The sequence below is a fragment of the Vidua macroura genome, chromosome Z, assembly GCF_024509145.1.
Source record: "Vidua macroura isolate BioBank_ID:100142 chromosome Z, ASM2450914v1, whole genome shotgun sequence".
Classification (NCBI taxonomy): domain Eukaryota; kingdom Metazoa; phylum Chordata; class Aves; order Passeriformes; family Viduidae; genus Vidua; species Vidua macroura.
The window spans coordinates 50,112,287-50,184,375 of record NC_071611.1 but is presented as its reverse complement, the minus strand read 5'-3'; the positions used below and the strand labels follow the sequence as shown (position 1 = coordinate 50,184,375).

The 72,089-nt window shown below is 40.8% G+C and overlaps 1 protein-coding gene across 1 annotated transcript; it reads right to left on the bottom strand.

The window, feature by feature from the left end:
- Positions 1–25,151: 25,151 nt before the first annotated feature.
- On the bottom strand, positions 25,152–69,679 carry MOB3B (MOB kinase activator 3B). The gene is made up of 3 exons (XM_054003128.1): positions 69,262–69,679; positions 38,549–38,751; positions 25,152–25,317 (listed from the first exon to the last, which is right to left on the bottom strand). The coding sequence occupies exons 1-3, from the start codon at positions 69,677–69,679 to the stop codon at positions 25,288–25,290; spliced, it is 651 nt and encodes a 216-aa protein (XP_053859103.1). The 3' UTR covers positions 25,152–25,287.
- Positions 69,680–72,089: the final 2,410 nt, after the last annotated feature.

Below are 72,089 nucleotides of genomic sequence, written 5' to 3'. Positions count from 1 at the left end.
GATAGGCTCTAAAGAAGAAACTCATTATGAGGAGAGTGCTGAAATACTGGCACAGGCTGCCCAGAGAGCTGGGAGGTGCCTCACAGCTGGCAACATTCAAGGTCAGGTTGGCTGGGGCTCTGAGCAACCTGATCTACTTGAAGATGTCCTCACCAGTGGCAGGGGATTTGCACTAAATGGCCTTCACCTGTCCCTTCTAACCTCAACCAGTCTTGGACCCTACTTGGTTTTAATTTGAAAAGCACCCAGAGTGGAGATTGCTTTGGAGGGGCCCATCTGATGGCCTGGATTTTGGCCGAGGAGCAAACCCTGACAGGGAACAGCTGTTTGGCCTGCTGCCGCTTTGCCTTGTACCTGCAGAAGTTCCTTGGCAGAGCCTTGCCTGTCCACATCCAGCTGCAGACAGCAGCCCAGAAATTCACACAAGCCAGAGGGTAGCCCGAGCTTGTGCAGATCTGGTGCCCCTTGCTTGCCTATCAGATGTTCAGCCTGAAGTGAAAGGAAACACGAGACTATGTGATTCTTCCATATCCTTAAGTGCTCACCTAGATCCCATCTTTTAAGCTCCAGTCTGCAGGAGCAGTTTCTTGCCTAGCAGATGGTTAGAGATGAGCCTTCTCTCCGAAAATAAAATGGCTCCAGCACAACCCCAGCTACTCCAAGCTGCAACAGGTCTTGCCTGGACAGCTGATGTGAGCCCCAGGGACATTTTTAGAAGTGGGCCTTCTTGGAACTTGTCCAAGCTGAGGGAACCAGTTTTGTCTAATGGACACAGACCAGAAGGACACCGGTATCTGAGCGTATTTGCGCCTTACCCTGTCATTGCTTTCCTGAACATAAGGAGCCTCTCCTTTGGCCATTTCTATTCCCATGATGCCAAGGGACCAGGTGTCCACCTTAGGCCCATATGGCTCTCTTCTCATGACCTTGGGTGCCATCCAGTAAGTTGTCCTGACCATTGACCTCCGTTTCTTCTGCTCAGGGCTGAGCAGAGCACAGAGGCCAAAATCAGCTGAGGAGAAAAAACAAGCACTGCTTCAATTAGGAAACCAAGGAAAAGAGTTCCTCACTCTAAGCCTGAGAATGTAGTGCTGAATCTAGCTGGAAAAGCAGCGGTGCTCTCTTTCCTCGGGGCTGCAGCCAAGGAAATTCGGAATTGTCCACTTGACAAACCCACCGCCATTCCCAAGCTGGTGGCTTTTCCTCATTTACACCAAAGGTTTACACTGTAACCTCCCCCCCTCCGGCATGGACACACAAGAAACCAAAGTTACTCTTGATACCTCCTTGCTCTCTAGACTCTCAGCACCTTGCAGCTGTGCCCTGAGCTTGCAGGAGCTCTCCATGCAATCTCACCAGCACCACTGCTGGACAGCCAGCAGCCACGCCAAAGCAGCCCCACACCGCCTCCCTGGAGCACTGCACCTGACCAAGAATACCCACCCAACTAGACGGAACCATCCTGGCCCAGAAGGATGTTGCCACTTTTGATGTCTCTGTGGATCACCTGATTGGCATGAAGGAAAGCCAGGCCTTTCAGGCACTGGGAGAGAAAAAAGAAAGAGGAGGCCAAAAGTTAGGCTGATCTGATTTCATCATGTGCAAAAGGCAAGTGCTCCTGAAGATTCTCAGACCTCAAAGGAACAGTGATTGCTGGCAAGAGGAAGAGTTTGCTGCTGCAGCCCTAGGAGAGCAGGATCTTTCCAAGGGAAGGCATGTTAGCTTTTGAAGGGGAAACATCTGTCATTGCACAAAACTGTCCCCTGCAAAGCCAGTCAGAATGACTGCTGGTGCAGCAGATGTGCTCTCCCCATTCAGAGGACAAACAACTATTTGCCAAAAGAAGAAAAGTCCCTGCCTTGGGTACCAAGGAGACCACTGTCAGGCGGGAGGGTGGAGGAAAAGAGTTATATGGCTGCCTTGACAGCAGACTTGGAAGTAGCTCATTTGTCACTTTCCAGCAGCCAGCAGCATGGCAGGTGCCATGCTCTCCTTTGAAGCTGAGACCTGTGAGACATGAGTCTCTCTTTGGTTTTGCTGTTAGTTTAAAACTTGGACACCAGCATCTTTGCACTTACAGGCAGAGAAGGCAATGGGCAAAGGCTTGGAGAGGCAAAGTGCAGAACAGAAAATGAAAATGGAAACAAGACAGAGAGTTTACCAAAGGTAGATAAGAGGAAAGAACAGACTATAATAAGGGCAGGGACACTGGCAGGTAGTTCAGTCCAGATGCACTTTCTTCTCTGAAGCAGAAAAGCAGCACAGCAAGAAAGCTCTGAACATGGAATCACTCACTTAGCAGTGCTTTCAAAGGACGAGGCTGTCCAAGCCATCCCAAGCATAAGCAGGATCCCTTACCTCCCGACACACTGTTGCTATGTGTCCTACAGCCATCCTTTTCTTGCGGACCACCTTTGCTAAATTAGAGCCTCCGTCCATGTACTCCAACACCAGCCAGACAGCCTCACTGACAAGGTAGCTGGAAGACTAAAACAACAGCAGTGTGGAGCTGAATGTGCACAGCTAAATTGCCATATGGAAGAAAAGACTACAGCTGAGTTTTGCTTCCAGGTCACTGGCAAATGAAAATGGAATAAAAAGAAGACACACTCCACCTAGGCTATCCAGAGCTTGCAATCTGTGCCACCTAATTGAGGAAGGCACATCTGCGAAAAAGGAGATGGCTTAAGTGGCAAGCAGGGAAAAAAGGCAGTTTTGTGACGGCAAAGATAAATCTGGAAGCGGACACATCCCAGCAGCTGCTTCATTATCCTCATACAGAAATTCTATCGTTAACTCCAGCAAGGAGACACAGTTTTCACAGCTTTTAACCAGGGCAGGCAGAGGTGCAGCACTGCTGACACCCTTTGGAAAACCTTGCGTAAAGGACAGCCACGAACAGGAAAAACAGTTTCAAACCTGGCAAATGATGATTCTCCTAGCCTAGTCTTTTGGCATGCAAGACAATGGAAAATAGTGGGAACAGCACAAGGGAAGTAATTTCTGTGATGCTTTCTTAGCACTTCTCCTCTGACACTCAGGGAAAAAAAAATCATGCCCCAAAACAGCAAAAGAACATGCAGTGAGTGAACATACAGGCTGCTGGCTTAGTAAGAGAGCCAGGTTTCTGAGAACAATATTCAAGCTATACATTCCATAAACCATTCTCAGGGACAAAATTCAATCTCCTCCCATGCCTCGGAGTGGATTAATGCTAATAGAAAGATCGATGTTCATTCACTGAGTAAAGAAAGAGTGTTTAAAGCTTTGCCTTGCAAGGATGGAAACGAACATTCCTAGAAAAATACCAGAACTACTTACCTTTCTAGGTAGGTAACAATATTGGGGTTCTTCTTTTCCCTCATGACCAGGATTTCTTTCAACATTTTCTTGCAGCCCTGGTGCTGGAGATCAATTTTCTTTATGGCCACCTACAATGACATTGAAAGCTGGTAGGAATAGACATTACAGGAGCCACTTTCTCTGTGCACTTACGAGCCTGGATGCCTTGTCACCTCGGTAAAAAGGGACTCTAAACCATCAACCACAAAGCGCTAACAGCACTCTCTGCACCCACACTTTTCAGTTAGACTTTGTTTATCACTACTAGTATCATTTACACATGTTCTGCAAGCCAAAAGTAATTCTGCTTATGTGAAAAGAAATTGAAACTGCTGAAAATACATTAGCATTTCTAAGGGCTTTGACCAGTGTTTCAGAAACTGCTGTCATTCTGGATTGGGTGCCAATGTAAACACACACATATGTTACAGAGAAATTGCTGTCCCAAAAAGAACTCCAAGGCGACCCAAAGTAAAGTTACAATCCTAGCAGATCCTAACTTCTTCACTTTCCATTTTGCATCTCAGAGCACAGTTTAGAAGTGTAATTATTTAGTGGGTTTAAAAATGAATAATCGTTTCTGTGGTCCGCTATAGATGTGCCCCAGGTCATAAGCAGGGCTTAGGGCTTTCAACCTCTTTGTAAACCTCCCTCCAAGTGCAGTTCTTGAGCAAAGCAATGCAGCTGTATAAGGAGCTACCAGGAAGATGGAGTTGTATTTACTGAGAGCCAGAATTCACGACTCTGAACGTTTAGCCCCAAAGAGCAGCGGGACTCTCCAAGACACCACCATGCCTGTTCAGTACAAATAGCATCTCTGTAATGGAATGTTACCAACAAAGGACCAACACAAGGTGGTATTATTTAAGGCTCTTCATCAGCTTCTTCTCATTGGTCTGTGCACACGTGTGTGTCTGTGTGTGTTTGTGTGTGTGTGACCCAGGTTCCCTAGGACTGAAATGTAAAACTGCGCTCCAGACAAGATCTCTCCTTCTTTAGGTCTTTCAAACTGTACCACATGATGAGAAACAATGGGAAATCCTATCTGTATCTGAACCTGGGCTTAAGAGGAATTGGCCAGAATGACAGCTGTTGCCACCAGCTGATCTATGAGCACTTATCCAGTAAGTCCAGGATAGGATGTCCTTCTTGGAAAGACACCACTGCCTTCCTGGCATTCATTGAGGATGCATGACAAAGTCTGTCCAAAATGCATTTTGCAGCCTACCTCTAGGCAGCCTTTGCAGCAAAGACAGGTAGCACAAAGCTCTAGCTTTGTGCAGATCACTTCACAAGGGAAAGCGCTCAAGAGATGCAAAATCTGCGTGAGTTGTTCGCACTTACCACTCGTCCTGTGGCAGTGTCAAAGGCCTTATAAATGGTTCCAAAACCCCTAGGAACAGACCAGCGGCAAGAAGAAAGAAGCTGTTCAGTGCTGAGAAGCAAAAGGCAGCCCATGCAGGAGCTCTCTGCTGCCTGGAGTGTTTCTAAAACACCAATGTTTGTCTACTCTTCAGGCAATACCACAGCCGCCCTCTGCCATGCAGCTTGTCCAAGAGAAAAGCTGGGTGCAACAGGAAGAAAAAGGGCTGTTACAAATCTCCAGTGTACACACTAGATTATGGATGTGAGGGTTTTCTTTGCCTCTTCCTTTTTGTGTTTGTGCGTGTGGTGTGCCTTTCCAGGCAATGAAATACACGGTCCTGTTGGGCCTTCTCACAGCTCTCTTTTGATTCTGTCTGCCAAATTCAGGCAGCACCACACAGCCTTTCTTATTGTCCTGACCACTGGATATTGTGTTCAGCAAAATATTGGAAAGAAATGCTACTGAGGGCTGTTATCTGACAGCTGTCAGGTGGGAAGCTGCTCTCACAGTTTTTTCTTTCGTCATTACTGTGGCTGTATTACTTTGAATCATGCAAAAAACATGTCTCCTAGGAAAATAAGCAAACTGGTGCCACACACTTGAGGCACAGGCAAGTGCCTCCTTGAGGCAGGCAAGATGTCATCAACATCCAGTTATCTTTGATGATGCCTTTTGATCAGTACTGAGACATGCTTGCAGCTTGCCTGACTTCCCACTTGATATTACACCAGCCAAATACGTGACCCGTGGTTCTGTAGAAGTAAGCGTGGCTGCACTCACCTTCTGCCAATAAGCTTCCATCCAGTGTATTTCTTTTCTGGATCTGCCAGGCTTTCCACACTCCCTGAAAGAAAGCAAATGCAAGAAGCAAAGTTTAAAACAGAGATACTGACTTCCAGGAGATCTGAATCTCAGCTCCGCTCTCTGGGGTGCTGAGCAATTTATGGTCGGTTGGCTAACAATAATGTCAACAAGAACAACAACAAGAGCAGCCCCAGCAGGACAGGCAGATCTGTAACACACATGGCCTGCACAGAGTCTGGTTCTCCACACTCCTTTGAGGAGGAAACTAAGACCATGGAGAAGCTATCAGAGCAGACAGAGACCAGAAAAGAACTGGCACCAAGGCAAGTGGTTGTCATCTATAAAGGTGAAGGAAGGAGGGCTGAAAAATCATGACCCTTCATTTTGGGAAGAAACACTCTCTTGTGAGATTCAACAAAAGGTGTCATACTTCCAAAGTTTCAGTGCATCCTGGGATCTGGGATGAATTTTTATAAACAGCTGCTTTTTGCAGAGCAGAAAGATTATTGCAAAATGAAATCCACTTAGAGAGGATGGGACCTTGTCTACCTCTCAGCAGTTTGCCTAAAGAATGCCTTGACATTTTTAGAGAAGAGCAGCTATAACCAAGAACAATGGCTATAAGAATTAGGAGCCTCTTCGTTTTTGACCAGGCAAAGTTCTGGCAATGACTTTGCCCATTCCCCATTTAATGAAGAACTACAACTCCTTGTCTCCAGCCTGGAGTGCAGCAGTCACTAGCACTGGACTCAGACCTTTAAACACCACCCACACGCCCCATCTTCCAAAATGGGTACAGCCGAGATGGCTAACAAGGACAGCACCGCTCCTCTGACGCTGCCATAACACAGACAGCTGCCCAAATGAGATGCTGATGCTTTCACGAGTCCAGGCAAAGCGGCAGCAACGGGGCAGCAGCTGAAAGTTCACAGCTAAGGAAGGCTCCGGCCTCTGCAGTCACACCAGCCATCAGCAGCAGGGCAGGTATGACAAAAAGCTTGGCAAAGCCCATGAATGGCCACTGACAAAGACTGTGAAGAAGCCAGAGCCAGACAGAGACCCGTTACAAGCTGTTAACCCAACTCAAGACAGAACATGATCGTCATTGAGTTCAGACCCAAGGAGGAGTAGAACAATCCACATTTTGTCCCAACAACTGGTGGCAGACTGAGTAAATTGGGCTTATTCTCTGACAGCACTGCACTGGCAGCTATTACCAGTTGCAAGAAGCAGCTCAGTTGCACTGCAGAGTCACCAATGCCTTGCTGTGCTTTCCTAGAGTGCAGGGACTGAGGCCAATGCTTAGTATTTAGCAGCTGGGCATTATGTGTGACAAAGTGCCTGGTACCAGAGGAACATGCAGCAGAGGGGCTGCAGGCTTCCTCCTGAGAACTGCCTGTAGGGCAGTTTTATCTGGACATTGCACATAGATGTGTCTCTTTGATGCATCTTCCTAAGCATAGAACTAAAATATCAAAGAGGGATTGTAAAAAAGTATCCTGTTTTTCTTCTTTTGGTGCCCTTTGAAAACACCTCTTCCTCTCTGGTTCCTAGGGATTGCTCTAAAAATATGAATTTTAAACTTTTGGGGTGTACTAAAAAGACCTCTTCCTCTCTTGCTTTGATATAACCTGATGCTCTTTTTAAGGAGGTCAGGCTAACCAAAATGTAGAATTCTTATCCAAAGAAACTGTGGAAGGAATAGTAGAGGTGACACCATGAAAACAACACCAATATGAAACCAGCCCCACAGCCAAGCAATTTCTCTGAAGTATTTTGTCTCCAATGGAGTCTAAAGGGAATCTAGGAAGCCAACTATTCTGATCAGTTTGTCCAGACTAGCGCACACACACACTCCCTGGGTCGTTTGTGAGGTCCCAGACTTCTACTACTTGGGAAACAATCCCCGCTTTTGCCTTTACTGCAGAGGGGGGCTCAGGCAAAGCCCACCCACTCCCAGCTGCCCTCAAAGGCAAAAGGAGTGCCCCAAGGTGCTCTGTGGCTGCCTCCAAGCACAACAATGGCATCTGTAGGGAGTCCAAATTGTCTCAATGACCCCAAAGTCAGGAGGAATATGTGGTACAGATCATGCTAAGGCACACATGCAGTCCACATTCTTGGAAACATTCAAGGTCAGGTTGGCTGGGTCTCTGAGCAATGTGATCTACTTAAAAAGTCCCTGATCACTGCAGGGATGGTTGGAGTTTGTGACCTTTAAATTATCTTCCAACCTAAACCGTTGTAATAGTCTACTTAATTTTTGTTTAAAAAGCTCTGAGATCAGAGATTAATATGAGTGGGGGCCATCTGATATTTTGGGGTTTAGTGGATGAGAAACCTGTTACATTGGGCAGTTGTTTTAGTTGCAGCCACTTTGCATTTTGCCTCCAGAAGATCCTTGGCAGACCCTCACCTGCCCTTGTCCATGTGCAAACAGAGTTTAGAAAGTCATGGAACACAAGGAACAGTCTGCTATTTCTTCCCTAGCTTTGAGACTCAGTGACTCGAGAAAAAGCAAACTTGTAATTCTACTTTTTTTTTTTTTTTTTCATATCCATATATGCTCACCTAGACCATATTTTAAGCTCAGGTCTGCAGCGTCAGTTTCTTCCTTTGCAGATGCCTAGAGGGGATTTTTCTACACCACAAACTGACCACAATGCAGCCACAGCTGTTCAACATCCAAAGGATCTTCCCTGATTTTATTGGCTGACCTAGTTAGTATGAGCTATGCCATCAAAAGCAGATTTTTCTTCTTTGAGGACTGGCACCAGCTCTACAGCTATTTTAAACACTGAGTTTGGTTTACTATCCTATTTCCAATAATTGATATTTAAAATGCATCTCTGCAGTGCTCACTGGCCCCTGAAGTACAGTGTCCGTATTCTGGCACAGAGTTCATCAAAAATATCTTCCTCATATCTTTATATTCCTCATAAAAATAGTAACCAGATGAAAAAAGAGAAATCCATCAGCTTGTTCCTTGGATAAAGAAACAGAGATATTTGGAACTTCGTGTTCATCACAGACAGGCTCAATTATATGCACAAATATAATGAGATGAAAAAGCGTAATTGGGCAGATTGGAGTCACCTGGAGTCACCTGCAACTATGTGTTTCAGTAGCCTCCAAATTCTAGATCAGCCTCACTTACATGGACTTTCAGTCCTCACCTATTTTTTTTTTTGCTTGACTGTAAGCTACAACTCTTTCAAACATCTTAGTGATTACAAATTTTTTTGTTTAAAGATGTAATTATTTCTAACCTTAATTTATTTCTAAGATAACGCACGGTGTAGACTCTTAGTAATTTTTGTTACTATTAATATTAAATTAAATACCTGGGAAATATATCCTATCTGTAGTCTGTAACAGTCTGCCAAACTAAGTGACCACCCCTGTGCCAGTACACTTTAAAGAAATTTTAAGGCTGGAGAGTGTTTCTAGGTTAGCTGAAGTGAAAAAGGAGCAAATTCAGATCTGAAGGTACAAGGTCTCACATAAGTAAATGATATGGCTCCCTCTGCTGACTACAGAAAGACAACTCAGATTTTTAAAATGTAAACTCAAAAAAATGAAAGCAGAGTTGCAGAACAAAAATATGAATAAAATCCAGCAGCTGAGAAACAACATAATTATGTTAGGATAATAGAGAGCGGTAGTTTTTAAATATTTACTTAATCAGCACATTCATTAGCTGAACTACTGTTGACTCACTTTATACACGTAAGTGAGATTTTTAAAGTTGACAGAATAATGCAAAGATGAGAAGGAAGAGCATTTCTGGTTGTGGTACACTTGAATCCAGTCTGCAGCCCTTGGCAATTCAGTAAAATGGCTTCTGACCCAGTGAAATGGACTATGATCCTACAGCCATCTCCGTTCCCAGAAGTAATCACTTTTGGTTGTAACAGTCACTACTTTTCCAAACTTACACTAGGGCGCAAACTCTTGAACTCTTTCTGGTGAAAAATGTAACATCTTTTTTATCACTGGGGGTGAGTGCGTGTCTCTCTGGAGGAAAAGAAAGGTTAGACCTCTGACTGAGGTAGACTGAATTCAAGTGATAAATCCCACATTTCAAAGGTGAGGAACTACACAGAAGCAACTAGTATGCAGTCATCCCCTACACAATCATTCCAGGCAGTGCACAGACCTGTGCAAGGAATTCAAGCTAAGATTAAGCATAGTGTATGTGACACTAAAGATTTGGGTTTGTATCCAAAGCAGTGTAGGAATGATTGATTGGCTAATGAATGAATATGGGTATAAAGCAATAGAGCTACCAGGGTGTTTTTACTGCAAGACATGACCAAATGTGAGCTGTGGAAAAGATCCCCCACAACATGACACTGAAGCTATCCAGATTGGTTGTGGATATATTTTGATTCCATACAATGAAAATTAAGATATATGTGTGCATTTGTATTATATAGATCATCTATAAAAGGTTTAATTTCAGGCTACTAGTTCTTAGCTGTCTTGCAATTGATCTACAAGAATCTAATTGTCTTATTATTTACTTTTCTCCTTTTACCACAGATTCTCTTCCATTTTCATTTTTCAACAAATAATTATAGTGCCTGACATCTTAATGAATAAGCATTGCTAGAGGAACAAAGTTAATGAGATATATCCTGCTAATTTCCTGTCATGGTCTTTGAAAATGATTTATGTTCCACACATAAACACACATTCTACTTAGGATTATCTCCTCCCCTCTTTGCCTTCATTAAGTGCTCCAGAAGGAAAGCAGTTGAGTGTACCAGAGCCAATACCTCCTGCCCATGGATGATTTTCTATGACATCATTTTCTATTATTCATTTTCTTGTTTTTTTCCAAAACAAGTACCAGAGGAGGCTGTTACTAACAAAAAATCCCCACAAAAATACACACAATATCCCAAACAACACCCCCAAAAAGCAAAGAAAGAATTAAACTCCAGAACAGCATAAAATATGAGGCACTTCATCCTAGTCTAGAAACTAATTTCTGTCCATCAATTACAGAAATAGTTTTTTAGTTCAAGCCAGCAAATGGAGTAAGTTGCATTCCACTTGGAAAGAAAACACATATTTTTCCATCTTATAAATAAAAATATATGTAGTGTATTCCTTAAAGAATGGGAGTTCCAATGCCATTTCTAACATGATGATTCCTTGCCACAGCTTTACTCTGAACAGAATTTTAGCAATTCACTTTTTTGCACTTGGGTTTGCCATCCAAGAAAAAGGCTTAGTGACTTTAGCCTACAGAAAGAGCAAGACAAAAGGATCTGGACATTTCCTGATGTTTTTTTTTTCCCTCCTCCTAGTCTTAGGACAGCAAACCTGAGGCAGAGCAGCAGAGATGCTTAAAAAACAAAAACCCTACCAAACCAAGCAACCCAACCAACGACCCACCCACCCAACCAAGCAAAAAAAAAGGAAAAAAAAAAAAAAAAAAAAAGAAAGAAAAAAGAAAAGAAACCAACCTGAAGCACTTAAAGTCTGTACAGTTAAACAAATATAGAAGAGACAGTCTTGTTTTCCTTTATTTAAATATAAAAGTACATGGGCAACAGCTGATATTTTTACTTTCATATAGGAACTAGGAGAGTAAAAAAAAAAAAAAAAAAAAACAAAAAACAACAAACAAACAAAACAAACTGTTTCAGTGTTTGGACTTGAAAATATTTAACCAGTAATGATTTCCAGATCTTTCAATAGGAAAAATTAAATACCATATCTCTGTTTATTGTCTTTTATTCTTTTACTGGTTCAAAGAAAGATCTTTCTCATTCACTCACTTGTGCTGTGGGTTTCTCCACTCTGTACATTTCTTTTTCCTTCTAAAAGAGGAGAATGTCCCATTCTGCTATAAAAGGGGGAGGCAAGGAGGATTCTTTTTGGCAGATTTCTCAGATGAAAATAAAACGCAAATACAGCAATATTATATCTGAGAACCGTTTATTGATACAAAAGGGTAAGTGTTCCTACTAAAAGGGGGATAGAAAAAGGAGCAGAGAGGGAAAAAGAGAGAGATAGAGAAAGAAACAGAAGAGAGGGACAGCGTTACCACAAGAACCCTGACACTCTGTCAGGGTCGGCTTGGCAGACAGAGCATGCATGCTGCCAACCGTGGTGTGTCTGCGTAGCTCCAGTGGCAGGCTGGGCACGATTTCCAAACAGCAGCGGTCTGCATGTCCCTTCCATCGGCGGAGAACAGGCTGCCGTGGCTGTGGGTGCTCTCCTAGAGCAGCTGCGGGCTCTCAGGGTCGGGGCGCCATAGCTGCAGGCGCGTCTAAGAACAAGTGGCGGGGCTGCAGCGGTCGCAGCTGGAGACCCGTTGGTGGCGACAGGCTGGTCGCTATGGGCCAGTGCTACGGCAGGCTGGTGCAGCGGGCCGCGCAGGAAACAGCGGCGAGCTCGGCTAGGGGCAGGCGGCAGCCCGGGAAGTACAGCGGGGGCAGCTGGCTACGGCGGCACCCACTCTGCCGGGGAGGCAGCGGAGCACGAGGTCGTCCCTTTGGTGAGCTGGATTGTGGAAAAGGTGAAACAGGGCAAAGCAGGTACGGGTAGGGAAGCAGGACCACAGCGGGGGAAAGCGAGTCAGGGGGACAAGGGCCAAGAGTGAGCCCCTGATCCCTCCAAGAAACATAAAGCAAAAATGGCTGGCGTTGTGTCGCAGCTATCTACTTTAATGTGCTAAGGCTTCTCCTACAGCCCGACGTCACGGGCGTTTTTGGCAAGCTTTCTTTGCGGGCACTCGGGCATCTGCCCCAGCAGCTTGTGGCGGGTTCACTTGCAGCCCGATCATGGAAGTTTTCTCTGTCCTGATCGGCTGCCAGGTGAAGCCTCTCCGGGGACAGGGCTTGTCAGCACATGTACAGCCCTTATAGGAATTCTTCACCTCATGTATACCATACATTGAAGCATAAATAAAAATCAGACTGGTCCCTCTCAGGGAAGTTTCTTTCGTCCTTCTGAATATGGCTCATGACTGGGCTAGCTGAATCAAATAATGAGCCTTTGGCTGTGCCACAGATGCAGGAAATAATCAACCTGTTAGAGTAAGTGTGGTATAAATTGAGGCGAATAATTGTTCAGACTTTCAAGAGTCAATCAGAAATTTATTGATTACAGCAAGCGATGGCAAGCAAACAGCGCTGGGTGCAGCCGGGGAGTCCCTGCTCCGCAAACGGCTCACCCTGTTTCCCCCTTCCCACAGTCTTTTTATACTCTCTTTCTTCCGTGTCCGCGGTATCTCTGGGTGTACTCTGCGCTTGCACCCTCTGTTGCTAGGGGGTCGTCTTCTACTCTCTGGTGGTCGTTTGACGAAGGCTCCTCTCTTCTTCCTTGGTGAAAGTCCACGGCCCTGTAATGGTCTTTTCCATATAAGGTTATATGTTATATGCACCTAAGTTCTAATTACACAACCAGCTTAAGTAATCAACATACTAGCTAGTTTCTGTCTGGCGGTTTTCTGTTATCTACACAAGGCTTCTCCTTTGGATCTCTGTTATCTTACACAAGGCTTCTCCTTTGATTTTCTGTTATCTACACAAGGCTTCTCCTTTCTGTCTTGATGAACAAAGAGTCGTTTCTAACTTATCACAATCCCCCCTTTTCTTTTTCTTTATTTTGTTCATCAAACTTTTTTTAGTTATTTTAACAGTGTTATAAAATGGGGGGTTAACATCAAAACAAAGCTAACAATGTTCTGTAATCTGGGGGTTAGGTACGCTCCCTCTACTAGCTTCTAAAGGGTGTTAAATCGAGAATCCTCGCTAGTGGGTATTATTGACTGGTTATCACTAGTTGAATTTTCTGTTCCTGAGTTACTTTGATTACTGATTATTTCAACATAACCTGGCTCTCTATCTTTGGCTATTACCGGGTTAGGGCCTACTGGCCGGGTATCTGGTGGGATAGGCTCCTTCTTACTGGGTTTTATGTACCGAAAACCCCATGTTCGTCCTACTGTCCATCTTGGATCTGATGGTTTAGTTACATTCAGATACACAAATTGACAATTCCCCTGATTGACTATGCCGCCCGACCAGTCCTTCTGTGGAGCTTTACAGCCGTGGGGTCCTTAAGAAACAGTAAGCCATTGATCTCCTTCTACTGACTAATCCGATGCTATTGTTTCACAACCCCAGTACCCACAGAAGTATTTCCCGGGGTAATTGCAATATCCCTTTCCTAGATTTGATGCTGGACACATATAGAAATGTGGATAATGTGCATAATGACAATGTAAAACTAGGAGATCTGGACAATATCTGAGTTTGAATTTCTTTCCTATTGACTCGGGTTAATATCTATTTAAAGGGTTGATGTGAAAATTGAGAATATCTTCCTGGTAATAACATAATCAGAATTACAATAACGATAACTTACCAAGGAGGATGGAGTCCTGGTTTTGCACTTAACTCATAATTCCCTACTATTCCCCTTTTAGCTTGTTGCCCTTTTTGTCTACTCGGGGTGGTTGAGTCGGTACCTTTGGGGAGATTATCAATACACAGTCGGTAATATTTGGAGTATCTCTGCATTATTCCACTTGGGATTGGGAAGAGCCTGGTTCTTTCCCTTCTGCCTCGCCCACCGACTCGGGTGCTTCGAGCCACGGGGATTACCATCTTCTCGGCAGCAGCGGTACTCTCCAGCGCATCCATTCCCTTTTCCCCTTCTAGCCTTATACTGCTTCCAGTTCTTATCCTTGACCGGGGATGAGTCACACAGGATTTCTTTCAGCTCTGTCCGACAACACCGGTTTACAATATGGGCAACAAAGGGGGCAGGTTTATTCAGGTGGAAACAAAAATTCTCAGGGTTAACCCCTTTTCTGTAAACTTCCCACCACTCTTCTGATTTGAACCTTACCCACTTATTCTCCAGTTCCCCTAACTCTAATATGATTCTTGTTAATCCTTGCTCTAGTTTGTAGCAGCTGGAGCAAATCCCAGTAGGTAGCTTTCCTTTGTAGCAATGGACCTACCACCGTTCTTGGCAAGTTTTACAAACAAAGCACACAAAAGGATAACAGTCACAACGTATTTCTTTACACACTACTCCATAATCATCAGCCAAGGGGTAAGTGTATCTTTTCTGTTCCCCTTCTTGGTCTATCTGGATTACCCACACTGAGTCCGTCAGTTTTTTTTTTTTTTCTTCAAGGTGACCTTCAGGTTTCTGGATTGGCTTGTTACTCTCCAATGGTCAGCTGTAGTCCTTTTGTCTATCAGATAGTAACCTGCGTCTGTGGGTCACACTAGGGGAGTACAGTGAGGCTGCCTAACAGGGCAGGATGCATACATATACTTTCATTCGTCCACATTCACTTAACTTTATTTTTCACTTACTCTCACGCACAACAAAACAATCACAACAACAAGGTACCTTTTATTTTTCAACACACTTATTACACTTTCAGGTTTCCCTGGCCAGTCTCAGTGTTCTTGGATACCCCTCAATCTAGCTGTGTTGTTCCTAACTCCAGATCCTCTCAGATTTATCTTCAAACCGGCAAAAATTTTTATTCAATTCTGGGTGCTCTTGAATATTAATATTTCAACCCAGCAAACTTAATTCTGGGTGCTCTCAGAATGTTAATCCCTCAACCCAGCAGGTTTGAATTAACCCTGGATGCTCTTGGAATATTAATCCCTCAACCCAGCAGGTTTGAATCAACCCTGGATGCTCTTGGAACATTAATCCCTCAATCCAGCAGGTTTGAATCAACCCTGGATGCTCTTGGAATGTTAATCCCTCAATCCAGCAGGTTTGAATCAACCCTGGATGCTTTTGGATATTAATCCCTCAATCCAGCAGGTTTGAATCAACCCTGGATGCTCTTGGAATGTTAATCCCTCAATCCAGCAAAATTTTTAGGGGCCCTTCCTACACATTTTACCTTTTATTTGTCCCCAATAGATTATGCCAAAAAAAAACTCTTTTTACCTTTTCATTAATTTTTTTTTCTTAAAAGTCTTTTTTTTTTGAGTCAACTCAGACTCTTCCTTTAGTTCAACCTTCCTTCCATTTTTATTACTGTATGTCATGTCCAAGTAACTCTGAGGCAGAAACACAGACTGGGCAAGTCTGATTTCATTGCCATGGATGATCATCTTAGAAGAAAATGATCAACAGATTGTTTGATCAATGGGCTTCAAACACCACTACTAAAACAAAACAGTATTCTTTGTGCAATTTTCTTTTCTTCATACAGATTTTTTTTTCTGCTAGGAAAATCTAGCAGAGGATTACTTAATGAAATGTGTCCTGTCAGTGAGACCTGCTTATTTAAGGAAATCAGCTCTCCTTCCCAGGCACATGCACTCCCTCAGAAATTTATTGACTAAATCATAGAACCATAGAGCAGTTTGGGTTGGAAGGAACCATAAATGTCACCTAGTTCCAACCCCCCTGCCATGGGCAGGGTTACCTTCCTCTAGAGCAGGTTGCTCAGAGCTCCATCCAGTGTCTCCTTGAACAACATCTTGGGCAACCTGTTCCAGCACCTCAGAGAGCTCACAGAATCTGCCTTCTTTCAGTTTGAAGTCATTATTCCTTGTCCTATCACTACAGGCCTTTGTAAAAATTTTCCTGTAAGTCCCATTTAGGTATTACATACCACCCTGTTTGAGAAGGACAAATGCAGTATATTAGATTATTAGGATTTTGGGGGTGTAAAGAGTTTTTCAACTAGTAAATATCATTTGTCTCTTCACTCTTTATCATGTCATATCTCCCTAGAAATTAGGCAGTCAAGTAGATAGATTAATTGGCCACAGTATTGGTATAGCTGAGAGTGGCAACTGGGAGATCAGGTGACTTAATGCTTGGACTTAACTCTGTGTCCCTGAAGCTACTGGTTATTATGAGAGGTTTTGGACTGTACTGTTAGCTTATTTCTCTGATTATTTTCTAAGATAAAGCCTCAGAAAGTTTAAACAGGTGGTGGAATAGTTTTCTTTATTTTGTTAACACAGTATAAAGTGCATGTACATTTAGTTTACTAAACACTTGTCTTCTGGGACCACAATCAGATGTGGAAACATCTGATTTTTGCAGCTTGAGACCAGGGGAGGCTGAAAGACAGAGACCACGAGTGAAGTGCACTCCAGCACAGCATGGTGAGACAAGGCTTGGATAATCACTTACAGTTGACTTTAGATCTATCTGCAGACTCGGGAGGTCTTCCAAATCTGGGCCAGAATTCTGTTACTATCACTGCATCCACTGATTCTTTTTACTAATGAACACTGATGCCAATGTGTAGAAAAAAAATTGATGATTTGTCTAAAATAACAGCACTATTGAGCCAGAGACTACCAGCAATAACAGATGCAGCTTTGTTCAGTTTGTTCCCAGCCATTTTGATATTTTGCTGCTCCACATAAATGTAGGTGTGTTCAGCAAGCATCTTCCTTAATTTGGTGAAAGTGACGTCACTTTTTAGAAGTCAGTCTCTTGCTATGAGACCTTCCTAGTGCATGAACTGGTGGCTGTTGCCCATTGCAAGTCAGGAAGTAACATGAAATATGCTTAACACTGAATAAAAAAAAAAAAAAAAAAAAAAAAAGAAGTGCCCTGATTTGCAGAGCTGACTAGCCTTGAAATGAACAGGGCTAATGCCTTTATTAATGTTCAGCTCCTTATTAAAAAGATCAGCTGGGCAGGGGGCTCGACGCAGAGCTCACCCCCGCGGTCGTAGCTTTCCCAGGCAGCCGGAAGGAAGGCAGCATGCAGAGTCGGTCACTGGAGTCCCGAGCAGCAGCTGTCCTTTCTCCTTTCTTTGTGGCACACTGGTGGCCCGAGGATGAGGAGACGTGGTGTGCAGAGTCTGTTGCTGAAATCCAGAACAACACCTGTCCCCACTACTTCCGTGGTGGCAGCACCAGGGCTCTCTGTCTCTATCTCTCGGCTTCTCAGAGCCTAATATAGTCTGTTCTTTCTTAGGTGATGGCGACGGTTAAAAGCCAGTCAGGGGATGTGTTTCCCTCTTCCTCAGCTAGGGCATTTGTCTAGACTCCTCTATTGTGTTCAGTTTTTGATTTATATTCATTTTTATCTCCTAAAAATACTCCCATGATCCTAAGGGGTTTTTATTTGCATGTTAGTCCCAGAATGGCAGCGTGGAGGGGTGGGAGGCCAGGTAGTTTAGAGAAAACAAACAGAGCAATTAGCTAATTAGCATTTCAATATCGGTACTTAGCTAGAGTTAGTAGTTTTCTTTTAGTGTTGCCATGGGAACTAGGAAAGCCCTGCCCGCGTCTCTGGGGAACACCTGGAAACTGTTCATAACAGCCTGACAAGATTTTGTGGTGCTCTAGGAGTATTCTGTGACACAGTTGATATGTTATAAATGCCAAATTTCATAACTAGTCTGGTTTTGGCTCTGTGTTGTTGTGGCTTTTTTTTGTTTGTTTGTTTGTTTTGGGGTTTTTTTGGGGTTTTTTTGGTTTTTTTTTTACTTTTCAGTGGATAGAATGTGATTACACCAAGAGAGCCCTTCATGCACCTCCCCTCCTAACTACTGCTACCCTTTTTGCTATATTTATTACTGAATGGTTAGTAATTATCTACACTGTGGCTTTTAGGAGTGTGAGTAATGTGTGGCTTTTACTCTGCCAGAATGGCTCCACTTCCCAAAATGCAGGCATCAGGTGGGTGACACCCTCAGATGACCTGTCAATTTCCTTTAACTGCTCTAATTGCCATGACATATTAAACACAATCTAAGGTTTCAAACCATGGGTGTCATCTGTTCCATGTCAGATGTGTTTTTTTTTTTTTTTTAATTAGGAATATCTGCTTGTTTTTTGCCCCATCACCTGCTGGGTGTGACTCACTTTTATTTTATGCCATCTCCAAGGACTGTGAAGAGCAGTTTGGAATAGAAAAGGGAGGCTGGATCTTGCTTTGCCATCATAATGTGCAGCAGCAGGAAAAAAAATCATCCCATTTATAGTGGTAATGCACAGCTGAGACAACTTGCGTGGTGCAGCAAGGCATGTGGACTGCAATAGTCAGTGTCACTTCTGCCTTGCTCCTTCGCTTCTTGGCTGATGGAGGGAGGTGCTTCCTCTTGCTGCTCAGCTTTCACTGCTGCATGGAATCACAGAAAATGAGGGAGGCATGCAACAACATTCTATTGGAGGGTTTCCTACAGTGCTTTCCCCTGACAGACCAAGTATCTTCTAGCCTGGACAAGGGGATTGTCAACAGCACACTGAAGACCCTCACTGTTGACTGCTGAACAGCCTAGATAGGCTGCTGCAGTTGCAGGCCCACCACACCGCTGGACTGGAGGCACTGCTGGCAGTCCCTTGTCCAATGCCACACTCAGAGCAAGATCACTTTGAACAGGTTTTTGATGTGTTTAACATGAGTTTCCTGTACTTTGTGTCCAATTGCTTCTGTCATTGGATACCACTGAGAAAAGTCTGATTGTTTTCTTCACTCACCTCATTAAATGTTTATACATAGGGATAACATCCTCCATTGGGCATCTACAGGATAAACAGTCCCATCTCTTTCAGCTTCCCCTTGTGTGAGAGATGCCCTAGTTCATTCATCATGCTTTGACCCTTTTCTGCATTCTTTCAGTCTGTACTGTCTCTTGTATTGATGTGTCCAGGAGTGGACTTCGCACTCCAGGCATGTCTCACCAGGGCTGAACACAGAGGAAAGATCACCTCTTGAACTGCTGGTAACTGTACCTAATTACCTAATTACTGAACTCTTAATGCAGTCCAGGAGGCTATTTGACATATTTGTCATGAGGTCAGATTACTGGGTTGTGCTGAGCTTGGTGTCCACTGGGGCCCTGGGTCCTTCCTTGCCAAACTGTTTTTCAGCTGGGTGACTCCTGAATATATAGGCTGAGTCTGGTCCTCTCAGTTGCAGGACTTTCCATTTCCCTTTATTCAACTTCATGAGCTTTCTCTTGTCATTTTTCTACAAACTTTTGAGGGCCCTATGAATGATGGCACAGCCCTCTGGTGTAGAGAGGTGCACATGCTACCCTTCAGAACTTCCTGCTACTCTTGCCATTGGGCTCTTTCAGCTTGCCAAGTTCCTCAGCTTCCCTCAGCAGCTGTTTTCCAGTTACTCCATTAGTCTCAGCATCTCTAATCTTCAGACTCTCCCCATGCCAGAGAAAGACATTGAAAGTCCAGCATCAGCTCTCCTACTGGATGGTGTCTCTACTGTGCCATTCTTAACCCCAAAGCTCCTGCTCCCCTCGAGCTCATAACCTGACTTGTATTAGGTACAGTAATTTTACATGTAAGTATGCACATACATGTGCTGATCTGTGCTTTAGGAATGAGGACAAAGAGAACAATGCAGTGAATGCCCAAATCCGTATGCTGGAGGTAGTTTCTATTGCCCTATTAGGACTCTTTTCCCTCTGCGGCAGCCAAATTCTAAGGCTCTTGACTTTTGATTTAGGAGACAAATCTTTGCCTGTAACTGGCTTGGTGCTACTTACCTGTCACTCCTGGAGGCTCCTTGGACTGTCCCATCAGGACTCAGGTAAAGGACATGATGAAGCCTGTGAGTTACCCAAGCTCAAATATTTGACAGGCAAAAATGAGCAGGCCCAGCTTAGCTAAGGAACGGCTACTCACATGCTTTGTCTGATCCCACAGTGTTGGTGAGAGGCTGGCCAGTTGCATCAGCATGACATTTGGTCAATTTTTCTGGGTGTCACACTGGTGACAGGAGGACTGTGAAGCTGGTGCATTGGCAGTGATGGATCTCACTCACCTCTGAGTTCAGGGAGCCTGCCAGGGAATGCTGCTCTGTAGTATGAAAGCCACATATATTTTCCTTGCTGAAGAGTTAGATGGCAAATAACTTCACAACACTTCTGCATTGTTATGTATATTTTATTTATATTTGTATTCCATTGCTTCATCCATTATGGTTGGTTTGAAAAGTACACTTTTATTTTAATGACTATAACAGTTAATGTTGGTCTCTCTTCCCATACAGTTGAACAATTATTAAATAACAACTAAAAAAGTCCGAGACAAATGTGACAGCATTAAAAAAAATTAACACACCAAGCAAAGCTGATGCATGGAGGAAGAAAAGGAATCCACCACTTAGTTCTTAGAAAGATGCATTCCCTTAAAAAACGACCAAAATTTTTAAAAATGTATTTTATGGGAAAGAGCAGGGAGTGTACATGTGCATATGCTGATGCTTCCACATCCATATCCCCAAACACACACACACAGATATATATATATATATATATATATATATACACGCACATGCACATACACAGACACACATGTATTAGACTGGACAAGTAACTTATTTTTTTCCCTGGGAGCAAATTATTATAATTTTTAATTATATTAATTACATCTGTCTTTAAAACAGGAAAAGTTATTAAAACACAGAATAGAAACTACTTTAAGAACTCTAACATATTTGGCTAAACCTTGGAAATCACTGCCTATTTAGCATAAAACACATGAAAAAATCAACTTTGATAACTTTTTATTTAAATGTACACCATCACCAGGTTCTTAGTGCTGATTTGGCTTGCTTTGCCTTTGGAATAATCTCCATAATTATTAAAAATGTATTTTATTAAAAATTTCTTCCAATATATAGGAAAAAGATGTCTAAATACTGACCACTATACTCAATGCCCCAGTGTTATCCCCTTTCTAAAGCCCATAGAGCATGCTTTATTATAGCAATCATATTTCTATTTTACATGCAGTGACTTCTGTTTTGCTGCTCTTGCAGGTACCTCCTGCTCTCTTGCTTTTGTTCTTCTGAAGAGATGATAGACACTTGATGGTCTCTCTTCAGAGGGCATAGGTGAGAAGTAGCCCTTCTAGAGCAATAGAGGGAGGTGAAAAAGCTACTTTTTGTAACAGCACTGTCCTTGGGGAAGCAAAAGGAACACTGAAAGGCTGAAGGTTGGTTCTGAGACTTCCCACCCAGAAAATTAGAAACCTCAAGAACATGCAGAGAAAGAAAAAAGCAACAGGAAGGAGTAGCTTTTTGTGAGACATCTCCAAAATGTGTAATTTATTTAACCCAAAGGTACTTAAAATCCTTTTAGTCTGTTGTTAAGAGAGACTTGACAAGAGTGGCTTCCCAACTACACAGAGTATCATTCTATGTATTCTCTCCACAGATAAGGAATTTTGGTCACTGAGGACATTGTTCACCCATTAAGTTTCTGTAGGTCTGGAGCTGTTGTCTGTAGGTCCCTGTAGAGTTAACACCTTATCTGTTTTCCTCTTTCTCTGCCTTGTTCTTAATGAATCCATTCATCAGGAGAGTCAAATAACTTGCCCAATATAAGTTTTGTTGCTTTAGAGCCTGAGTTCTTGAAGAAAACTAGTAAGTTTCATAAGTCTCCAACTTCTCTCAAATCTGATAGAAATCATTAATTTCGCTGTTGTAGATTAGTAAAAAAAACCCCACCTTTCAAAAGACCCTGCGACTCCATTTTCATAAAACCTAAGGGAGGTTATGTTCAGATTTGTTTCATATTACAATTGTCACTAATCTATGTTAACACAAACCAGAAGTTCATTACAAAATCTCTTATCACAGAGACAATCAATGAAAGCTCTCAAGTCTTTAACAACTGAAGTCAAGTTTGGTGTCATAGGAACCTTTCACAACCTTTCATTACTTCAGAGTAATGCTGAGTTCAGTCAGTTGAAATGATTCCTCTATAAAGGCACTATGAAGTGCCTTGAAGCTTAACACAACAGCATCTTTAAAGATAAGTATCACGGAAAAAAAATTATGTAAGAAAAACAAAACCTGATTGAAGAACTAGGAAAGTGATTAAAAAACCACAACAAAACCAAAAATCCAAACAATAACTTCTTTTTTCCCTCTCCTCCCCCCACTTTTCCCAATCCCAGAACGATATGGAATGCTGGCATTACTAGAAACATATGTAATAATAAGATCAGGTAGAAAAAGCATTAACAAGCAAAACACAATTCTTTCTGTTTGTGGCCCTGAGCAAATTACTGATGAAGCTGGAACACCTATCAGAAGATTCAAGAGGAAATTGCTTTTCTCTCTCTATGGGAGGGGATAAAATGATACTTTTACGTAGTGATGCCACATTCCAAACATTCATATTTGCTTATCAGCCACCACGGAGTGGGACAGGAGAGACAGCCTGTGGCATGTGATAACCAGATAGTGGCTGCCTAGCTATGCTCAGAAGCAAGAGTACCTGTTGGGAGATACTCAGCAGAAGGCCACACGTTGTCAGGTGGAGGAAGGAAACTTCATATTCTTCCTAGCAGAATAAGCGACCAAAACAAGTACACTTTTCCCTCTTTTGCAGCTGGTTCATCTCCTGCATAATAATGGGATTTTACCATTACAGGGATTTTGGCCAGGTCAAACACAAATCCTCTAGGGTTCAACTCTGCATTTCTCTCTTTTGCTTCATACAGTGTGCCCTACCAGAAAATGAAACATAGGGGTTTGTGGGGAAAAAAACAGTTAGAAAAAAGGAAAACACTTTCAAATGATAAGTTTTGCATTTGGAAAATGTATGCATTCACAAAAAGGTAACTGAATTTTTCCTCAGGTAATTTTTTCTAAGCCTAATCTTCAGACTGAGCTGCAGTGAATAGTCTCAAAACAGCATATGGTAAGTAGAGTAAAAAAATGAAGACTAAATTATGCATAAAACCCCATATTTTTCAATTTGTGTAGTGACTTTGATCTTTATGCACTAAATTCCACACCTTTGCATCTTTATGTTAATCTTTCAGTGCTGCCCAGACTGAGAACACCACATGGCAACTGTCCATGGTGGCAGTGAAATTCAAGTGGACTGCATCAGCTACAGCTTCTTCTCAAACAGTCCCATAGCCCAGGCACTTTGGAGGAATTCAAGACACCTTTTATAAGCAATTGAAGTCGTAATTCCAGGCAGTTGCCAGCTACATGAATCATCCCAAAGAAGTTGTATTTTTCATCTTTAAAATGAGGCAAGCTCAAGAGTAGCTGTGGCAATGAATTCCAGAAGCTAGTTATATCCTGCAGAAGTGCCAGCAGAACAGAAATCATCTGTGTGTGCATTCCAATCCCCAAAGAATTAACCTGAATGCAAAGACTACCAAAGGAGGTAAGAATACTTGGTCTATCCCCTTGAAAGCAAAGGATAATGCTGCTTGTGTAGCTCTAGAGATGCAGAAAAGCCCCCATCATAGGTACACCAAATGTTCACAGACAAAAGCACTTTTTCCCAGCAAGAATTTTACATGGCCTGACTTAAGTAAGCAGGCAAATAAATCAGAATGTGCTACAACAATACTTGCTGTTTTTCTTCAGTGTCTGCTATCCCTCTATTTCAAATGTTCCAATCACTGGATACTCCATGAGATTTTCTTCTGTTTCTGTCTCAGAAGATGTAAACATACCTAAAGTTATTCAAGGAGAAGGCAACAACAGGGTTCAGCACTTACTCAGGAAACTTTTCACAATAACACAAGTATGCAAAATTCATTACAAGGCACAGAATACATAGATGTGTTCCACTTGATTCCCATTTATTCAGAAGTATTTCTCTTGTGGTATTCTGTATCACTTTCATTAATTTTTTTTTTTTCAGAAGAAAGTCTCCTCAGGGCATATTTGGCATAGAAGACTTGATTTGCTGCAATGGAGCCTTCTAGACCATCCATACACGTGTTAATTTACTTGGATTAAGTTCTGGAAAAAAGTATTGTGTTAGTCCAGTGTATAACGCAAGTCATATCACTGGGCACTGTTTAGCTGCAACAGGGACCTTCAATTACTCCCTCCTGCTCTAATCTTTTTTACTACTTATCTTTACTGTATTTTCCTGCAAGTTACCCAAATTAAATTTATTTTTCTCTGAAAAGATGAAATTTTAAGGTGATTGAGAAGGATCCTTTTCCTAAGGTGATAAAAGCATATGAAATTACAGATAGGGTAATATCTGTATTGAATGTCATATGAATGACAGATAGGGTACTTCAGGACAATGATGACTGTTGCTGGTTTTTTTTATGTAATATAGAGATACTGAGAACATTCATTGTCAGTCACAGTATGAATTCAAGGAAAATGCCTCAGCACTGCAGAGCTATATCTGGATCCCTGTTCATGTAGTTGAGATCAGAAACCCTCTCACTGTCATTATATTATGAATCACAATGAAGCATAACCTGCCTGTTCAGCTGAAGGATATGGCTGTCTTCCTGGAAACACAAGGCTATCTGGAATTTGGGAATGGTGGCCAAGCTTTGGGGGGCCTGGAGCGGGGTAGGGGGCATTAAATGCTAAGCCTTTTTTGATTCCACAACCTCTTAATCGTCTGTTGCAGTTAGGAAAGAAAGCACATACCAAGAAACAAAAGAAAAAGAAAGCAAAATTGCAGATTTCCTTTCAAAACAACTAGTCTGGAGGTCAGCCGAAGGACCTGAATTTCAGTAAAGCTTTAGCAGCAGGGGCACTGTCTGCCATTTTTTGTGGCTGAAGAGGTTCTTATCCCTGATAAAGGAGCTAGAACTGATATGAGTCTTCTTTTTCTCAATAATCACGTTGCTCAGATGAGGTTCCTAGCAACATATTTAGGGTTAACAATGTTGACACTGGAGAGAAGCATTTGTGACAATAACTGTGGCTCCCAACTTTCCTGCTCTCAGGGATTAACAAGCAGGCTCAGTCCATGAGGGCTGTCATGTTCTTGAACTCTGCAGTAGGAAGGAAATTGGACTTTGCTTTTATTCAGTCGGTAGTTTTTAGTGACACATCCTGGTTGTCATCTCTTTCTGTAAAACAAAGGGAAATAAAAAAAACAAATGGCATTTGTGATAAAACATGCACAGGCCTCTTCACTGTTAGTATTTCTGCAACTCTGCAAATTCATGTGGTTTTATATGGCACCATGTTTCTGCCCCTTTCTGTCACTTTCAAGGACAATGAACATAACTGCAAGTAAAATACAGCATTTTGCCACTTTTGACAGCTTTAATAATGTAATAAATCCCTAGCCATGTCAGGTAAATGGTGCTACATCCCCCTGCCCTAAGAAATAAATCAACTGCAAATGCCAGAAACCTTTTAATTTAATGTAAGAAAAAAGATTCAAATCATTCTCATTGAACCTGTAGCCAACAGGAGTCCTAGATATACCTTCTCTGCGTAGTTATTTCTGCCTGCCCATAGGCACAAAGGGCACCGGAACACAAACCTTGAGGACTTGACTAGAGCTGTGGCATTCATCTCTAGGATAGGGTTTTGGACCATTCACAGACTCTGTTAGGAACTGGGGTTTGGGATCCACATAGGATTTCATTTGATCTGATTTACAAACACTCTGATACAAACTCTGTGGTAACTGGCTGCCCCATTCTATAAAACTTCATATTTGTCAGCATATTTTCTGGAAAGGCATTATCTGACCAACAGCCATCCACATACACCAGACCACACAGCATTTACCTTGGAAAATCAATTAAGATTTACCAAGTTACCAGAAGTCTCTGAAAAATCTCTTAGCTTGCTTGAATAATTTTTTGTAATTTATAAGGTCATTAAGATCTAATGCAAATGGCTTCATGACAATTTTGTAACTGTATCTTACTCTCTGTTTAACAGATTACTTTTCCAACTAGAATCCTACACATAATCATGGGACTTTCTCCTCCCCTTCCAAACCTTTAACTACTTTTTCTTTCTTGTATATTTATCTTGCATTACTTGTTATTTTGTTGCCATGCATGTAACAGAATGTCATTTGTTATAAAGACAACGGTAATTACAATAATAATACAATACAATAGTTTATACAGTAATATGTGATCTCCACAGTGGTATATACAGTAAACTGAACTAGTACTGGATTCTCCTCCAGTTTGATAAAGATGACAAAGCTGACTGTTCATGGAAAAATCTGCCTCCTTTTCTCCTTAAATGTTTTTGTGGGGTTTTTTTGGGGGTTGTTTTTGTTTTTTTCTTAAATAGCTGTGATTAGGTTTATTTCATTAGAGCAATAAACACCAAATGCAGAACTAAATAAAATTCATCACAGTGTTGGACAGCTTCCTACTGAAGATTAATTAGGTGTTAAAGCATTTCAAGGCAGTTTTTATCTTTGTTGGCCCCTAATTTTACACATATTCAGTGTCTGCATGTTTTTGTAGTGTACTTCCTATAATCAAGGCTGATGTAAAACTGTGAGGTAAACTGTGAGGCTGTGAGGTAAAACACTGCAACTTCCTTCTGCAATTTCTGCTGAACAGTAATTTTCAGTCAGACTGTATCATCTTACCCTGTTATAAAAGCAGTCCAGGGAGCAATATGGACCATATCAGAGCCATTGTAAACTGGGCCACCCTCCTTCAGACACAGTGGGAGGTAAACTGCAATAGCATCAGAGATAGCAGTCTAGATAGGGATAAATGTGTCCAGGAAAAGGGCAGAGTAGGAACTTAGATGATCTATGCATAAGATGTAAACTAGAGGGCTTTAAACTAGTTTGCTATGACAGCCATGAAGCATGAACCTATCATGCCATTTATAACTTCTTTCTAGAGGCAGAATTAATTTTTTTATAGTAATACAAATTCTCCCCAAGCTTCTCTCTCCCTTAATTTCTGAGGTTTTTTTGGTTATACAATTACATTCACAGTCTTCTCCCTAGATCCTATTTCCCCACCCTGTTAGGAGAATATTGCTGCAAATGGCTTTGTAATTTCCTTCCTTCAAGGCCTTCTGTCCCAACAGCTGCTAGGCTACACTTCTGGAAATTTCACCAAAGCTGTAAAGTCAGTAAAACGTTTAACCTTAATAAACATTGACATCACTGATGCATAGAAACATTCTCTGTATTGATCTATATTGCTACTGGTAAATGAAGGACACACAAGTACAGTCACATTGCATGCCTGCATATATGTGCTTGAGCTTTTACTGATTTCACCCAATGACAGTGAATTAGATGTGCTTTAAAAAAAAAAAAAAGCCCATGATTCCCTTGATAGTGAACTGGTGCAAGCTTTGTGGGAGTGACCCACTTGTACTTGTTATTTTCTTAGAGGAATTCACAAAACAACCAGGAAATAGTTTCTCAAAGAGACACATATAATTTGGATGCTGGCAAAGAAAAAGTTAGCTTCACTCAAAATGTTGGTAAGAAGGAGAGGAAGGGTCATACCCACAATGTCCAAACTTGGCTGGGTGGTAGCATGAGGCATCCTGTGTGCTGCAGAGCCTGCTGCTGAGCCTGTTACTGAACAAGCTGCTCCTACTCGCCAGACTCTGCTCCCTTTGAGACACTTACCTTTAAAAATTAACCACCTACTCTTCTCAGAGCCTGCTGGCATATCTCTCACTGATTCTGATGGGCACCAGAGAACTTAGAACACAGTCCCCCTTCCACTTAACTCTGCAGAACAGTGCGGCATCGCATTGTTTTCCCCAGTCCTCGGCAGCTCTGTAGAGCCTGGCTAAGGCACTGCTTCTTGGCTGCTGCGTGTCCCGGGCGCCGTTGCGTTCAGCACACCAGCAGGGGCTGCCCGCGCTCTGTGGCCAGCACTAGGGCGAGGCAAAGAGGTGAAGGAATGTCCAGTCTGTCCGTGCAGTTGACTGGAGAGCTTTTATTGTCGTGTGGAGCTGCGATGGAGAACCACGGCCACTCCTTAACGCCGCGTGGACAAAATGGCCCTGGGACTGGGGGAGCATGAGATTTTATAGGGGGTGGGCTGACGGGGGGGGAAGCCCCTTCGCCCAATGGGGACAGGTAATGTGGTGGTGACGTGGACCATGGCAACCAACGGGAACGTGACAGGGGTGGATACAGGGCTCTGGGATGAACAGGGATGCGGGGATGGGGTAACTGGCAGGAAGTTTCAGGAATGAACAGGGGGTGGTCACAATAGTGACGTGGGGAAGCTCCAGTGGCAGGCAGCCTGGAGCGAACCATTGCCGGGGGAAACACAGGGGTACACAGAACCAGCTAACTAACATTATAAAGCCCTAATCTGAATGCAACCCAGAATGCAACAGAACAGTTCCCTTCAAACCTCACCAAAGATCTGATCCTTACTTACTCTGCTGGTGCATGGCCTTGGGTGGAGCTGTCTAACAAAAAGCTGAATGTTCTTCAGTGTCTCCTGAGTCTTCTTGGGTTTGTGCTTCTGTGAAACATCACTGTTCATTTTAAGTTGGGAAAGGTGTAGAAGTATGCCTTGACTAACAATTACTGATTAAAAGCACATAAGAGTATTTCCCAAACACGGCAGATGACAACCAGCTATCAACTGACTCTTCTGAGAAGGCAGGAAGACTGGAAATGCACTTTGCCTTAAGGTACTGTGATACCCAGTCCCAGATGGATATTGAATGAAATATAAAGGGTAGACAGACAAGGGAATCAGAAAGTCAAACACAGACAAGCACACATGAGCACTTGAAAACATATTGAAAACTTTCAAAGTCTTTCTGTGTTCATTAATAGAAACTCTCCATACCAGAACTTTTGATAGCAGATGCACTTCCTCTTGAAAATTAATTACAAGACACTCCAGAGCATCATTCTGCATTGCTACATTCAGACTTGCTCCTGCTCCTGCTATCAATTCTGGATTACACAGTTAACTCCAAAAAAATGAAGGCAGAAGTACATGCTGTTTTTCAAATCCAAAATTCAAATCAGAAGCCTGGACTCATTCTACATGTTGAATATGCCCAAGACCAGTAACTGATGAGAATTTAACATGGAACTCACTTCTAAGGAACATAAAGAGAAAAATTTGCTATTCTTTATGAAGTCCTTCAAGTATTTACTTACTTACTGGAATTAATGCTAACAAGACACTCTATAAGCATCAGAAATCTATCTGATTTATTAGTATTTGTGATTTCATGGAAGGACACATTCATGAATATTTTTCAGGGAGTACCAACTTGATTTCATAGATGAAGGGAAAAAAGAAATATTTAAAAAGGTAATCAATATTTATATTTGAAGAATGTCTGGTTCGCTCCCTTCCATAATGCTCCAACATAAATTTCAGATACATTCAGCACATAAATCTATACCTAATTATTTCAATTTTTACTCCTCAGTTCACTTTTAAATGCAGCAGGAGAAGAATGGAAAAAATGCAACATAGCCAGAAGTAGCTGAGAAAATCTCTTTAACATGACAAATTTACCTGTGGCAAGACATTAATTGCATTTGAATGGATTACAAGAAGAATGAATTTCTCATAAAGAATGATGTACTTCTAGGAAAATTATATTTCTATGCTTATGTGAGTATAATATATAGCTGGCAAAACACAAGGTAAAAACCCTTCAAACAAATATCACCTTTGTACCAGTATATAACAGGAGCCAGAGGGCCCTTCTGTGCAAAAGCTGATGCGAAAGTAGGTGAAGTAAAAAAACAATATAAGTAATAGTATTCTATAAGAACATCAGGAAAAGTAATAAATGTAATAATGAGCTTCACTAAAACCAGTGTTGTTTTAAAGACTCAAATCCTCCTTCGGTGTCTGGGTCTCATCCTCACTTCCAGTTCTCCAAACTGAAGGAAAGCATGTCTTGATATTCCCTCTCCTCAGCTCCTCCTGCTGCTAGTTAGCAAGCCTAAGGATGATGTGGAAACATCTCCTTTTAACCTTTTGACAATTGTTTTAAACACAGTGAGGTTTTTAAATGTATATACAAGTGTGTTCGCAGACAAGTGGATAGAGAAACAACTTTACCTGCTGACAAGCAGGAATACCTTGCCTGCAGGTACCCATCAGCCTGGAAGACCTGACCAAGAGTGAAGAGCAGGGACATGACAGCAGTGGGCACCACGCTAAATACACTTGCCAAGCTTACTGACTCCACAGGGAGCCACTCATGTCTCCAAATACTGCAACCAAAAAAACCCACACCAAACCAAACAAAAAAACCTCCACAAACAAAAGCCATTGCCTAGCATTAACCACAGTCTCACAGGTAAGGAACTTAGGATCTATTCAACCATCCTGTGAAGCAGTGTTGGGCAGATACGTGATACACAAACAGGTCTTCCAGTTTATGGACCCATAACAGTCAAATCCAACCTGACCTGAGGTTCATGACTAAAAGGCTCTGCTGAGCAAACACAAGCATCACTGGGACAAACATTTCTCCTTCCTACTCTCATGGACAGAAAAGCAAGCCACAGCCACAGGGAATGGTATATGCACACAGAAAGGCCCAGTGATGCACCAGTGCAGCCAGTTCACAGTCTTTTTGTAATTCAAATCACAACTGCAGAATAAACAGGTGAAAAAGAGAAAGATCTGTTCATTAAAGCACAAATGGCTATGACATCTGCTGCTTTTTCTTGCTGCTTTCTTCACAAACTTCTTAATAGTTAAGAAATAATTAACATGTGGACAAAGCTCTTTGTGTCCCGATGACAAAAGAAACTGTTTACAATGGAATAGCGCCTGATCATGAGGTTTATGATCCTGTGCTGCACAACTAATCAGTATACAGACAGCTGATTGATCAGGATAGGAAGGCTGACACCAGAACTGTAACAGTAAATTAATCTACAAAACTTTTCTTTTTTTTTTTTATGGAAGTTTTAGTTAGAACCATGCTCTGAATATTCATTTAGAAATTGTTCTCCAAAGTTAGTAAAAAAGAAATTCTTCTACTTCTTCCATTGCTGCTTTCTCTGTATCCTGACTGAAAAACACCCAACAGACTGGTAATTACTGTCCAGTGGGTATATTGATCATTCGGTTATTTCCTTTGTTAGGTTTCACAATGTCTTCCACTTGAATGAGTCTCTATTATCATGATGCATAGCATTAAATTAATCTCTCAGACAATCTCTTTGGCTTCAGGGTAGTTATTCTGAAGCTAAGGACAGACTGACAATAATCCTATTTGGTTCTTCCTGTATTTGTTTGGTGATGTTTGCAGGACACAGATAATACTTCTGTCTGCAAATGTAACCCCTTATCACTGATGACAAAGGTATTTTATCAACTCACTGCAAGCAGGAACGGGATCAGGAAATTACCCTGCCAAATACACCTGTGAGTAGAGTTAGACCCAGCTAGATACAAAGTACATGCATTTGGATGACAGACCTGCTTAAAATTGTCATATTCCAAGGAGGTATTTTCACCTTCTGCATATTTTTGTCTTCTGTAACAATAAAATAAAAATTGTGTTTAGTGTAGCTTACCATATTAAATGGACTTGAAATGTGTAGCTTATTACACTAAAGTAATGCAGAGTGAATAAGCAAACACTACAACTATATTTAGCATAAAATTTTTGCATAACATTAATCAAGAGACATGTTAGTTCTCTACTGTGAACTATAATTTTGTTGCATATAGTAGGTATTTTACATAGATTACATAGATTATTTTATACACTAACAGATCTAATTAAATGGGACAATAAATACCTCTTTCCTCATTTCCTTTTTCTTTTGCAGAACTTCTAAGCTCATGCGACATGAGACTCTTTTTTCTCCTCTGACAATTAGAAAAAGTGGACTTGTTGCTTCTCAGTTTTCTGGTTTTTGCTGGTTTAGAGAGAATTTTAACAGTCCAATCCAACACTCAACAAAACTAATAGAGTCACTCAACAAGTACTGGTCAAATTAAGAAAACACATACTTTTAGTTAAGCAAAGTAGTTTTTCTGAAATTTCTTCTTTATACTGCCTTTACAATTGCCTTATGACTAGCTAGACTATTGAAGGGAGCTGTTAAGTGCTAAAGGAAGGAGATCATAGGCATTTTTTTAACAGTTAACTAAAATATCAGTAGGAAAGTCCTTCTGTCTTCAGTTAAGTGCAAGCAAAGCAGCTGATGCCATAGAAATAGTCACTAAAAATGTGTGCCAGGAATTATATATTCAGAAATTCCAGTGCATCTTAAGGCTCTGCTTTCTTCGAGCACCAGAGTTGAGAATTCTATTTTTCAGCAGTGTTAAATTCTAGAGTTCTCAATTTCCTTCTAATTTCCTGCAGGACATGGAAAAGACAGCATTTACCTATAACTGGTTTCTTCTTTATTTAGTGAACATATCACTTTTTTGAGAAATTCTCTCTGCTTGTAAAATGTAAAGAAAATCCTGTTGGATATTAACACCATAATTGGACTGGGGGCAGGAAATACTAGGTTGTTTGGGTTTTTTTTGGTTGGTTGGTTGTTTTTTTGCACTTCTGAAAGAAAAAAACCCCCTGTTTTCTAGTTGGTAGCAGTGACTGAACAAGTTTGAACAAGTTACATGTTACCTGCCCAAAGCTTAAGCCATCCAGGCAGTACACACAACACACTAGGAAGTCTGGAAGGATAAACAGATAGAGGTATCTTTAAAACAGTGTCTTAATATTACTGTTTTCTTGCTTCTTCCAAGTGCTATAACAGAGGACACCTTGAAAAGATCTGAAGGGCTGTACTTCGATGGCAATGAGCAGCAGTATAAAAGTAAAACTAGGCAGCTATAAAGGACAGTGACAACAAGAAAACAGTAACTATAATGAGATTAGTTCTCCTGCACTCTTGAGCTCAAACTGTCCTCTGCTGATTGGCAAATAATTTGTATTTCAGACTCTACTGATTTGTGGATGCATTCACTGCTTTCATGAAGATTATAAGAGGATATACAAAGAATATGGACTGGAAAAGTGCAAATTCTAATTTTCACTATCAATATTAAAAAAAAAGAACTAAGCAGACAAGCAATATTTTGGAAAAAAATCCAGTGAATTAAATTTATTTTAAAATATATGCTTGAAAAATTTATCTGTATAAAAAGTCCCTTCTAATCATTCTGTTTCACACAGCTGTGCTTCATCTGAGCACACCTGTGTCAAAATGCCAGTATTTTGCCATGTTTTGCTAAACCTGCTACAGCTCAGTTTTCCACTGTGAGTACTGAATTAAACTAGTGCCAGAAGTGTTATGTTTAAAGTATTTCTACTACATTTATGGCATTTCTGGCAATGAATTGCCTGATGAGCAAACATTCTTTTGTGGTATAGACAAAGATGCAGCAAAGCTGCTAATTTTCTAGTGAAAAGACATAAATTAGACATATATCAGTAACTACTTTGGCCTTATGCACAGAGGCAGAGTGACAAGACTTACAGAGCTGAGGGACTGATATTTATGAGGTCTGTAACTCTGGAAAAACAAAAAGCACAAAAGAGAAATTCTCAAGTGTTCACCTGAGCACTATATGACTACATTACTGTTAATTGGCACATCTTGAAATAGACAGGAGACTTGGCGGAACTTGTGTGAAAACAGAGGCTTCTTGGTTTGGTATCTTGACTTCCATGTTATAATTACTTTTAAGCAGCTCCAAATACCAGATGAAAATGTTTTCAGAAACCAAGCATGCTATATAGCCAATGGAAGCTTTTACAGTGAGAATAATGGGGCAAGAAAATTGTCATGTCCTTGTTTATCCTGCAGAGGAAGTCCATACTCATAGAGGCAATTACCAGCTTCACCAGTTTTATACATTCAGCTCCACTGATGGTCACCACTTCCAGACCCGGTTTTAGCCAGTTCCTACCATGGCTGATAGTCTCTGCATCTAAATGAAACCAACATTTCAAAAGTAAGCAGAACAGTGCAGGTAAGCAATATCCTTCTCTACTTTTTGTCATTAAAATGTAATTATTACTTTCTGTTCTTATGAAAAAATGTTTATAAAAATTACTTTGAAAAAAAGCTCAATGTTTTCATAGATGTGATCTATAACAAAAAAAAACTTGAGAAGAGTAAGTGAAGCAGATTACTATATTCTGCTGTCTATTACCCCCGACGTCCGAAGAAAATTTTGCTACCATCAATAGTTTCCAGCTATTTAGGAATCTGCTGGGAAACTAACTGATTTGCACTACTATCAAACTAGTGGGAGTGGAATGGACTGAGATTCCCCTCCCACTGGCACCTTTAGTTTAAAGGCCTCTTCATCAGCTTGGCAAGCCTATGACTGAAAATGCTCTTCCCCTCCTCTGACAGATGGACCCATCAGCCCCCAGCAGACAAAAGCTTGCTCACTTCCCATTTCCATCAGTGTAACTACTATAGCAGCAGCAAAGCAAATCAGCAAACACCAAGTTAAGGAACACAGAAAGCTCTGGTCTTCCCATTTCTTTTGTATGTGGCAAGGATCCAGTTTGCTGCTGAACGTAGAAGGTAGAACTAGGAACAAGCTCTTCTCTTGGTACAAATCTTACTTTGTGGCACCAGAGTGCTTTGCAAACACTGTTAAATTCAAGCTCACAAGACTTCTGTCAAATGCTAGATATTTTTATATGTCACATAAGAAGACTGATGAAGAGACCTATTTACCCAGAGATAAACAAAAAACCTAAAACAAAATTGGAAACAGAAAGTAAGTCTTTAACCAACAGATCACATATTACTTACTTAGAAGAGTATGCTTTGTACTGGGCCTTACTGGAAGGGTTTTGGTGGCAGAGGGCTAGTAGGGTGGGTTATGGTGGCAGGAGGTCATGTACTGTCCTGTGCCAGCCAGCTACTGCCATCTGCCCCTAACACCACTACAATAAACCCAGCATGTGCCAAAATTTCTGCTAGAGAAGCACATGGTGCCTCTGCTCACAGATATTTAAGAAAGCAGCAGCTGTTAAGAGGAGAAGACAAATGGTGGCACTGTTGGGATATGGTTGGAGACATATTTTTGGAAGGAAGGGCAGTGTGCCAGAGCAGACACAACCCTGAAGGGACTGTGGGTCATAGGCGCACACCAGAGCAGGGACACTGTGGAGGGACTGTGTCCCACAGTAAACCCATGCTGTGGTGGAGGAACACAAGTAAGAAGCAACAAGCAACAGACACCTCCCTAGTCTCCTGCACTGCCCCTCACCTCCCTGAAGGGATTAGGAGTATCTGAATGTAACCTAGCAAACTCAAGGTGAGTGGAGACCTGCAAGCAGGGAGAATTTATTCTGAATTAGAGCCCAGGGAAGAAAGGTGTTTCTTTGCCAACTGTTTTGTTTAATTCCCTTTTTTATCCTCAATACACAGATCAGTAATCAAAAGTTTTGTTAACTGGCAATAAATTAAATAAATTCCATGAACCAAGATTGTTTTGCTCATTATGTGCTTATAAAGTTATATGGTATATTTCTTAAGTACTACATACTGTAGAATACATTGTCAGAGAAAAGGGATCACAGGAAGGAAGTAGAGGAGCAATACTTCCCGTAGCTGTACTAGTGTTTGAACAACAAATTTATGAGCTGAGGCAGCTGTGTAAAGATTCTCACAAAAAAGTATATTTAGATGCTGTGTTTGAATTTTGACAAGCTGTCACCTACAAAGGATGAGGGTGGAATGAAGGTAATAGGCACCCTCATGCCTATAGTGTTTTGGCCATTGGAAGAGGCTCAGAAGTGAATTAAGGTGGACTACTGACAGTGGGAAATAAAGCTGGCCACACAGGGAAAAAGCACAAAACAAATAACACGTCTTAAAGCTAAGTATGCTTCCCCATAAGCCTCCCCATGGAGGCAGACTTTAAAGGTCTTCTGAGAGCTCTCATGGTGCTGCCTTGTCTGTCTGTTGGCTGCAAAGAAGAAATCATATGCTTTCAGATGTCTTCTTTGTCCCTAAATTAACCAATTGGACACTTTTCCTCAGGACGCCCTGTGGCGTCAGTGACTATGTCAGTTTCCTCTTTTGTCCCCATATAAAACAGTCCTAAGAAAGACTCAAGAATCTGTCAAATTAACCTGCTGATGGGTATGGGAAAATGACATGTTGCATTTTTAATTATAACCACCTCTTTGACTGCAGAAAGGACAAGTTATGTAACTCCCAGATGGGAGGGAGAACCCTGTTTGAATTATTTCTTCATTTGATTTTATAACTGCTGCACTGGGTTGCAAAAGTCTGATAAAATCTATTTTAAACATAGAGCATAAGTCCTGCACACTAATATTATGATTAATCTACTGCCAACTTCCCCAATTATTCTCCCTTCTTAAAATTATGTTGATAAATCAGTTGTCTTCCCATTTATTAAAGCATGTGGCAGTCTGTTTATTTAATCATCTCTTGGCCCATTTTCTAATTAAGGGAGATAATGCAGATTCATTTCCTGTCATGGTGAACCTGGCAGTCCACAGGTTGTCCTGATCTACCACATTAAAATTCAAGACTATTTGTAAGGCCTGCTTTGTTTGGCAATTCCCTCCCTTCTCCTTGCTCAGCTGAAGAGAAAACTAAATGCAGGATTTTTCTTTTTCCTGCATTTCCACACTGCTGACACCCACCCAAGTCAAGGACAGGAAGAGGGAAGCAGGTGAAACATTTATTTGAGAGATGGTGAATCCCAGCAAAGTTAATAATCATACAATGATCCCAAGGATAATTTTGTGAAGGGAGGAATACAAAAGGAAAGCACGCACCAATTGAAGCACATTCCTATCTGCTGCTGGGCTTGAGTAACCTCATCCATCACTCTGTCCCCATGTGTCAACTTTGTGCAGGGGTATTGATACCCACTAACTGCAGCATTAAACCATTTTTGTTCTCTCTGTATTCTAAAGCTCCTGTAATAGACTTAAGATCACACCTATTCCTATCTCTGAGATATTCTGATTTGTATCTTGCTTATGATCCAACTTCAGTGTTTAATAGCTGCAGGCTAACCTAGCATCACTAGTCTGTCAGAAAAACTCTCTTTAGCAGGACTGTCTTCTACCCCTTAGGACATATTTATATAGCATATTAAATTCTCCTATGCAGAAATAAAAACCATAGGTTCATTTCAGCTTATAAATGCATGCCAAAGAAGTGTCTTTCAGGGGACCTTGCAAACTGTTGAAAACAAGATGATACATTCTGTCTTACTTCACAGACTCTCCTCCAATCAGTGTAAGTATATACAAGAACCACACCTGCAACAGCTCCAATTCCGGTAGAAATGCAGGCAATCATCACTTTGCCACACTTTCAGAATTGTTTCATATCAACTGTGCTACACACGGCCTTGCAATGTGCCTTCATATGAAGAAGTAAAACATGATGTGGTGCTGGGTACCCTTTCTAGGTGACACAGGGATTTGGACTACACGATATCCACAGGTGCCAGCCAATACCTCAGCTGTCCTGTGATTCTGTGTAGAAAAAAAAAAAAAAAAAAAAAAAAGAGAAAAAATAAAACCCAGTGATTCCAGCACTTCCTAATACGCTGTATGACACAGTATATTCCAAACTCTGACCTATGGGGAAATGTCTCCCTGATCTCTTTTAAAGTTGGCTAAACACCCACAGTGAGGATCTACCTGCTTTCTGAATTGTTCCTTACTTTTCCTTCTCTGCTTATATATATTTTTTTTTATTAGCATTTGCAAGCAACAGCAAAAGCATTTCCATTTCTGGGCCCTTGCTTCTGGAACAATGATTTTAATTTTAATCTATTTCAGTCCACAAGGAAGTGTCTGGTTTTGTTACATACTGCTAATTATCTGAATCTCTGTCTCACTTCATCTACCTCACTTAGATTCAGATTGTGCTCTGGATGTAACACACTCAATACCTTCACAAACACCTACTTAAGGACTTAAAAAAACTCACAATTCACCTTTATATAGATAACTGTTCCCTTTACATGCATTTAAGTGAGTGCTATGACTTACTGCCATGCTGTTACTGACCAGTGAAAGCAGACAGAATAAAACTATATACTAAATATACAGTACAGGAAGAAGCAGAAGACAAATGAACTTCTATTTTCAAATGCCAGGAATTTCCACCTTGTGTTTTTCCATACAACATACAATGCACTTTTGTCTTTCTACAGAGCCTACTAAAGATTTCACAAATACTGCAGCAGAAGGAATGGGTCTGTGCAGAGAGGCAGAGTTCATCCCTTTAAATTGTCTGTGTTGAATGAAAAACCTTGTTCCTAAAGGAAATTCACTGCAATAAGGATGAGAGTGTCTTGGTGAAGGGAGGAGGAAAATTTCCTAGAGCTTTTGCCCAGACGCCACACTTACCAAAGGCTCTAGTTCTTTGCGGTCTATGAGGTTGAGCTCTGTCACAAAATAATAAAAATGCTTGTAACAGGTGTTGACATGGGCCTCAGCCCCCATAAGGATGATACGGTCGAAGTGATGGATGTAGACATGAACAAACACCCGAAAAAGCCGACAGAGTATCTTCTTGCAGATCTGGAGAAAGTTCTTCGGAAAGGGAACTCCTGTGAATAGAGGAGGCAAGGTTGTCATAACCATCCTTTCATCCTGCCAAGACAAAAACTTTACAGCCAAGTGTGAAAGACAAAAACTTTACAGCCAAGTGTGAGATTGTAACTGCAAACTAGGTTATGACTTCCTAGGCCTCCTTTACAATCCAGAAGATCACTTTATGCATGCATTTATTTGACAGCTAGCACCAAAGATAGCCAAATACTTAAACAACTTTAATGTATCAAGACTGACAGGAACAAGTTATTTTTTTCCTATGTATAATTTAATTAATCCATCCAGTATTGTAACATTCAGAAAGGTGATTTTCACTGCAGTGCACACCGAACTATTAACATCAATGGATTTACATCATGTAGTAACTGTTCCCCAAAGTGATACATACAAAGCATTTATTAGAAGTAACACACTTCCTGCTCATGTTACTCAACAGTGGCATTTCACAGCACCAAATTTAATAACAAATTTGAAATAACTGACAGAAGGACCCTTTTGCTTTCAACTTCCTCCCAGTTACATGTACCAATCTGATTGCTCCTTTAATAGAAAATCTCTTGAAGAGATACAGGAATAGCTCTTTCAAAACACTTCTAAAGTTACGCTACTTTGTACCTGAAGACTCCAAAGCAGCTGCAAAAGAACATGTGCTAATAAACTGTCGGGCATCAATAATGGGGCACAAATAATTTCTTCAGAACTGTTCTCCATTAAAAATTGATCTTGCATGGAGTTATGTGCCACTAAGCTGTCCCCAAAATCTTCAAGTTTGATCTCCTTTTATGATTGTCTCTCAGACATAATGACTTTAGTGCCATGCTTGGAACTTTACTGCTACTCTGTTGCACAGTTTTCTGATTTTTTAGTTACCTAATTCATGCTTTAGTTGGTTTTGGACCACATAAATGCAGCTATTGCTTCTTAAAAAATTAGAAAAACCCTCACAGCCAAGCACTTCCTAAAAGCCCAGTTCACGCTCTGAACAAGAAAAATATTTATTATTGTTAGAAAGAAGGTGGAGGTACTAAATTAACACTTATTCAAGCTTTCTAGTTTTCAAATTTTAGTCTCCTGTTAAATGTTGCTCAGCACTCCTAAGAGTGCTGAATTGATGGACAAATTTCCCAGTTTCGCCAAGGGTTATGTGAGGACATATAGAGAGAATTTCCATATCAAAACCAGATTTTTGATTACAGATGACATAAATTATCAACTGTGCTGTAACCAGGCTACAACTGATCAACATAAACACGCATCTTATTTTGGAATCCCTAGCCAAGGAGGTACCAGGATATACCCACTGTGAATACGAACATTGGTGTGTCCATCAGCATGTGAGTAGGGAAACACATCAGCCTGCAGAAGTATCCCTGAACTGCTTCTACATTTGTCATTGCTGAGGTGCAGATAACGTTAGGAAATGTCTTGCATTTTTTGGCTTGTACTGTGTTCACTAGATATTTCAAAATTTTAAGTAGCTTGTAGTGCAGTGCTGCCCTCTTTATTCCTGATGTACAAACCAAGGATCAGAAAAATAGCTGGATCTATCAAAGCACAGCTACTTTATCTTCTTAAGAAATGTTTGCTTTTTGTTGTCAAATCTATTCATTTAAATGCTAAAGCTATTATGGAAGATTACAGAGGAGAAGGCTTGAATGCTGAAGACATGAACTGAGACATGGTTAAATTACAGAAATGAGAGTATGTACAGATGTCTTGGTAATGTTTAGATCACAACTCTACACAATTAGCCAAGCACCTGGATTATAGCAATTGTTGTTATTTCCAAGAGCAAAATAAACATAATCTATCAAAAACATAATAGAAACCCCAAGTAGTTGCTCATTAACATGGGGGATCACATTCACATTCCAGCCATCAGAGCATGGTTAAATTCAGGAATGATTATAGCAGCAACCTGCTTTACATTTCTATAAAATATACCCATACAAGAAATTAAAAAATATACCCAAGAAAATGTCCAGTCTTAAAAAAGGGGGAAGGAGAATAACTGGCATTTTTCACTGCAAGCTGGTTTGCTGAACTAAGAGATGAATTCTTGAAAACATTGTATTTTGTAATCCAGAACAAATATGTTCCAAAATGGAGAAAAATTAGTTTCATCTTCCAAGGGCTGACACATAATTGTTACTGAAGAATGTTGCTGTAATGAAGACATTTGTACTTCTGTATTAACTGACTAAAACAATCTGAATAAACCAAGCTTTAACTTCTCTTCAGGCCATGTTCCCACTTCACAGTTATACGCAATGAGTGCTAAAGCCACAGAGCACTGTTTCTGCTGCAAGAGAGGACCTTCACCTGGCAGTTTTTTAGATGCTTTACACAGTCAATTTGAGAATATGTAAACAACACATTTTAAAAAATAGCTGGTATAGAACAGCCTAGGATTCATAATAAACTTGTACTGTTTCCCCCTGCTCCTCACATGAATCAAGGTTTCAGACCAATTGCACAGTTTCACCTGCTGTTGCAGAATCTCTCCTATTTTGTGGAGTTGTATCTGATTCATTTACTCTTAAACAGTGAAATGTTGCTGCTATCACTAATATATCATTTGGGCACAGCAGAATTGGTAGTGGCTGAATTCTTTCACATTCCAGCAAAACTGATTTACAAACTGACACAGTGTCCTAAAGAGTTAAAAAGCATCTCCTAGTATCACTGAAAGCAACTGATAACTTTCTGGTGAGCTACCTACACTCCCCAGTCTTGGAGAGCCTGTCAGTCTGTCTATCTGTCCCTGGTACACAAAGGAGGCTCAAAATCTGGTCAGCCTCAAGGTACAAACGTGCATATTGAGGTGCCTGCAGCCCTATTTTGAACATATACCCTGCTGCTCTTTGTGCTCAAAATTAGATAAAAGAGGACAGATTCTGACCTCAATTACAATAGAATGAACTCCAAATAATGTCATCAAAATTGAAAAAAATCAGAGCAAAACGATTCTAGATTTATATTCTGAGGTCAGAATTTGGCCTCATGTTTTGTTCCCATTGCAGCTCTACAGTTATAAATAAATCAGCCACAGAACAGAGTAATTACAAATGTCTCTTGGGACTGGACTAACTTAGATTTAGATAATTTGATTTGTTAGGAAGCCTGTTCTCTGTCCTTCATCACAGCCACAGCAGTCTTTGTCTTAGAATCATCAAATTTGGAAGAGACAATCATCCAGTCAAGCTGTCCCCCAAGAACTATGACTGTAGTCCCTAAACACTAAACCACATCACCAGCACCAGACCCAGATACCTCTTGAACACTTCCAGGGATGGCAACTCCACCACCTACCTCAGACAACCTATTTCAGTGCCTGACCACCTGGCAGTGAAATTTTTTTTTCTAATTACTGATCTGACTCATTCCTGTCTCAGCATAAGGCAATTTCCTTTTGTCCTCTCACTGCAGGCATAGCAGGAGTGACCAATCCCCACCTCCAGTCAGCTGGAACTTTTTCAGTTAACCACGACTGCTGGTAGCTGATTGAGAGGGTTTGGCAAGTTCTTCTGCCAGCTCCCTCATTACTATGGGGTGGATCCCATCAAGCACCATTGACTTGCGTTTACCTGACATAGCAGGTCACTAACCACCTCCTCCTGGCTTATTTGGGCATCAGTCAGCTCCCTGTCCCTAACTTGCAGCTCTGGAGGCTGCATATCCTGAGGACACCTGATCTTGATATTAAAGACTGAGACAAAAAAAGGCATTAAGTACATCAGCTTTTTCCACATCCTTTGTCACTACACTACCCTCTGTACTCAACAAGTGATGGAGACTTTCCTTAGCCCTCCTTTTGCTGCCAATGTATTTATGGAAAATTTTTTCATTGTCCTTAACTGAAGACCACATCAAACTGTAGCTGAGCCAGAACTTAGCCCTTCTGATCTTCTCTGTCCATGACCTCACTGCATCCTGATAGTCCTGTGAAGTTACCTTGTCCTCCTTCCAGAGACAAGAGATTTCTTTTTTTCATTAAGTTCCAGCTGAAGTTGTCTATTTAACCAGGTCAGTCTTATTCCTAACAACTCATTTTTCTACATGTGGGGACAGCCTGCTTCTGAATATTTAACAATTTCTTTCTAAAATACATCCATCCTTCCTGGACTCCTTTGCTCTTCAGTCCCAAGACTCTTCTCAATCAATATCCTAGATGTGCCAAAGTCTGCCTGCTGGAAGACTAAGGTGAAAGTTCTGCTGGTGCTCCTCTTTACTTCACCCAGTATTGAAAACTAACATTTCATGGTCACTATGTCCAAGATAGCCACTGACCACCACATCACCCACTAGTCCTTCTCTGTTCACAGACAATCAGTCTAGCAGAGCACCTCCTCTAGTAGGCTCATTTACTAGTTGTGCAAAGAAGTTGTCTTCCACACACTTCAGAAACCTTCTAGACTGCATTCTCTCTGTTGTGTTGTATTTCCAGCAGACACTTGACAAGTCGAAGTTGCCCACAAATATTAGGTCTGGAGGCTGTGAGACTTCTCCCAGTGCTTGCAGAATGCCTCATCAGCCTGTTCATCCTGGTTGGATGGTATAACAGACTCCCACCACCCACTCTGCTGATCTTTGCCCTGATCTTCACTCATGAGCACTCAACCTTGTCATCTTCATCATCATCACTTTCAATACAATCAAAACACTCCCTAATGTACAGGGCTACCCCAACCCCTCTGCTGTTTTGCCCGTCCTTTCTGAAGAGTTTATAGACATCTATTGCAGCACTCCAGCCATGGGAGTCATCCCACCATGTTTCTGTGATGACAAATAACATTGTAGTTTTCCTGCTGCACAATGGTTTCCAGCTTCTGCTGTTTGTTATTCACATGCATTGGTGTAGGTGCACTTCAGCTGGGCTGTCCATTGCTGCAACTCTGGTATGTCACCCTCAGGCTCATCTCTAGAGAGCCTGGCCTTATCCCCTTCCCCTTCTAACCCAGTTAAAAGATTGACTGTATTACTATCTGCAATGTGACACTGTAAAGAGACAAACCGTAAACCTGCAAACTAGACTGCTCAGTTATGGTTGTTAAAAGACAAAGATGTTACTGAAATTTTTAAGCTAGCTGATTCTTTCTGAAAGAAGTATTTCTAAATGAGTGAAATGGCAGCTTTGATTCATATGTCGATGAGCCCCAGTGTAGTCATAATGGAAGAAAGTAACAAAAGGATCATTTTGGTTAAGTTGGTGTCTGAAAGCCTAGAGTTCCCCAATATGTCCCAAGAATGTGCAAGCAGCTTTTAAATGTTTCAGTCACACAGCAGAAGTTCATTTAACTCAGAATTACATAAGCAATTGGGAAATAATACAGCGGTGCTTAGATAGGCATGGTAACAAGCATTGTGAATATGACTGTTCCTGTACCTCTCAGGAGTGTGGGCCGCACATGCCACTTTTTTACTAAGGGATGATGTACTCCTGCAGAAAAGCTGCACCCAAATGCTCTGGTGAGAGATCACAGAATTGTTAGGGTTGGCTGCCGCCAGCCTTTATGTTTTCAACTGGTACCTCCTTGTTTGTTAATACAGGGTCCAGCAACACACCTTTCTTCCCTGGCTTCTCCACCACTTGCATCAAAAAGTTATCTTCAATAAACTGCAGGAACTTCCTGGACTGTATGTGCTGGGCTGTGTAGCCCCTTGTCATGGTTTGACACTCACGCAATGCCAGCACCCCCATGAAAAATACCTTCCCAAATAAGTGCTGTGAGATGCGATTAGGAACAGAGCAGAGCAGGCCCAAGCTTAATAACAAAGGGAAAAAAAACTTTATTAAACTACTACTACTATAAAAGACACACACACTAAATCTAGGATGAAGACCCCCCAAAACACTCCTCCTCCCTCCACCCAGCTTCCAACAAACCACAGTGAAACACCACCTGGAATTCCTGATCAAGTTGCCCCCCTTCAGATAATCAACACTCAGTCCATCAAGGGAGAGAGGAGTCTCTCTTGCACCATAGACCCCCCAGCAAACACAGTTGCCACCCTTCTGTGTTTCCATGTCACACATGGCAACCGCCCGGAGAAAAATCTGCCAGTGTGACACCCTCCTTTCCATGTCACAGTGCTCTCACCACCGTGCATGGACAGACTGCCCATAGGGCTCCTTTAAGGATGCTTTGCCATGGACCAAAAGAGACAACAGTTAGCTTCTCATCTTGGGACTACAGTCCCCTCCCATTTTCCCCTGGGGCCGAGGGTCATCTTCAGAGATCATCTTCTTCCTGAGGACAGAGGGCATCACCACACCCTCTTCTTCCTGAACACAGAGGGCATCACCACACCCTCCTCAGCTTTTCTCTGTTCTCTCCATTCCTAGGCTGGTAGTTGCTGAAGCAGGTCACTCAGCTCACCATTGCATCCCCCTAAAAATGCAGTCTCTGTTGCAGGAGAATTTGGTTCAGTCTATGGCTAACAAGAAAAGTCCAGCCAAAAGCTACTCCATCATCTCCTCCCCACCTGAAAGTTTCTTCTTCTAACATCTCAGGTCCCGGACTGTCTCTCTTCTACTTCAAATAGAGAAGGAGTAATATTTTAAAAAGCCTTCATTCCCAGGAAAGGGTTAAAAGTTCAGACTCCCCGGACAGCTAAAATCTCTGCCCAGAACTCCAGCTCCCAAGGCTGGGCACCTCCTCCCCTTCCCCTTCTCCTCTGCTGGCAAATTCAAGGTGCTGTCAAACTCTCTGTCTCGTTCCCTCTGTGGCGGGGGGGAACAAAGGCATCTCCGTTTCTCTCCACCCTTCTGTCCACAGGAGCTGGCTCAGTTCCAGTCCTTCAGTCCCTGGCCTACCTCTACCAGGCCACATGGCTTCCCCTCCCCCACCCAGCCTGTGGCTGGGCAGGGGAGAATCTGCACTCTCTGAAGACCAGAACCAAAGAGAGAGTTCCCCTGGGAGTTCTTGCTTTTAACCCCCTGTGTTCTCAGAGGCATGTCCATGCCTTCAGTGGTCAGTCCAAATGCCAATATCCAACCCCAACCACTGATTGATTTGACTACCAACTCCCTGAGAAAATTCACTTCCATGTCAAACCATGACACCCCTCCAGCAAATACCAGGGTGGTTGAAGTCCCCAGGAGAACCAGAGTCTGTGCCTCATCAACTTCCTCCTCCTGATCATGTAGCCTCTGGTGAAAACCCACAGGAGTGCCACTCAAATTGCACCTGTCCCTCAATTCTTACCCATGAATTCTCAGCTGGGTAAAGCTTGATGTGTTCCAGTTACTCTCTCACATAAAGAGCAACTCTACCACCTCACCTCTCTGACCTGTCCTTACTAAAAAGCAGACTCCCATCATACCTATCCATGCCAATATTCCAGTGATGTGTGTGATCTCACCATGTCTCAGCAATTGCAATGAGATCATGGCCCTGCAAACACATACAAGTTCTTATTTATTTCCCATGCTGCATCCATTTGTATGCAGGCACTAATATATCTATATATCTATATATCTATATATCTATATATCTATATCTTATAGATATATAATAATATAATCAAGAAACTACATTCCCTGGGAGGTGTGTAAGAGGATTTGCTGTAACCATAAGCACCCACTACGTGTTTTGATCCTGAACTCCAGGGGCAGCCAAGGTACATCTGTCTCTGCAGTGGTTGCTATGACCTGCTCCCCAGGAGGAAGCAATGGCCCAGTTGTTGCCACTTGCACCCTGCCTCCCAAGTCCTTCAGTTTAAAGCCCATCTCACCAGAATGGCCAGAGTGCTGCCAATGATTCTCTTGCCCATTTTAGCCAGGGGGATCTCATTCCCCCATAACAGACTAAAAATCATTAAAACACAACCCACTGTTATAGAAGCCAAAACCTTTTTGATGGTTTTGGCCACAAACCCAGACACTGATCTGCACAATGTGTCTGCCTCTGGCTGTCCTGATTTCTCTAACAGGGAGGACAGATAATGGCTTGGGCATGGGGATGACTTATGATGTTTTTCACCTGCCTCGCCAAGACTTTATAGTCAGGGTACCCTCTTGGCAACACCATGGAACCCAGTTCCTGAGGGCAGAATACCCCTCATGACTGTCTATCAGGCCAGCAGAAGAACAACTCAGTGCCCTTTAACAGAGAGTCACCCACTACAATTCTGTGTTTCTTTTTAAAGTGCTGCTGGTGAGGTTCTCTTTGTTGGCCTTGCTCATGGACATATAAAGCCTTTAAAGCAGCATATCCATTTGTGCACCACAGCAGCATAGTAGAACAACCACAGTTTCCCTGGAGCACCAGTATTCCCATACTCCTTTGATCTTTTTGCTTCTGTTGACTTGCTGGAAAAGCTACTTCTACATAAAGCAGGGCTCTCCACAACTTACAAAACTCAACTGGCCCAATATATTTCTGAAGGTTCTAAGGACGACTTAAGGCCTTTCTGAAGTCATCAGAAAATAGAGGGATTTTCCTTTTTTTTTTTTTAATCAGCCATATACCCATGGCTCTCTGTGGCTCTCAACTTCATTCCTTACATTTCCTGCTGTCAGGTGATCTGCTCCTGTGCTGGAGTGAGGATCCAGATCTAATCTATCCATCATCAAACAGACATAGAGCACAGTGCTACGAAAGTGAATCATGACATTGATCTTTTGTCTTATTTCTTTGCATATTCCACCTGCATAACTGCAGAGAGTGTCATGGGCCTTCTCTCATGACTCACTCTCCAAAGGCAAAATTACAACTCCTCTCCGTTCAAAAAGCTGGTCACAATCACATGGAAATATATGCTGAGCATTTTGCACAGTGATTACCAGTAAGCTAATGGTTTGCTGATTTAAAACACAGATGTGTCAATGTCATGGTGAAGGTCCTAATTTAAATCCTGCTGATAAAAATACTGTTCTGTGCATGACGAAAAAAAAGAGATGAATTAAGAAAGAGAGATTAAAAGTTAAAGAAATTAACTTAGGTGGGAATAAAAGCGGGTAACTAAAGGTCTGGGATGAATGCCACAGGCAGAAAGCTTATCTCATTTGACATAAACATCTTGAATCTTCTTACTTCAAATGCATCACAATGTCCCTGGAGTAGGTCAATTGCACAAGTGAGAAAGGAAACAGAAGAAAAGTCATTATACACATGGTCTTTGTTGCCTGATTTTCTCTAGGCAAGAATCAGAATGCGTAAGATCACAGAAAGACAATGCTGAGGAGCCAAAGAAAACAACTGGGCCTTTTGTCTGCTACATTACCGCAGTTCTCGACTGGCTCACACTTCTCCTGTCTGTAACATGCAAGGAAAATGACTGCCTAGCTAAACCTTCAGTGATCCAGATACATGACCAATTTTACTTCCTGTATTTGTGTGGCTTGAAGTCTTGCTCTACTCAAGAGCAGCTGTTAAGTCCTTTGGCAATTGCGCACAGAAATTTTGATGAACATTTGAAAATCCTTTTACAGGCCACAATCATAATTCATTCTTTTTTAAAAATACATGTGGGGGGAAAAAAGATTGTGTTTTCCATTGCCAAAACGATTGACACTAATCTATTGCAAACATAGCTTAAAAATGTAACAACCTGATAAAGTAAGAACTGTTTCCAATTTTATAATAGCTATCAAGAAAACAATGTTACCAGAATCTAACAAAGCTGAGAAGTTAGCTGAATCAAACCGGTCCAATCTTCCTCCTCAAAGCACATAAATTTGCAAAAGATGCCCTTTGCTTCAAAAGTATCTATCCTGAGCTAAGCCAATGTATAATTTTTTCACAGTGTGTTAGTCAAGAAAGTGTCTATCTCAAAGGCCAATGAAAACAGTGATAGTTTTGCTGGACTTTGTTCCCTAAATAAATAAGTAGATAGCTGCAAAATATTAGGGATAATCTACACTACCATGTACCTATATTGTCATGATACTGCCCTCCCTTCTGCTGTCAAATCAGAAGGTGCAGAAGGAAGGAAAACACTCTTGAGATTATATGGCTTTCTTAGCAAAGTGGTGTACTACTTTCTTTTTAAATGGGAATACCCCTAACACTGTTATTCTTCAGTAACATAAATCAGCAGGCAGCCCCACTATCAGTTCTTCAACAAAAGTATTCATGTGCTGTCCTGAAGAGAACTCTAAAGGCAACAGGTTACAAATCAGAAAATTGTTGGAAGCATTGCAGCATTTGAACATCCCTAACAGCTCTCTCTGCTGATCTATTTCAAGAAATGGGTGAGGCACTAAAATCTGCTATTTAATTGTCAATTTCACCACAAGAACAATCTTGTAATGCAAATACTGTGAAACAATATGCAAAGCACCTGAATTAAACTCTCCTGGAAATCAGAGTGCAGAGACTTAAATTCCTGCCCTGCATAAGCCAGATCCCTTGGATTTTGAGCAAATTTACAGAGGCTTGACTGCAATCTTACCTCCTTTCCTTTACTGATTACTTCTGCTGCTACTGCTTCAGAGGAACAGAAGAGAAACCCTGCAATGCCACAGAGCAGAACACTCTTGCTGCCTGTTCCAAGCAAAGGTACTTTTACTCCAGACAACAATCAGCCTGATAAACCCAATAGAATAGCTCTGTAACTCTTCAAGTCAAAGAGAACAGTGACATAAAATGCTGCAGAGTCATGATTATGTGTCAGTATAACTCATCTGTCATGGAAGATACATTTTCAATATAGTAACAAAATTAGGTTTGTTGGAATGTTGCATTTGAGCAAGTCTGTATGGCATTTACATACATACATATATATATATCCTAAACTAGCTTGGAAAACCATTAGAATACTTCAGAGAGCAGAAACCATAGTGCAGGTGAACAAAATGCAGCCTCTTCTGGGATAGAAAATATAGCAGGCATTTGGCAGTGTAACAGCTTAGGAAAGGAAAAGAGACTTCATCAACCCATTAAATGAACATAAGGAAAAAGTATGTACATTTGCACAACCTGGAGCCTGGCCAAGTTATCAGTGGACAAGTATTCCTCCCTACTTGTTAATACTTTTTCATACAATACTTACCAAGAACTGACAATTTCTGAGCAATGATGTGGTTTTGGCTTTCCATGCTGAGCGTACCACAGCACAGCTTTTACTTTCTTTAACTCCTGATGTCTTCAGTAGCAAACATTCTGGTTGCCCATTAATTTCACAGGGACACTGGAAGACACATGCTGTTCTAAGGATCCCTCTCCAGAGGGGCTGCAAGAGGCAGCAAAATGAAACATTGTCAGAAGTAGCAAGCAGCACAGTCTTGGTGATCCACTAAGAACCACTGCACAGATATCCCAGCAGTTAACTGAAAAACACAGGCCCCACACCTGAGAAAATTCAGCATGACACTAACAAGCAGATGTAGTTGACAGGTTAATATCACTAAAGAAAATTTTGTTCTTAAGATGATTACTGTGCTAAATTAATTTTCAGTGGGCCATTAGAAGAAATAGTCAGGCAACTCTAACTCCTCACACCACACACACTTGTCCTGCATTCGCCAAGGCTTATGTCCTCTAATGCAAGGTGTTTTCTGACCCTTTGTGCTTGTTGTAGTGTACAGCTACGCAGACAGAGCAAAAAGCTTTCTGAATTTGAAATGGGAGTTTCTGTTTCCTAAACCTAAAGCTGGAGTTTCTATTCTGTATTTTTACGTGTATTTACCCTTCTCCCTGAAGCTATTCCCATTGGATTTTACCTCTAATGTATTCATACTGGGCATTGTTCTATTGGTTTCACCTTATTTCTTATTTTCCCCTATAAAACCTGTAACTCAACCCCAGGCCGGGGTCACTTGTACGTGCAGCGTTCGAGCAAATACAATCTACTTCGGACGACACACAAGTGTCCAGTCTCTTGAGTCTCTTTATCCCGGTCTTGATCGCGCTCTCTAAATAGCTCTGTCTGTATCAAACGAAACCACAGAGGAGCTTGTCGCTTCTCTCCGGCTGCTCCCGGAAGCGCCTGGCCCGGGAGCCCCGGGAAAAAGGAGCCGGGTGAAAACAAGGAAGTCAGAGAGAAAAAGTGACAGTGCTGACTTATGAAGCTTGTACATGTACAACAATATTCTCAGTGCATATCAGGACATGATTCATAAAAGGAAAGCCATTTCAAGTAATTCTGGAAAAGGAACCAGAGTACACAGGACTTTACGCTCACAGGTGACATTACTTGCCAAGAAATTTCAGGTCATATCAGCAGCCAGACACACACAGATTCAAACAAAGGAATACAGGGAAGGCTGCAGAAAAGTTGTCATTGACTGACAGGTTTTGGGTCCAGCATAATTCCAAACCAGGAACACAAACCATATAAAGAGAATTTGAATATTTTGATTGCATATGCCCCTTAAGACTTATGTTTACTGTTAAAGTATAGGCCAAAGATGCTTGGATTTACAAGGCACTCAAAACCTACTACTGTCTGTGCAAAAGGAGCTACTATAATTTACACAGATTATTCCTGTATGTCATTAATAGATCAGATCTGACTCTTCAGATGCCACAGGGCTCATCCGGTACCTGAAAATCAAAGAAAGCTTAGCCACTTGAAAATAAGTCTGGAAAATCAATAAGCAAAAGTATCCTACCTCCTTCAAAGAAAAATAAAATCTAAGCAGAATAAGAATATATTAATGTCATTAGCAAAGGACAGTTACAGAAACAATTTCAAAAGGTGCCATAACTTGACCTGCACCAACCACTTTTGCAAGATACATTTAGGGCTAAGTAAAATTTTGAAGAAAAATAATTCAATAAACATCAAATGCACAATTGGATCAAAAGTTTTGGAAGAGAACAAATAAAAGGGTTATTTTAAGACATAACTAGCTAAAAATGAGTTAATTCGCTCTATCATCAAATTCAGCTGAAAAAGGGAGGCACTCTGATTTCACTGGAGTACATTTTTCTCTTTTATGGATTAATTACAGGGTTAATACAAACTGAGTCCTTCTCTAAGCTGGCATCCATAATTCAATTCTGAAGTAAGGCAACAGCAAGAAAGTTAATTGTTCCATTTCCTGCAGTAGCACCTCATGAATTCTTAGATTTTTCTTGGACGACCAATTTAGTGGCCACTGAAGCTGAAGTACAATCTATTTCAGCATTCTCTGGGGTGTTGCTCTTTATTCTTTTAGCTCACCTATTCATAACATCTTGGCCTGCTTGACTTTCTTTGGCAGTAATTCATTTGGCAGTTGAGCCATTTTCTGCTATTTCAACTTAGTGGTCAGGTGTATTGCATCATCAAGAATAATCTGGTGCCTTCAGTGTATAAGACTTTCATAAACATCTCCCACTTTCAAGATCACAGAAAACTCTTAAAACTTTCCTACTGCCCTTTACTTTATTCCTTCAGGGAGTAAAGTTTCACCGTACTCCTAGAAGTTAATGCTGTGTATGGCCTCAGATTGAGATTGTCCGTTGCCCTGAATCATGTGCTGCCTGTTATACATTCCCGGCATCCACTGTAAGGCTTATCCAAAGATAAGTGTTTTTGCCATTCACACAGTCACATGATCAAATCATTAATAATTTCTGAAGATTTAAAAGCTACTCCAAGCTTTTCCTTTTCCTTTGAGACCACCAACATTAAAAGTAAATATTATGAGAGTTCCATGCTTCTTCTTAAGAAAAAAATAAAAAGAAAAATCCAATTCAAAATGCAGATGATGTTAAAAATCAAGTGAAATATAAATTGGAAGCTTTGTGGCTAACTCTCTTGGAATAACCATATTAGAAAAAAAGCAGTGCAACTTTGTTATGCAGGTATCTTTAATCACCATTAGATAATTTTACAGCTTGTCCCTGGTTAACAAGGGGAAATGAGCCATTAAAGATGCAGTACTAAGAAGAAACCATCTGCCAAGGCCTGCAGAGGCTCGCTGGCTGAATTAGTTGCTGGGGTCTGCAGCTGAGAGGCCTTGTACTCATGTCGTTGTCTATCACAGTCAACAGGAATTAACAATAGGAAGTTTAAAAAAGAAAGCACTGTTCATTTCACTCCATAAAGAGTATTGGAAGTTCCCCTACTTGTCTTTTTGGAATCATATTCTGATAAATAGACTGTTAGTCAAAACTTTACTCATGGGTAACAGAATTGGTGGTGGAAGTTATCTGGCTGAATAAATCTAGACCAGATGAATATATACATTATAGAGGAGAATGCTGGGAACATATAGCAGCTAAGAAAAGAGAAAATATAAACAAGAGAAAGATATTATTTGTTCTATTCTAGAAGAAAATATTATGAAGAAAAAGAAAAGCAAAAATAATCTAAAACTAGTAAGCCTGATCTTCAGTATTCTGGTTTTTGTAGTCAGGCATTCTACAATGAAGGCAATTTTCAGTTTTAAGAAATTTAAAATTTATCTGGGATTTGATTAATAATCTGTATTTCCATCCTATCTTTTTCTCTTTGCATACAAGACATATCATCCAAATGTATTTTCTGAAAAAGAAAGTGTGTATAAGTAGCTACACTCTGAGAGGTTTTACGGAAATGGATTTTGCTTGCCACACCTTCTGTTACTCCTCCCCGAGCCACCTGCCTGTGTCTCCCAGCAACTGACAGCTACGCGGCCTCGAGGGGTTTTGGAAGAAGGGGGTTGACATCCACCAGATACAGCAGAGGACATTTTGGCAGGTCAGATTCAGGCTAGTTTGCCATCTGGGGTTATACCACAAAATGCCATTTAAAATGTAACTACATTTTACTACATGCACATCAGAAAATGTAACACTTGTTCTAAGTGACAATATTATAAACATTGATGGAAGGATTGCAGTTAGAGGACTGCAATGAAGGGATGAAGGCTTTTAAGGAAGGAGAGGCAGGTATGGTGATGTGGGGAATACCCTGCTTCATGTGGGGAATAATTGGGAGCATTTGAAATGCAAACACCTCTGCCTTGGGGCAGGACAGGAGTCAGTGAAGAACTTCTGCATCAAGATTAGTGGGCAGACCAACATGGGCACTGTTATGTTATGAATGTGCTATGGCTTGTCTGCTCAGGAAAATGTAGGTAATGCCTTCAGCAAATAAGCAGAAGTTTTCACTGCCTCTGGTTCTCAAGGGGAGCCTTAACACTGTTAAGATCTCCTGGAAGGACAGTCCAGCAGGACTCAAGTAATCTAGGATTCTTCTTGAGTGCATTGCAACCTCCTGGAACACATGATGGAGGAGCCAAGAAGGAAAGGTACTCAGCCAAGTCTAATACTTAAAGAAGATGAAAGAACTGTTGGGAAACATGAAAGTTAGAGGCTGCCTTGGCTGCAGTGACTATAAAGTGGTGGAGGGAAGATCCTAAAAGGAGATAAGAAGACAGAAATCAAGACCACAGCCTTGGATTACACAAAAAGCCATTTCCATCTCTTCGGGGGTCTGCCTGGAAGAATGCCATGGGATAAAATCCTGTGGAGAAGAAGGTTCCAGAAGGGCTGGCTGGTATGAAAGGATCACCTCCAGGAGCTCAAGAAAGGTCTGTCCAGACAAGTATGAAATAAAGCAGGATGATCTTCCAGGAGACCTGCATGGATGTGCAATGAGCATATCGCTCCTAACAGGAGCTGAAATCTTGGAAGGTATGTGAACAGCAACAATAAAGGATTTTACAAGTAAACAAATTGTAAAAAAAAAACAAAGGAAAATATAGGTCTGCAGCTGAATGGAGCATGGGAACTGGAGACAAATGACACAGAAAAGTCAAAGCCTTCCTAGGCTCAGTCTTTACTAATTAGATTGGCCTTTAGAAACCCAAGGCATCTAAGAACAAAGGAAAAGTATGGAAAAAAGAATAATTACCCTCAGTGGAGGAGAACTGACTTAGGGGAAGGTTAAATATATCTGACATCCATAAATCCATGGGGCTGGAAGGGATGCACCTGAAAGTGCTGAGGGAACTGTTACTACAAGGCCACTCTTGATTACCTTTGAAAGGTCATGGTGATCTCATGTTCCTAGAAACAAGGAGAAAGCAAAGATCACTTCTATCTTCAAGAAGGCTGACTTGGAAATGTGGGAAACTCCAGGACAGAGCCTCACCTCAGTTTCTGGGAGCTATTGGGAGAAAATCTTCCTGAAACACATTTTCAAACACATGAAGAACAAGAAGTTTATTGAGAGCAGGCAGCATGTATTTATGAGGGGAAAACACACTTGTCCAACCTGATAGCTTTTACAATGAGGTCACTAGCTAGGCAGATAAGATGAGGAGAAAAGCTGATGCTCTTTAACTTGACTCCAGTGAAGTCACCCTATCTCTGCGATCACAGACAAGCTGGCAAAGTGAGGGTTAGAAAAGTGGACAATGGCATGGATTGAAAGTGGGCTGAGCTGCTGGGCCCAAAGAGTTACTACCAGTGGCTTGAAATCCAGTTGGAGGCAAGTCAGTACCTGTGTATCTCGAGGCTCAATACTGGAGCCAATACAGTTTAACGTTTTCACTAATGACCAGGGATACTGGGTCAAAGTACACCCTCAGGAAGTTTGAAGATGACACAAAGCTGGGAGAAGTGACTGATAAACCATGAGGGTGCAGTGCTCTTCAGATGGACCTATAGAGGTTGGAAAAATAGGCAGAGAGAAATCTTTTTAAGTTCAGCACAGATAAATGCACATTACTACTCCTGGGGAGGAACATCTGAGGCACCAGTACATTCTCGCAGCTGAGAAGCTTGAAGCAGCTTTGCTGAGGAGAACATTTGTGTTCTGACAGACCAAGCTAACCATAGGTGAATAGTATGCTCTCGGGTGAAAAAGGCCAACAGCATCCCTGGCTGCATTAAGAAAAGCACTAGCAGCAGGTCAAAGGCAGTGATCCTTCCCTTTACTCAGCCCTGGTGAGGCTGCACCTGAGTGCTCAGTCCAGTTCTGGCCTCCTCAGAAGAAAGGCTTGAATTTAACTGAACAGTGCCAAGTGCAGGACCCCAAAGATAATGGATGAAGAAATTAGAACATCTCTCATATGCAGAGAGGCTCAGAGGTAGGACTATTCACTTTGGAAATAGAACACTCCGGGGATTTTATCTATGTATATAAGTACCTGATGAGAGAGAATGAAGTTGAGGGGGTAGATTCTTCTGCATAGTCCAGCTGGCAGGACAAGAGGCAACTGGCACAAATTAAGACATGAAATACCACCTGACCACAATAAAATGAGTTTTTGCTCTGAAGGTGGTCAAGATCTGTAACAGGTTGTCCAGAAAGGTTGTGGAATCTCCACTCATGGACTGGACAACCTGCTCTACATGGCCCTGCTTTGAGCAGGGAGGTTGGCCCGGATGATTTCAAGAGGTCTTTTCCAGCCCAAAATATTCTGTAACTCTAATTTTGTCCAATACAGCACCAAATATGAGGATCAGTGCCAGAGAGCTCACTGTCTTACCACGCTGCACTCACAGCCTTTAACAAGCACCTTTACACCAGAGCTGCTAGTGTGTGATATAAGCATCATCACTTTAGTAGGTGAGGAGGCCTGTTCCCATCAACCAACCTGGAGTTGTACTGTACAGCTCCTATCTAAACTTGTATGGCTGTAAGAGTACTCTGACAGAATAGCTCAGGTACCAGAGCTAGACCAAATGCTACAGATTACAGGTATCTTGACAGGTTCACAGAGCAATTCCTTCCCCAACAAGAGAGGAATGGACACACACTTGCACTGTCAGAGCCTAGAGACTGGAAACAGATTCAGGGATGCAGACAGCTTAGGTACATGCTCAGCCAGGTACCTTGGTGAAGGCAAAATATGTCTTTGACACCAGACAGGTTGTTTTCTCATTGTTGGAAGAGTGAAAGCAATGAGTTATCACTGGAAACATTTGTAAATATCTAGCTTGTAGTCTGGGGCCAGAAATTTAGCAGGTGACAGTTTACATTATTGCAATATGTATCACGCAAGAAGACTGAAAGGACTTGTTCAGTTTAAAAATTAAGTATTTCAAAAGTCAAACTATTAAAAGAAATATGGACTGAATTTTCTAAAGGAACAGTATTTTAACAAGACCTTTAAATCCATTTGTGGCTTCCATAACTATATATATCCTCATGATCCTGAAAGGAGCTACAGCTCGTTAGTTGTTACTATTTCCAGTGAGCTTTTATGGGTTTAACTACAGGATAAAGCAAGAGTTGAAATAGCTTTTAAAAATGGCTGCATTTCTTTCCATGATTGCTGCAGCTGCCTGACACAAAACTTTTTGTCAAAACAGAAATCCATTTTTGCTGTGCCATGCATAAACAGGGTTTGGTGCACTACCATAGAATTGGTGTACGTCTGAGGATCCCACCTGTTCAAGAAATTTTCTGTGACCTTTAGAACAGTTTTGGCTAAGCAGTCACTTAGCCAAAGTGCTAATTGGCACTCACTGCAAGTGGTGGAAAGAACTGTTATGGTTTTTTTCATCTATTTTTTTTGTTCTGGCCTACACACTCTGAAATACTTCCAATGGCAGAAATCATTAGTATATTGCTCCCAGTTATGCCATAAAGAATCAGCCTGTCTTAGAAAGGTTTTATAAAAGATTCAGAGTTTAGATTCAAAAAAGTCACTAAAAGTCAATGATATTTAGAGCCTGACTCTGTTTCCCCTATATTTATGAAACCATGCCTGGTGATAAAAAATGTCAGGGGAAGTTGCACTGCCAACAAAACAGAATCTTGATACAATAAATACAGCTTTTGTTAATGAGCCTATGGAAACACACATACAGAAAAACCTGCTCAAAAAACATCAAGGTAGGTTCTGTTGTCACCAGTATTCACTTTGAGAATTAAAAGATTTTTACGGTTTATTTAAAGAGGAACTGTTAAGACATATTGTGAATGAAATGAAAAGAAGTTTTGTGTGCTTCAACAACTGAGGCCTTATAAGAGGCGACATGCTAGAGTAAGCTTGGGCAGATGACAGGAGAGATTAACAAGGAAAACCTTCATTTTAGTTAAGGCTATATTCCACGTGATAATTTTTTCATCTTGAATACATACAACATTGCTTGCTTTATGTCAAACTTCTCAGCTCACATGCAAGTAGCTGAATCTTTAGAAACACATCCTCAGTGCCCTGCAACCCAATTATTTGCAGGACGCACAAACTATGCAAAACCAAAACTTTATCCCAATGCTGGTGGCAAGTGTCCACATGAGTAAATAATCCTAATTTCTCTGAGTCAACAAGCTTCAGTTGTGTTTGGGTTTTTCCCTTCTTTTCTCTTTTTCTGCTGTTGGTTTCTCAGAAGACAATGATATTATTGTATTTTTTTTTTAAGTTTCTTGACACCTTTTGCCATGTCTTGCGATATTTACAAAAGTCTGCAATCTCTGTGGCAAAAATATATCCTGTTAGTTAACTGATATTCAACCAGCTCCAATTACAACACAGCCTGAATACTAAAATTATCATTGCTTTTTGCTCAAAAATTTTGGGTCTGGCTGTGACTGCTACTGTGACATAAAATCTTTGCAACATATGCCTGTCCAAGGACAATTTATCATCTGCTCTTTTCTTTGCCAGGAAAATTCATTGGCAGAAATTCTCAGTGCAGTCCAAAACAGTAGAAAATTGAAATGCATAAAACAGGGAGTCACCATGAAGATAAAACAGTAAGATTGTAATTTGTAAGATTTTCATTCTTACCAGAATTCCCCAGGTCAAAGAGTATTTTGACTCCTCTAAAACAATCTCTATCATATGGATTGCTGGAAATGGGGAAATACCATCTTTCCCTTTCCCTTCCTTACATTGAACAATGAATGTTCCCTGTTTGGCTGAAGAGACCAGTTGCTTCCTTCTGCATATTGTGTATTTACAGGGATCTGGAACCAAATGTTCAAAGAAGTGTGATCTGTGTAAATAAACAGCTAGGCAAAAATCTTTTTGTTTGATCTACAATTTTAATTCTCCCAGAAACTGCATTAAGCATTCTCCTGGAGGGCTAGAAATGCTTGGGATATGGAGTCTTTCTAAAGCCTTTCAGTTTTCATTCTCTTTACTCTAAATGCATATACACAGCTAGGAGTTTAGGAACTGATACTCTTGGTACACTTGGCATCACTGACACTACCATATGTTTGTGACTTGTTTCTAGATCCACAAACAAACCACTGTGCAATTCAAGAAAAATAATTTTTACTTAGAATTTCCTACCTGAACAGCTACTTATACACTATGTAGAACACTTTGAGTACCTGAGATTTGGCCTTCAATTTGACAAGTGAAATAGTAACATTTACCATGCGTTATAGGGCTCTTGAACAACTACATCTCATTAAAAAAAAAAAAAATCAAAAAACCAAGCCCTAAAAATCCAAAATGAAGACACCCATGGTATGCAACTAATTTTAAAGCACATAAATTCTAAACAGATGCATTGTTATAATACCTAAATATTCACTGGCACATTTCTAAAGATATGATGTCATCCAGCATGTGGTTTGGGCATACTTCTGCTGCTGAGTGTTATAGCCAACTTCAGGGATTTGTCTATTAGAGGACTGATTTTTTTTCTGTTAAGTCTGGTTAGAGTCAATGCTGTATAAATAACAATCACTATTATTTCACCATGTTAATGTTGACATTATACATTCATTGGTAAACTATAATGTTTCTCAGTTCACCTGAACATCATCTTTTTAAAGGAAAAGGTACTTCTTTCCCTATCCAGATGAGAGGTTAGTCTATCAAAACATGCTGTTCCCTGTCCTCCCTTTTCCCCTCCAACTTCCAATTTACTTTGATTATTCCCTTCTCAATTTTCTCTGATTCCTGCTGATTACTTAGCAACCATCTTTTTGTTTCTAAATGAGTCAAAGTACCACTGATTCACATTATGAGAAGGAAATACAAGTTTCCACTGTATATTTTCAAGCATATGAAACATTGCCTTTCTGAAATTCCTAGACATGATTCACTGTGAGATGGAAATAAAAAATCCCGTGTCAGCACTGTCAGTAAAGCCGGTTTCACTCCATACTGTTTCTGAGATGCTCTCAGCATTTGTCAGGTCTTTCCTAATCTTTGAGTTTCCTGCAAGTGTTATTTTCTGCTCAAAACAGTCACTGAACAGGCATCACATACACCCCCTATTACAAGGATTCTAAGCATGACTCAGAGGATTTTCTAAGTGAAGCAAACTTTTGGAAAGGGAGACACATGAAACGAAACACTACAGAGATCTGTGTTTCTAGGAAATTCCTATGTTCATTTGCACATGGAGTAAGCAACTACTGTGGAAAATAATCTGCTGGACAGCATCTTGGGTGAGTCTTCAGGGAAAAGGGAACATTTTAGGCCTTGGCCTTTGTGGCTTTTCTCTACTTGGAAACAATTCTTTCAGATTAAATGTGTAATGAAGAATTGTGCAATGACTTGCAGTTTCATATAAACAGTGTCAGGCATTGAAAATTATTTTCTATTTCCACAGTCCATAATATGGACATGTAAGTTTTGTGGCACTGTAACTGAAGAATTTGTGCTACAAAGGTTGTTTATCCCTGTGACACAGAGCTTACAACTCAGCCCAAGAATGACTGTCAGGCTGCAGAGCCTTTCTCTGGGAAGCCTGTCATTAATATGAGTTACCGGGTAGTAACAGTTGCCTGGCATCTCTCGGTCACTGGTTAGGCACACAGAACCTACATTGAACATCAGCGTAGGAGAAGTAAAGTTTATTGCCTCAATACAGCTTATGCAGACCTATCAATATGGCTTGCAGAAGGTAACAGAGAAGGCAACTATTTACATTATTTCTTTTACTCATCAGATCTGTTTGTAGATCAAGCACTAGGCCCTGCCACAGATACAAGATTGGCCAACATCTTTTGGCTTTGAACAGCAAAAGGCATATGAAGGATGCACATTTTGTTCCCTGTTTCACTGCAAGCAGTTTATGGAATGTGTTGGTTGATGGGTTTCAGTCAAAACTGCTCAGCTTACAGTCAGTTACAGCATTAAGAAGAGAATGAAAGAGAATGATTAAATTCCAGATTCTGTGGTATATCTGTGCAATTCCAGTCAAATAGAAAGTAGATTTTTATGGGGGTAATAGCTCTGCACTTATGGGCAGATTGGAGACTGTAGATTAAATTCTACAGGGCTTAAAAACCATGATCCTGTAAAGTTGTACACCTCCCATGAACAGCCACAGGATCATTGTTTAAGGAGCAAGTAAGCAAGTCACATAGAAAGGCCTGCACTGGTGTACTGAGAAAACACAATGACAATTATCAAGGACTCACCACCAATTAACACTCACAACCTACAGACATGTCTTATATTGGTCATATTTATAGAAGTGTTTGCATTGCTGCTTTGAAAATTCAAGGCTTCTGCTTTGATTTTTCCAGGACACTGAAAAGGTGCAAGAGGGCATTTTATGCTTTCTTGGATAGACCCATAAAGGCAGAAGGAATAAGCTACCAGAGCTTCTAAGTTTTGTTTAGGTTTTCTGTTTAGGTTTTAGGTTTTCTGGCACATAACTGTTTGCCGTGCTAGAACCATTTGGCGTATCAAAGCAGGAGCATAAGCTGGTGAGTATCCATTTTTGTTGAGTTGTTTTAGTGTTTTCAGTTACTTTATTGTCTACCACTCAGTGTAGATCTATGTATATTTCAAAAACTCTTCTGCTATTTACTTTTTGAAGTTTCCATTAGCTAGGATGTTGTAGAAAACATATCTTGGGAGTATTACAGTACTGCCCGCTAATATGAACAATTCTATGCTTAAACTCTATTTTTGACAGGAAAAAAAATTTCTATTTTTGACAGGATAAAAATTTTCCATTTAAACAGGGAAAAAATCATTACTTTAAACTCATTACTGGAACATTAAATGAAGAAATGTGTTTTACAGCAATGTCACTAGTATTTGTGTACACAGCACCAGCTGTGAATCCTGTGTGGTGCCAATAGTTTGGCAGCTAAGATGAAGGCACAAACAAGCTCTTTTCCCATAGTAAACCAATGACTTGAACCTGCTTTCAAAAGTAATTCAGCTTTTCCTGAATGTAGCACATAAACTTAAATCTGCTCTATTTTAATGAATGGCTGAATTACTCTGTCACAGTCTTGTGGAACCATATACAGCAAACCTTGGGTCTCTTTGCAAAGGACAATTCGATTTGGCAAAAAAAGATAAGCAAAAGTTAGTCAGTAAAAAAATTTATTCCTGTGAATCTTATTTTGTTTATGTTCCAAACAATGAACCAGCAAAGTCATTATGATATGTAAATTCTTCTCCTACACACATTCTGCCTTGTAGCCTGTGGCACAAAGTCTTTCTTATAAGGTTTCACATAAGAAGCTATTCTTCTTGTTCATCACAGGAAGGAATTCTCACATCACTGCAGAATGCAGAGTGCTCAGTTCACAAAAACCCACTTTCCAAGGTAAAGCATGTTCAAGGTATCACATTTCCTACACTTTTTGAGTTGGGCACAAGCTCAACCCCAGCATGCCTACTTAAGCATTGTAGACATCAGATGTGCTGTGAAGGTGGCTAAAGAGAAGAGGTCACAAATTCAGTTAGGGTAGGAGTTGTCGTCGTGGCATTGCTGATTCTTTGAGAGGCTAATATAAGTAGTGTCCCACAACATAAGTACTGACAATGTGCTGGAAAGTTGAATTCCTCAAAAACAAGGGATATGGCAGATATTGGACAGACCACTTCCTACATGGGACACCACTTCTTGCGGATGTTCTGTACTTTTTTCTTCCTCCAAAAACAGCATCAGACTGAGCAGAAATCCTGAAACCTTTGCAGAGCCAGTGAACACATTCCTCTCCTCTCAAATTTTCCCTCCACCACCATTTATACCACCACTTAAGTTGATTTCCTTTTATTTCCCTCAAGTTTGAGAAATGGAGAATGGAGGAAGAAAGCCACTGAGACCTGCTTCTTAGTCTGCTAGCAAAAGTGCTTTTTAGCCCTTAATGACTACCATAATACTGAAAACATGTCACACAAGGCATCAGACTCCCAGTACACATTCTCCAGGTGAGACAGCCTTCCTTCATACTAGCAGTGCCAAATCCTTCTCATGAAAAAGCAGAGAATACACTAATAGATTTACACTTACTTTCTACTGCGCATATTTTCTTCTACCATCAAAACTAGATTGCAGAATGGGTTAATTCATATGTCTGAGCTGGCACTGGACCTTTATGTACCTCAAATGCTACACATAGCAACAGACCAAGGGGGTACACTGAGGAAGATATGTCAGTGATATGGCTTCAGGACTAGACTACTAGTCTAGACTACTCCTAAGCTTCAGTCTCTATTATTGTCTAAGTAGAATACCTAAACTAATCAAGGCATTTTAGATATCAGAGACAAATAGGGAATCAAATTCCTCCAAGATATAATCAGTCAGCAAGAAAGTAAGGCAATGCTAAGAAGACCAGATAGCTAACTGCTAAACTGCATCACTCACCATCCAGATGGACTTAATGCAATTTTTATCAATCTTTTGTGATGATACTCTTGAAGCATGCTAGGTTTGCGGGCTGGTTCATATGCCAGCTAAGGTTACTTTGAATCACCTGTTAGATCCTGAACCACAGGGGCAGGAAAAAGGTGTGAGGAGGAGGAAGCTCAAATATGTAATCTAGTAGTAAAATATCTACCTGATATTTTCCAAGCACATGTATTTCAAGACACCAAACTCTCTAAGAGCATAGTTGTGCTGCTGCTGTAACACATATATAAGCACATAATTCATAACGTTTAATAACTGGAAAAAAGCTGTAGCCATAGAACAGTCTGTGTTTTGCAGCATTTTCTTTATTTCATTGACATAAAGAATAATTCAAAGCTCTTGGTAGGCACATGCATGTTGAAGGAGTAACCAAGAAAGGGCAGCAACAGGGGCAAGCAGATAAACCTTACAAAATAAAACCCTTCTACAGACCAAATTCATCAATAGTGTGACAGGTGCAAAGATCAAGCAGAAAGTATTGTTTGGATTTTACACTGGTCTTCAGGTGGTAGATTACAGCTATATGCATCCAGCACTGGATGACTGAATTACTGGTTAACAGCCAGCAATCTGACCCCTCCCTTCGGTCTTTGGCAAAGCTTTGTCTTAAAAAAAAGGAAACACACCAGCTATAGAGATTGTATACTTTTTATTTCGGGGTGGGTGTGCATGAAACAATGGCAGTTCCTAGATAGTGCAATTGCAACAGCTGCAAAAAAAATGAACAAAAAGTGTGTGCAGGAAATGCCAGGAAGTACCCCTTTGCCCACACTATAACACTTCCTCATGCTTTGGAACAGAGACAGACAGACATAACTGTAAGAAAAGAAAACTATAGAAAATTCTACAATAACAACTGTAGAAAATTCTACAGTACCACAATATTAGTAGGAAACCATAGAAAATTTTGAATCATGTCTACAAGGGCCCTCCAGAATCTTGATCTGCTTTTGTAGGTGCATTGTTGTGATATACTGGGCTCCTTTCTCTGAAAGCAGCATCACACACATGCTCTGTGCAAAACCTGAAGCTGCTAGCTACCAAAATTTACTAGTCAAACATGGAACAGCTGAAGTATTGACAAAGATACATTAATTTTTCAACTGAAGTTCTAGGCTTTAAATATGTTTGAAGTATTTTTTTTTTTGATCAGCCATAACTAGGCTACTTGATTACATTAATAACTTTTAAAATCCTCCTATACAAGAACTCTCATAGCTTAAAAGTGATTTTGTACTTCCTTTAAATGTCAAACTGTGGTTTCTTAAACTGCTTAATCAGATTTTAATAAATTTAGCTCTTTTAGTTCCTTAGGCAGCCTGGCAGTGCTGAAATTGGAATAAAGAATCACAGAATATTTATGGCTAACACTGATTTTGGGAAGTCAGCATCTCATCAGATCAGGTTGCTTGGGGTGTTATTCTGCCTAGTTTTGAAAACACTGAAGGATGGAGATGGCATAATCTTTATTCCCTCCCAACTACTTTATTTTCTTCATTGGGAAAAAAATTCATTATGTCAAGCCAGAAAGAAGTCAATTTTCTGTTAATTTCAGCAACATTTTCTGTTGTTTGAATATCTTCTCATTTCAACCTGTGGACCTGATGAAGAAATCATGTGGTGATGTTCTTTAGCCTGTGTTATGCTGGTGTTCAGATTAGAATAAGTTACATAATGCCCTGTGGCCTAAAATTTCTGTGTATCTTTCCCAGTGACTCTTACAACAGAAAAAACCTCAGCATTCCATTCACTGACAACTGAATGGAATCCCAACAAGACATAATTACTCTCATTTTAAGGCTACAATGAGTACAGGAAAGAACCTAAAGCAAAGGAATTTATCAGGTTTGGAAATCAGGATTTAAAGGGTGCACAGAATAGAATTCTTCTGTGACAATTCTTTCTAAGAATTATTTCTTAGCTCATTTTTTGAGGTTGCCAAAACTCATATGGTAAAAGCTGACACAGTTCAACAAAAACTGCATCTTTTCCTAGGATTTACTGCTTTCCACTCCAAATTATTTCTTCAGACTGTTTAACAAAAGCTGAGAAACATATTCCTTGAAAAGTGTTAAACAGTGAGACTCGTAGGTGCCCTAAAGAGCAACTAGTACTTACCAAAGAATTTACTCTAAAGCTAAATAAACCACAAACACACTACAAAAAATCATGCTGGGGATGTATAACTTCACTGTACTGGCTGAGCAGGCACACAGACTCTCCCCTGTTCTATTACTGCATTCTCACCCATTGAGGACTGAGACAGATCTCTATGTGGTTACCTACAGAGCTTGTTTCCAGAGCTGTCAGCCTCTTACATGCCTTAAATCCACTTAAATAGATAAAGAAATTGGTAATAATTACAAGAACATATTCATGCATACAATCCTCCACAGATGGTGAGGCTATTTTACAAAAACAGTCCTTTAAGTTTTGCTATACAAAGAAGTAGTCTTGATATTCAGCACCTGCTTTTATCACTTGCACACAATTCTTGACAGTTCTTCTTTTTCCAAGCAACCAGTTCCCTGTAAGTGGGAGAGTGGTTGAGGGATGAGGTTCTTTACCAGAAAATTAATAAACCAGAAGGACAGGGGAAAGCAGAAAGGAAATACCAGACCACAGGATGACTGGTAAGAGACCAGAGGCTATTGTGCCAGTATAAACACTGACAAGGTTAAATATAACATTTATAACAATTTATAACTCAATTGCATTTGTGGTTTTTTGTGGGGTTTTTTTTCTTTATTTTTTTGTTTTTGTTTTTGTTTTTTTTGGGGTTTTTTTGTTGGGTTTTTTTTGTTGTTTTTTTTTTTTTAACCACAAAATGAAGATCCCACCAAACCTGGCTATCCCTACTCTGAAATTATTTTCCTTGAAACTAGCTCCTCAGTGAAAGCTGCACTTAACCACAGTTCTTGAAATCCCTCTTTAGACAGTTTGCATGAGACATGCTAAATGAAAGATGAAAAGTTTAGTAGGATTAAGCTGAGAAAAGTGTGTTCAGGGTTTCTGTGAACAGCTCTTACTAATCCAACTCTGGATCTCCTCATTAAACTTATTTGCTAATGAAAACATCAGCCCAAATACCATCCACTGGACACATTTTTTTTTTCCAGAACAATAATCTTTAGACTAGAAAGATTCAAAGCAATGAAGCAATCTCTAAGTTACAGCCACTCAACACTTTAAAACTGCTGTTCTATTAGTAAGGTCATACATAAACCTGTTTTGTTTTCTGAGTATATCATCTTTCAAGATTTATTTCAGCTGCTGTGAAGAGTGAACAATTGTCATATTCATCAACATTATATGAATGAAAATAGAGATTTTAATTAGTACTATGCCTATGGTGCATAGGCTAACCAAAAGGCTGCTGCAGAACAGGTAAGAATAAACATTACCTAACACAGCAACAAAGGTTCCCTCTCTGATCACTTGTGAAATGCAGAACAGGTAACAATACACATGCTCAGTGACTGCATTTCATTCAACAGCTTTATAAGCAGTACTCAGATAGGTTGACAGGTACTATCATATCCAAATTTGGGACTGATACGAAAATCAATCCAAAAGATTCTTTTTAAAGGCAACTTACCCCAGGAACAGATCCAAACTTCCCTTTGAATGTTTTGAGTCCCTAAGTAGTGACTTGCTCACATAAGAGATACCCGGAAAACCAAATTCAACACAGCATATATCTGTCCCTGAAGTGAAAAGTCTAAAGCCTCCCAAACAATTTTATGAACAGTTTCATATTAAAAGTGGTAAATCAAAAAGATAATGAGAAGTATGCAGGGGGGGGCAGCATGGTATCTGCAACAAAGGCTGAAGAGGAGACAAGACAGAAATAGGGGTACAAGTGCTGCTCTAATAATACTCTAAAGGTATCTAAGAATCTCTTTACGGGACTGTCCAATCATCTAAATCTGTTATATGAATACGGCACAGTCCAATACAAGCAGACATGTCCCTTTCCTTTGGATCAATTCAGAGTGAGACAAAGATTTTTATGAACATTGGGCTTTCCTGTTTTGACTTGTATCAGAGTCCAGCCCCATTTTAGAGACCAGATGTTTTTCCCCTTCGTCAGTTGCCTCATGTTTGATTTAATTGACAACAGCAGAAGCTGCTGGCAGTAGACTGAGAGTGTTTACTGATGTCATTCTTAGCTTACAATAGGTAAACCATCAGTACAAAAGTTCCTTCAGAAGTATCTTATTACAAATATAATGATGGAGCATCTAGGGCTGAATGCCTGTGGGCTAGAGATTATTAGTTGGTTCAGTAAAACCCATCAGCACACCAGTTGTGCTACCTGCTCCCCATATCTGCTGACAGACAACACTTTTTACATCTGCAAACCACACAAAACCAGAACAATATTGGAATACTCTAAGGCAGAAACTTGGTATAACAAAAGCCTGCAGAAATACCAGTGGAAGCAAAATCACCTACTTCTTTGCACCTTCAATCAATCTCCAACTCCAAAAGTCATTTACCCTGAAGAAACAAAAAGCAACCAATGCTTGAGAAATCAAACCCATTTTTACTACGCAATATATATGATACTGCTTTATAGAGACCCTGGGGGGCATTTCCCTGGTTTAGGGAGACACAAGAAGCTTCCCTCCAAAAGCTGTTAGACCCCATTCGCTCCTTTCCCTGTTCTATGGCTGTTCCTATGTCCCTGAGCCACTCCCTCCCTATTCCCTGATTGGCCCTAATCTTTGTACTGCCCAGAGACCAGGTTGACCGCCCCGCCCCACCCCTCTGGACAGGGCAGAGAGAGCTGATAGATGTGTGTGCTGGGGAGCTCTGAACATCTCACCATGCAGCGGAATTAAACATCTGTGGATACCATGCAAAGGCCCTTTCTGTTTCTTTACCCTGGATTTTACTTGTAGCAGTTCAGGCTGCTACACTGCTTCTTCTGATATCATCCTTCTTGCTGTGCGGTCAAAGTCCAGATTAAAAATGTAATTAATGCATCCTTTCTACCTATTAAAGTAGAACAGAAAAGTGGTAGAAACTATGAAACAAACCACAGGTTTGCCCAGATAAATAGCCATAAAGTCCAAGTGTAAGGTATTTCAAAGGTCTGGAAACACTGATAGACACAGACTCTTGATGCATGATCCACCAAATAGTCACAGGCCCTAGCTGTCTATAAACTCCAAAATATTGGATGGAATGTATCCAAACATATGGCATTCTTCCTGTTTGTTACTCATCTGGGCCAACTAATATATAACAACTTACATTTCTTACAGAAAGCTCCCAGCTTTTCCATTTGAAAGCAGTAAATCAGGACCCATTAATTAAAACTGCTAAAAATCATGCAAATATATTTCTAAAGCATATCTTTTTTTGTTGTTGCATGTGGCCACAGCTAAATATTTATGCTGTCTACACTACACAATGCACTCTTCCACTTTCAGCAAGGATGCTTCAACTTACTTGTGCCACTCTTCAGAGAGAATATTATAAAAGGAAATTTGTGAAGCTGTTAACAGCTCTCTCATCTAGGCTGTCTGCTTAAATAATAATAATGCTTATTAATTATATGTAGCACTGAAAACAATACTTTGGAGAATAATTCACTTCAGAACTTGTGAGTTTGGGATGAGAAATCAAGAGAGGGTGGGAGGGCTAAGTTCACTGCATTCTTGATTCTCCACTGTCTCATACATAAATGTACACACTATGAGAGCAGTTTGACTAGTTTCGCTTTCCATCCATTCTGTATCTGTCTAAGTAGCTGGACAAAGTGCAAAGTCATACAAATTTGACTAGTTTTCAGGAAAGTATTAATGCAATGCTGATCATTCTCAGTGATTAACCTGAGAGGCTCATCAGGGACAAACATTTAAGGCTAACAAACACTACCATACCTAGAAACCACAGTTAACATTTCATACACTGCATAGTATTTCTGATCCCTCCTCCTTTTCACCTGCTGTTCAACAGCTTTTATGTCCCTAAATATGTGGCAAGAGAACATGCTTAGTACAAGAATGAAAGGCAGTTTATGCTTTAGGACTTCTTCCTTACACTTACCTACACTTGTGGGAAATATATCCTCATTGTTGATTTGCATCTCGATCCAGTCCATGAGAAGATTCATATATTGGGGTGCTGGCAATGCTGTGGGCTTCTTGTACTTCAAGTCATCTTGCCACCGGTACTCATACTTCGGGCCTCCAGACATCACTGGGCAGGTCCTCTCCGTGCAGAACTCACAGATAGTTCCATAAATGAGGTTGATCCTATTGAAGAAGTCAACAACATGAACAGCCACCCAGTCATTCTGGTCTTCTCCACTGGGCAACTGCACAGCTGCTTTCAAGTCCACACCTGAGTTGAGAGATGCTTGGGCACGTTTGTGAAGTTCAAACCTCTGGGTTCCAGGTTCAAACTTGCGTTTTGGGCGGAAAGTCTTATCTTTATTAAAGACTTGCTTGAGTGCTATGGACATGTCTGCTAATCTTCTGCACCGCAGTAGCTGGCAGGAAAGTCTGAGATTTAATGCAAGTATCTGAAAACAGCTGCTCTCTATCACAGGCTTTCCAGGCCCTGCTCTTTTTCCCAGAGAAGCTTGTATTAACTTCAGAGCAATTTATTAGCTCTTCCTCTTGAAAGTCTCCCTGAAAGGCTTCATTTCCCTAAGGATACAGAAACAATACACATCAATGGCAAACTCAAGTCTGGTACTGTCAGTTTGCTACTGTTTTACCAGAATTTTCTAGCAATTATAAGATGAAAAATAATATGTAACAAGCTAGCCTTAAAAACTGCCCAACCCCTAACTTGAAGATTTAATTTTTTTTCTAAAAGTGCCGCATTTTAAGATGTATTAAGGAATTAACATCTCTATTCTTTTAAATATCTACCCAAATAGAGGCTCTTAAGTTATAAAGATGAGAATTCAATAAAACTTGTATGATCTTCTAATTTTAAAACCAAATTTTCACTTTGCTACATTTTCACAGTAATTGCATAACAGTGCACTGCACTCTTTCTTAACAAAAACTGATAAATCTGTACATGAACATGATGATTTTCAGTTACAAAAAAATTATCCTTAACTCCATGTTGCTAAGAAACAAAACTCACCTAAAATCATGTGGGAATCAGTGCAGCCCCTTAAATTAACTGCAAATAACTTAAAAGTGACAATTTAATTGTGAATATTGTCCAATTATTTATCCTATAAATCTGTAATCTTGTCCTGAAATGGACCTCCAGCAGCTGTAGGACCCAATCCATTAACTTTAAAACACTGCTTCACATGATTATCAGAAAAGCTAAGTGTATGAAATAACAGCAGAAGTCTACTTTTCATTGGTTTGAATCAAAACACTCAATATGGCAATACAAAGAGTGGCATCTACTACAGCTGATTATCACAAAATTACCTGAGTAGGAAGGGACCCATCAGGATCAAGTCCATCTCCTGGCCCTGCACATGACATCCCCAAGAGTCACAGCATGCGCCTAAGAGTACTGTCTAAACACTTCTTGAACTCTGCCAGGCTTGGTGCTATGACCACTCCCAACCACTCTCTGGGGAAAGACCCTTTTCCTGACATCTAGCCTTAACCTGACATAAGTTCATGCCATTCCCTTGGATCCTGTCACAGGTCACCCCAGAGAAGAGATCAGTGCCTGCCCCTCCTCCCCCCCTCATAAGGAAGCTGTAACTGTAATGAGGTCTCCCCTCAGTCTCCTCCAGGCTGAACAGACCAAGTGACCTCAGCCACTCCTCATATGGCTTTACCTCAAGGCCCTTCACCATCCTTGTGCCCTCCTTTAAACACTCTCTAACAGCTCAATATCTTACTTCCATTGTAGCACCCAAAACTGTCCCCAGCACTCAAGGTGAGGCTGCCCCAGTGGAAAGCAAAGTGGGTCCATCCCCTCTCTCACCCGGCTGGCAATGCTGTGCCTGATGCATCCCAGGATGGACATTTTCAAACTTATATCAAGGAGACAAAGGAAAGGTATTTGTACAGATGTCTTTTAAAGACTTCACAGATTTATGATTTCACAGTTTTATAGGTCAAGGGCATGGTGTAGTCACAGCCTGCAATTTGGCAAGTGATACGATGCTTCAGCAGCATGCAGTCACATGGCATAGCCTCTGCAAGTGGTGGTGGGGTCATAATTGTCTAGTTGTGGGACTTGTGCTTTCAAAATTCAAAGAAATAAATCATCCACAGAGTTGATTTCTACATAAGTTTTAAGTTGCAGGACTGAGCTGACTTGATGGCTGAAAAAATTTTTATCTGGAGAATAATTTTGATCCCCATCATGTAAACTTTAGTGTGTTCAAACTTACCATTTGGCCAAAAAGACCTACTACCATGCATAGGGAACAAAAAAAAGAGAATCTGCTAGATGGAAACAGAATACCTAGGGTGGAGCAACCATCCACACTCCAGAGCTCTAAATCAGCAGTCTTGAAGGACTCACTTGAAGGAAAAAACCTGTTTTCCTTACCATCCATGATATATGAAATATGAAAGCAAGTAAAGGAAGTCAGTGACATCATAAATCAAAAAACAATATTAGAAAGAGCACCTGAGCATTATAACTACTTCCTCTGAGGAATGCCAGCCTCCTCTCCAATTACAAGACAACTAATCGTTGCTGTAACAAGGATTTTTCACCAGGGGAGAGCTTAGGATAGCAAAAATGTGCTGCCTTTAATGCAGTTTAGCAGATAGTAACTAGCCAGCATTGTATTGACTGCATAGCTCTGCACAGACCATAAAGTACCAGCACTAGAAGAGCAATGCACTAGCAGTATGGCCTAGGGAACAACTGTGGAATTGCCTTGCTCCCCCTACGCACTGAAAAATAACTTCCCAGTTTATGACACTGCT

Coding starts and splice junctions, on each gene's coding strand:
- MOB3B (XM_054003128.1), bottom strand. CDS start 69,679: ATGTCCATAGCACTCAAGCAAGTCTTTAATAAAGATAAGACTTTCCGC. Junction 38,752..69,261: donor TATATTTCCCACAAGTGTAG/GTAAGTGTAAGG, acceptor CTCTATTCACAG/GAGTTCCCTTTCCGAAGAAC. Junction 25,318..38,548: donor GCAAAGAACTAGAGCCTTTG/GTAAGTGTGGCG, acceptor TTTGTTTTACAG/AAAGAGATGACAACCAGGAT.